The 71,787-nt window shown below is 45.1% G+C and overlaps 2 protein-coding genes across 2 annotated transcripts; one reads left to right on the top strand and one right to left on the bottom strand.

The window, feature by feature from the left end:
- Positions 1-8,165: 8,165 nt before the first annotated feature.
- Positions 8,166-10,646, top strand: FAM181A (family with sequence similarity 181 member A). Its single transcript, XM_077179419.1, has 2 exons — positions 8,166-8,372; positions 8,783-10,646. Exon 2 carries the CDS (start codon positions 8,854-8,856, stop codon positions 9,721-9,723), a length of 870 nt encoding a protein of 289 aa, XP_077035534.1. The 5' UTR covers positions 8,166-8,372; positions 8,783-8,853; the 3' UTR covers positions 9,724-10,646.
- Positions 10,647-15,254: 4,608 nt separating this feature from the next.
- ASB2 (ankyrin repeat and SOCS box containing 2) lies at positions 15,255-44,767 on the bottom strand. Its single transcript, XM_054635709.2, has 10 exons — positions 44,657-44,767; positions 38,501-38,765; positions 36,125-36,226; positions 31,667-31,833; positions 30,790-30,945; positions 28,620-28,865; positions 26,211-26,382; positions 20,841-21,402; positions 17,030-17,183; positions 15,255-16,286 (listed from the first exon to the last, which is right to left on the bottom strand). Exons 2-10 carry the CDS (start codon positions 38,743-38,745, stop codon positions 16,150-16,152), a joined length of 1,941 nt encoding a protein of 646 aa, XP_054491684.1. The 5' UTR covers positions 38,746-38,765; positions 44,657-44,767; the 3' UTR covers positions 15,255-16,149.
- Between the last annotated feature and the right edge of the window lie 27,020 nt (positions 44,768-71,787).

Consider the following 71,787-nt stretch of genomic DNA (forward strand, 5'->3'; position numbering starts at 1 on the left):
TTATTTGAATTCTCTCTGCAAAAGATGGTTAAAAGGACTTTGTTAAGGCAAATAAACATGATTCTGGTTTTTTTTGTTTTGTTTTGGTGGTTTTGGTTTTTTTTAATGCACCATATTAGAGTTCTAAGTCCATTACATTCTGCAGAAACACATACCAAACCTTGCTGCCTCCCATCAACACCCACTATAGGATCCCAGTGGATATAAACACTCCTATATCCCAGGAAAGCAGAGTGCTAATCTGCTCCAAGTACCCAGCTCTTGTATTTTTAATGAAAGCTCATGATGGAACCTAATTTGGTAACTGTAAAAATCCGTGCTCATTTAAAATTTGGCTTCAGTATGAGCCCAGAACAACTAGAGCAAATACTGACTCCAGCAGACACTGATTCTGATCATCAATACTTTAATATTGGCTTTGTGATTTGCTCAATTTCTTCAGTGCAGTATGTTCTGCAGACCCCAATTTCCTCTGTCAATGTTGCTGATGCTTTATGCAGGATTGGTCCCGAAGAACTGGACTCAAGCACCTGGGAAGTGCTGAGCATGCTCAGGCACCACTGAACTGAGGGAGCTCTGAGGCTGGATTGCTCAGGCGTCTTTGAACCTTCTGCCCAGCAAGGGACCCGTGGACACAAAAGCTTGTTTGCTCGCCCGCGATGGTTTCTCCTACTCCCCTGGGGCATTTTACAGAGCACCTCCCGACCGCACTCCGCAACGCCGAGTGAAGGAGGAGAAGAGGGGAGGGGATTTGTTATAAGTAACAATTAACGCCTGATGCTGGCTTTTCTGGCCGGAGTAAAGGCTGCGGCTGCCCGGCCAGAGAGCAGCACGGCCCGGAGACAGGCAGGGAAGGAGACAGGCAGGGAAGGAGGCAGGCAGGGAAGGAGGCAGGCAGGGAAGGAGGCAGGCAGGGAAGGAGACAGGCAGGGAAGGAGGCAGGCAGGCACGGAGGCAGGCAGGCAGGGAAGGAGGCAGGCAGGCAGGCAGGGAAGGAGACAGGCAGGGAAGGAGACAGGGAAGGAGACAGGGAAGGAGGCAGGCAGGGAAGGAGGCAGGCAGGCACGGAGGCAGGCAGGCAGGGAAGAAGGCAGGCAGGGAAGAAGGCAGGCAGGCACACCAGCAGGCACGGAGGCAGGGCAGGAGGCAGGCAGGGCAGGAGGCCGGCCGGCTGCAGGAGCGCAGGCCGCCGGCGCCGGGCGCGCAGCAGGAGCGCCAGTCTCGCTCGTGGCAGCGCGGCCGGGCCCAGCCGGGCTCCCGCAGCGCCCCCTCGCGGCCCCGCCGCCGCACGGCCTCCTCGGGCTGTCCCAGCCACCCCCGGGAAGGGCGCACGGGCGGCCTGGCTGATCCCGGCGTTTCCTACAGGCGATGGCCACCTACCTGGCGCAACAGAGCCTAGGAATCAAATGCATCACTCTGAGAGGCAGACCTGACATTCCCAGTTAGCCTCGGTGCTCAGCTCAAGGGTGCGCACTTGGAGACCATTAGGGCAGTGAGGGTGGCAGCAGCTGGCACTGCAGAGAAGTGCCTGGTTCTTCAGTCTCTATGGTAATTATTGCCTTTTCTGTGGAACTTTCTCCATATACTCAGCCTGCAGAACGGCAGGCCCTGAAAAGCTCCTTGTGCCCAGGTTGCTCATCCAGTGCAGTGTGCACTTGCCTCTTCTCATTTCCTGGCACTCATCTCCTATGGACCGTTCTAGGGGCTCCCACAGGGACCCTCAAAAACTGCTGCAGCCCTTGTCACCTTCACATATTCCTTTGAAGCATAAGGTCAGTTTTAGAGAAGGACACTTCCAAAACTGGGATGGAGGGATGACATCGAACTTGGTACATTCTGGTTCTACTTCCTTGTGCAACAGCTGCCTACTGCAAAGGAGGCTGAATTCCCCAACCATGAATAGTGCTAAAGTTACCAATCAAGACAACAGGTGTAGAGAAGATTTAGAGATCTTTAGAGTTTTGTCTAAGCCTTCTGCATGAATAGTTCAGCCCAGCTAGGGTGGATACTGAGTTTTCATTTTAGCATCCCTCCAGTAGGACATTTGGGACTGCAAGAGCTCCCCCATAGCTTTTGTACTGCAAACCACCAAGAGAATTTCAAGATCTGGTCCAAGAAGAGAGTTGTAGTTCATCAGCTATTTCTGTCATTATAGGTAAGGAAGGCATTTTTTTTTGTTTGACAATAATGACCATTGTTATTTCTAACTGTTTCTCAATGAAGAGAAACTAAAATAGTAGCTAGTATTAGCTTTTATTGTGTCTATCAATCCTATGTATGAAATACCTCAAACAAGTGTGGGTCCAAGGTCAATGTCTGAGCTGGGACTGCTATGCCACAGAAACGCAGCTTGGTACAGCCTCAGTGGCTCTTTAATGGAAGGAGAAGAAAGAGATCAAAGACACCCTTTTGCGCAGACACCTCCTGGCTCACCCTTTAGAGGGGATGGTCCAAGTGCTTTAAGCAAAGCTCATCCTCTCTGAACTCCCCCTGTGCTGAGCCAGTTCCTGCACACATCTGTGGGTGATGCTCAGACACCAGCCAAACCAAGGCTCTTGCCCTGCTCCACACTCCATGGAGTGATTCACCAGCGCTAGGGGCGGATACCGTGTCTGGAAATACAGCAAGGGAGGCAGCCAGAAGGAATTGTTAGGGATAGAAGCACACACTGTGCCTGCCTGAAGCCTCATGGTCATCCTGGCATGGGGGCCGGCTCAGGGCAGCACTGCCTGGGGCTGCCTGCACCCTGTCCAAGTGCTGAGGCCGCCAAGTGCGAGTGCAGCCCCAGCTGGGCTGTGGTACAGGGCCATGCCCAGTGGTAAGAGAATGCAGGTGCAGGAGTGTCAGGAGTGTGCTGCTGGGCTGAGGAGCCCAGCATGGATTTCAGTGCAGAAATGCCCATGGGGAGAAGCCTTGCCAAAGAGAGGGGAGCAGGGAGCGGGGCTGTGAGCCTGGTCGTAATGTGGGCAGGAGGAACACACTACCCTTCTGGTCTGGCATGGCTCTTCTGTACCATGCACTCTCTTTCCCTGTCCAAAGCCCATTGCGTGTTTCTTATTTTGCAGCTTTTAACAGAAGGCTGCCACCCTTTCATATGTTTATATTAATGTCTGTATTTTTTGAATTCTTTTTGCATTTCTGTTTCTCCTCAACAGACACACCCTGTACCATTTGTCACGGAGTTCACCCTGCTCTTGAAATACTTATTTACTTCAGAATTATGTAAAGAAACCTATATTTGGCCCTGTTGCTTTTTTTTCAGTGCATACCTGCCATGTGGGGAGATAGAATTTAAACTTTCAGAAGGACCAAACCAAGGCCATGCTTTTTTAAAAAGCATTCTTATTTACCAGAAAGAGAGACAGAGAAAGGCAGGATGGGCTTTGATCATACCTAATTATGGAGCATAATATTGGATACATGGTTACAATATTGTCATGGGTGCTTTTTTTCTGCCCAGAAAAACAAAATTCTCCTTAAAGAAACAGCTGTGTCCTGCCTGCAGCCTGCAGAAGAATGGCATTAGTCACGTGCAGTCCAACACGTAGCACAATTGTAAAGTTCTCTCTATGAGACTGACAGGAGCTATTCACATCGGCCCCCTCCACCATCTGCCTGAATGGCAGGCTCTGGGGCAGAGCAGCCCCCCCGTGCTGTCTGCACGGCCTCAGCACTTACTGCCTGCTCAAAGTCTGTCCCCAAGTGCAGAAAATCAGGGACTGAAAGCAAAGAGAGGATGTCACTCAGGTCAAAGCAGACTGTCAAGAGGGGAAAAAAAAAGGAGGGTGGGGAAAGAGTCAAAGCTTCATCTGCTGGAGTGCCAGGCTGCTGTTCTCTTGGGAGCAGAGGTGTTAGTTTCAACAAGGTGTGGAGGGCGAGGAAAGGGGACAACTGGATAGCACGAGAATGGGGAGAAATCCCATATTCTTTTTCCCTGAGCTTAGAGGACTCAGCTCTGGGGCAGCACCAGGCTGTGTGAGTGTCAGTGCCACGGAGAGATGTCCCTGCTGCTGTCTGCAGCGCCTGTGTGCTGGGTGCAGGAAGGAATGGTAAGGCCTTTGGCTGCACCCCTTTGCACTCACACACTGTCAGACATCACTTTCAAATGAACCTGCAGGTCCTGGAACGGACAAGCTTCCATCCCAGGCGGGGGCCAAGCTCTTAGCCAGTTTGAGATCCTGAGTGCCATCAGTACCACACCACCTTTCTCCCTCATCCCTCTCCCCTGCCCACACTTTGAAGGTCAGACTAGATGAAGGGAAATTCATTTTCATACTATGACCTGATTTCCCTTCTCATTTACAGACAATAACATTTTTCCTCATGACAGAAATTCCTGCTATCAGTTCCTGAGGTGTGTGGCTCAGAGTTACTGCAATCCTTTCCTCTCCCATTGCATTCACCCAGTCACCCAGTTCTTGCAGTGTGATGTTAAATAACATCTTCCATTTTTATGCCATCAGTGCATCATTAATGTCTTTCCACTTCAGTCACTGTCAACATGCAATCTAAAATCAGGATTCCAAAGGAAGAGGTTTAGTGATCTTCCTCCATCCCAATATTACTACTCTCCAGGCCAGTACTTCTGGTTTCACCATGAATCATCATCACCTCCCCTCAGGTTCTTGGCTCTCCTTTTCAAGTGTGAAGACAAAGCAGAGACTTAGGAGGCAGCAGGTGAGTGAAAACAGATCGTGCAACTGAATTATCTTTGCTTTTAACTGCCCATAGTTGACTGGACAAAGAAAAGGAACAATTCACATGTGGCACATCTGAGATGTTCCAGCTAACTTTCTAACATTTCAAAACAGTTGGAGCCCCATTTTCTCTTTGCTTCAAAGTCCACATCCATTAGGCTCAACAAGGAGTAACAGTACTCTCACCCAATTGGGGAAAAATAGTTTAAAAAATTTATAAAACAATGGGAATTTATTTTTCTCCTCTCTTCCTCTGTATCACCTCTGTACTGCTCAGTCGTTCACTGAGCTGCCTTTTGCTTTACCAGCATGATTTAGGTGCTCCTGCTATTTGAAATGCTTGTGGCACTAATGGGGAGGGATCCCTGCCCCAGCTAATGGTGTGCATTTTGGTTAGTGGGTGTGCTCACATGGCTCAGGATAACCTAATGCTGGAATATCCTTGCTAAATGGGCCCCTCACTCTGGAAAAAAACTTTGTGAGATTTTGGTGTAGAAGTGACTAAAAGTTGACAACACTTACAATTAGTGACCCAATTAAAAAAAAACTGCGGATATATTTGTGCAAGAAGATCTTCTTTCCTCTCTTCTTCATTTAGTCTCAAAGGAAATGCTTCATTTTAGAAAAGGCCTGGCTGCAATTTTCAAGTGAATGAATTTATTCTTGTGCTTTACTTAAAAAAAGGAGTTAGAAAACTTTACATACCAACAATTCCCAAGAAGACAGCTGTCAGGAGGTGACATGTCGGATATGAAGTAGCTCTCCAGCTGGTCCCTGTCTGCATGCTGGGAAGGCATGTGGAGACATTTTTTCAATTGCTGTACTAGTTTGACATGTTCACAGTGGAAAATGATGTATCATTCTTGAGCCTTTGCTTGGTGGACACTTCAAAGTGCATTGGATCCTCATAGAGGAGTGCCCTATTGTTAATTGTTCCTTTCACATGTACATTGGGATGAACATGGCGAGAGCAGCGAGGAACAAAAGGGCTCCGGTGGCCTCTTAGAGAAAACCCTGTGCAGCTCAACCTGAGTCTGACCTTGAAAGGGTGGGTTGCTCTGGTTTTTAAATCCTGCTTGCTGGTTCATTCCCCTCTGGCACCCCACTGTTTCCAGCTGCAGGGGAATGGGATGGCAGAGCAGAGAGCATAGCTAGGCGTGGGGAGCCCCTCCACCCCTGCTATGTAGTGCCCAAGGAGCCACATCCTGCACGAGCATCCTTCTGGGAGAAGATGGGCATGGCTGTAGCACAGGGGCTTAGAAAGGGCTCCTGCAGTGAGTGTGCTGGAGGTGTGCAGGTCTGTTATCCCCCAGTAAGCAGGCAAGTCACATCCACCCTCCTCAATCCAAGCAACCCACTAGCCCTCAGGCCCAGAGCACAGCCCAGGGTTCTGGAGCCACCATGATTGGATGTAGGTCTCATAATACATGGCACGAGTTTCCCAGGCCTCTGAGGACATAGTTCATTAATATCCTGACATAATCTTTGTCTCCCAGGCACCTGTCACTTATCTATCTCTCCCTTTTTCCACCTTGGGAAACCAACTACCTCTAGTGGGAGACTGCACCATGAAATGTGGTGTCCCAGGCTGGGTTTGAAACCTCAAGCACAGGAGTCAGTTTATTCCTGCAAAGAGAGACATGACCCCTTGGTGTGCATCTCTTTGAATGAGCTGAACAAAACCTCTCCCTGCAGCCTTAGCTGCACAGAAGTGTCTGTGCAGGCCACACAGACACTAGGAGGAGAGAGGCACACCTGCAAGTAGCAAATCAGCCACTGTGCTACAGCCCACCGTGCTGCCAACAGCTCTGCAGCACATTCTGTTGCTGACCCAGGGTCTCCCTAGACCAGAAACACCTCAGCCTGGGCACCACCACATAGGGCTCAGGCCAGACTGAGAGAAAAGGTGTGAGTAGGGATGAGTGCACCAATACAGGGATCACGAAGAGTCATCCCTGAGGCTTCTGCCCCGACTTCCATATAATGGCATAGTCTGGATCTTGCATTCCTGTGATGAAAATCGAATAAACAGAAATAAAATAAAATAAATAAAATAAAATAAAATAAAATAAAATAAAATAAAATAAAATAAAATAAAATAAAATAAAATAAAATAAAATAACAGTCAGTAAAATACATGTAAAATGTGGCTGTTTTCATCCCTCAGTGCTCAGGCCTTTGATGCTTCATAATAGTAAAACAGATTTAACTTGCAAAATGTCTTGGACTTCAGTCCCTGCTTTCCTCAATACACATCTGTGTTTGGTTCAGAGCTGGCAGTAACTCCTTGATGATGGGTGCACAGGTGCTGTGCCCCTATCCAGTCTTCCCATCTCCAGGGTACTGGGGACTAGAGAGCAGGAGCAAAGCTTCTTCAGCTGTGGGAGGCAGCGGGTGCTGGCTGGCATATAGGCTGCTGCCAGCTCTGTGTCATCAGTGCACACCAAGGGCAGCTCTTCTGCTCTCCTTTTCCTCCAGCTCTAGGTTTTACTGTGCTTTTAAGTAATTGTCACCCCTTAGGGACAAGCCTTCGAGAAGGCAGAGGGCTCGCATAACTCTGGATCAGTAAAGGAAGCAGTTCAATTAGCATTTCACACGCCTTTTCTTCCCTCTCTTCTTACCTTCCCTGCAGCGGGCATGCTTTCCCCTTAAAGGATTGTCCTGTTTCTGCTCCTTGCCAGCGTTGGCAGGGTGACAGTAGTCGAGTGTGCAAACTTGTGCTATTGTCCCCAGGCCAGGGGGAGTCATGGAGACCCACTAATATGACACAGGAAAATGTTTGCTGATGGCAATTCTATGGGCTTTGTCTAACTCTTTCTCCATCATGACGACTCGATTTAAGTCTCTAACTGTTTGACTACAGATGCAAGAGTACTATCCAACTCCATCCTTTTGTTCGGGTAGTTTGAATGGGTAATTCAGCTTTTGTGTAACTCAATTGAGGGGGCAAACATAAAGACAAGATTCTTGAGCGCTCAAGCTCCCTTTCCATGGATATCTGCACATCTCTTTAGAGATTTGTTCCTTTCCTACCTTTTTCTGACATCATCCTACCCTTAAAAAAAAAAAATGCTCCGATGGGGAACAGTTAAAAGTAGGCTAGTCCAGTCCCCCGTATTATATTGTCCTGTGCCAATGAAGCATGTTTAGTATCAGCCCCCAGACAGCTTTCGAGAATGCAGAGAAAAGGGTGTCTAAACTTTCCTAACTGTTCTTCAGCATTTTTGCTTTGAATTGTGTAATTTTAAAATGAAAGGTTTCCATCGGGGTGAAGGGAATAGGGAGAATGGTAGAAATCATGGGGAAATGATTGTATTTATTAGCTGTCTTTCTGCGGCTGTCCCCATGGAGACAATTTGTGATGGCAAAGAATGCAAGGAGGGGAGGCTGATGCCTGATTGGGATGCTTTGTATTTGGCAAAGTGGCTTCTGATTGGCCTGGGAGAGCCCCGAACTCGCTGGAGTCGATATTCATTCAGCTTGCTCAAGTGCTTGCTAAACTACATCCAAACACTGGCGGGCCCCGGCTGCCTCCGCCGAGGTTGGCGGTGTGTAACCTGCCTAACGAGATTAGCGGGGAAGGGGCTCTCTCTCTCTCTCTCTCCCTCTCCCTCTCTCTCCTCTGCAGCGACGCTGCCGCCAGCACCGGTGAGAAAAGCATCTGCCGCTCGCCGGGTGAGTGTCCGTGCTCGCTTACAGGGCGGCCACCGCGGCTCTGTCCAGCTCAGCGCTCCCTAACGAGATTAGGCGCTGATCTGCTGTCCCTGTGAGCCGCTCCCCGTGCGGTGTGTGCCGGGGCAGCCGTGCTGTCCCTGGGAGCCGCTCCCCGTGCGGTCTGTGTGTGCCGGGGCAGCCGTGCTGTCTCTGGGAGCCGCTCCCCGTGCGGTCTGTGTGTGCCGGGGCAGCCGTGCGGGGCCGTGGGCTGCGGGCACGCGTCCGGTCCCAAGGCAGCTTCCCTGCATGGCAGCGAGCTGACCGACAACTTGTTTGTGTGGCTGAGAAGTTTGACATGTCCTCCCTCCGTTTGCTTAGTGCTGTTTGAACCAAAGCTTCTCGCTCAAAAGTCTGCCTGTCATGTTTCGCAGGTTTGCCGAGGTTTGTCTGAAGAAGGATTATAAACTTTTCATGGGAAACTCTGCGCGGTGCATCCAGTGAGATGGCATCGGACAGCGAGGTAAAAACTCTACTGAACTTCGTTAACCTGGCTTCGAGCGACATCAAAGCGGCTTTGGATAAATCAGCTCCTTGTCGCCGGTCAGTTGACCACAGAAAATATTTGCAGAAGCAGCTCAAGCGGTTTTCTCAGAAGTACTCACGGATCCCACGGTGTCACCCAAGCAAAGCCCCTGAGTGTGGCTGGCGCAGGGGGGCAGAGGACCGGGCTCGCGGCCCCCTGCCCGAAGCACCTGAGTCCAGCCCGCACGGCGGGGCTGCCGCCGACAAAGTGATGCAGGCAGCCGAGGCAGAGGAGAGCCTCACCGGGGAACGGGTTTTGCCGGAACAAAAACCCGAGGCTGCCCGACCCGACCAGGTGCCTATGAGGAAGCGACAGCTCCCCGCCTCCTTCTGGGAAGAGCCACGGCCGGCCCAGAGCCTGACGGCCAGAGCCTTTGCTGCCAGCCCTGAGGGGCTGCAGGCCCCCAGAGACCCTCCTCCCTATGAGGGGAAGAAAAGCAAACGGAGTCCAGACGCTGCTGGGCCGGAGAGCCACCCTGACACTGCGCCACATGCCGGGGACAAGGATCCCGCCGTGGCCCTCTCGGGCCGAGTGGGTGCTTGGACCTGCTGCCCCTTCCCCTGCCCCGGGCCAGGCGTGTACCAGCCCCCGGGCGCGCTGCCCCCGTCGCCCTTCCCGGGGCTGGGGCTGTGGAGGAAGAGTGCGGCCACGCTGCCGGCGGAGGTGCCGCCCTTCTGCAAGGAGGCCGATGGCCCGGGGCAGAAACTCTACAGGCCCATGGTTCTGAAACCCATCCCCACCAAGCCCGCCATCCCCCCTCCCATCTTCAATGTTTTTGGCTATCTTTAGCGGGGCGGGAGTCGGAGTCATGCCGAACACGACAGCTCCCGAGGGGGGTTGGAAACGCCCGGCCAGCCTCCGGGCATGAGCTGCTGGCAGCGCCGAGCGGCAGCGGAAGGAGGCCGGCGGTCGCACCCTGTGCCTCGTGGGCGGGCGGCAGGGAATTAGGAACTGCTGGGAAGGTACTTGGGCACACTCTCCTCTCTGTGCACGGGGGTGAATCGGGAATAAACCTTGCCAAGCCGGTGGCACGGAGCATGACCTGGTCTCTTTCATCGATGGGCATTGTCTGAGCCGCGGCGAGCGGGGCTGCGAGCCATTCCTAGCCGCACTTGTAACACCTAGGAGACCTCCTCCACGTGGGAACATCTTTTCTGGGGCTGCCCTGCGGCAGCAGCAGTGAAATGGAATGAATTAAATGCATTCAAAGAGTTTTTGTATTTTAAAGTAATTCCAGAGAAGTCAAGATATTCAGGTCATTTCGTTTTGCATGCAAGAGACTGGAAGGGTGGTATTTGATATGAAAACCACTTGTGATTGATTCAAGCTCTTGTTGTATGTAAATACTGACAGAATTAAAGGAAAAAAAATAAGGGAAGAAAAAAGGTAATTTTATTTTGGTGATTCTGCAAATGCAGTCTTAGTTTTGCCCCACTGGGTAGACATGGGTTTGATTTGCAACTGGTGGGGAGATATGACGGCTGAAATCTCTGCCTGTTCAGATTTATACAAATCAGAAGTAATTTTCCCGTAAGTAAATCTTAGCTAATTATTAAGTAATTAGCCAATGCTAAGCTGGTGCAAATGAAAGAGGGATGAATTTCCACATCAAGAATTGCTCTGCATCAACAGAATAAATAAGGAATCTTATTAGTTTAACACAAAACCATTGGGTGTGATGGAAGAAAAAAGTAAAGAATAGACTGCCTTGATTTCTGGCTGAGAGATATCTTTTATTTTGCCTGATTTTAAAATGGTTTCACAAGACCTGGCTGTAAATGTTTTGCTTAGCATTTTCCTAATTCTTTTTAGCAAATTGGCATTGGAGAATTTATTAGGAAGTGTTTTTAAGTTAGGTTTCTCTTAAACCCATGGAGAAAGTGGTACTAAGACACAGAAATGAGATAAGAGGGGTTTAATACAGCAGGTGTATGTGTCTATTTGGCTATACTGGAGTAAATCACTGAAGTCAAGAAAAGTATATTTTGGGACAAAAAAGGGACAAAGAGTGGACACCCATGATCTCCCAGGGCCTGAATCTGCTCTTGCTGAAGCTAATGGGAACTTCCCCCAGGACTCAATAAAAAAGTGGCCTTGATTGGTTGGTCTGTGACTAGCGTAGTTCTCCATGACTCTTGATATCTCTACAAGGGGAAAACCAGAAAATGCTTCATTTGAATGCATTGCAGTCATTTAAAAAATATCATCTGAAGCAATTGTAGAGTATCATTTTGTATCTTCTAATGGCCTTGGTATTATATAACCAGGTTGCAACTTTTATTAGGCAATGAACTACCGCTGGGATTAGCTCAATTGGTTAGAGCCTGGTACTAATAATGCCAAGGTTGTGGATTTGATCCCCTATGAGCCATTCACTTAAGAGTTGGACTTGATGATCCTTGTGGGTCCCTTCCAACTTAAAATATTCTATGATTCTACTCCCAGGCTAAAAGTGGTTTACTCTTTCCTCAAACCTCACATATCCCACCAATGTTCACTTTTATGGAAGCAATGTCTGTAATGTGTTTGTAGTGCAGGCAAACAGTAGAAATAGAGATGGCTTTCATTGCTTTCTCCCCACTATGGCACTTGATTTCTGTATCAAGCCAGTATAGACTGTAGGAGAGAGAGCAGGAAATGCCTTTGGTAGCACATACGTGCAACTAAATACAAGATGTGAGGAGCTAAAGAGCCAATCTAGGGGTCAAAGACTTCAGGTTAACTCTTGATCCAGAAGTAAAGATAGGAACATATTTAGATGCCTTTCCCTTTTTTGGAAAAAATCCATGAGGAAACTGTCCCTCTCCAAAAGGGGTGTAACAAAAGCCAGAGCCATTGAAGTTAAAGGTAGGAGAACAACATCTTTTCATTTACAGTCCTGTAGGTAAGGAATTTTGTTACATGGAAATGGGGGGCCTTTTCTCACATCAATAGCTCTGTGTTGCTGCCATAATCCAGATGCAGCCAGATGCTGAACTCTGTTTCAGTACTATCAATACAGAGCAGCCTCCTTGGTATTGGTCTGGATTTCCATCTGGGTGGCCAGACCAGGTCATGGGATGAACTACTGGTACTGCAGTAGTTGCTGTGCTTAAGTGTTCCTCCTTGAGTTCATTAGGGAAATTTCTAAGTGCTGTGGATCACACCAGAATAAGGACTTCAGTAAAAATTAAAATACTTGGCAAAGTGGATAGCCTCTATATAAATTTTATTTCTGGAGAAATCCAGAGGAAGAAGAGAGTTAAAACCAAGTTTCTATATTTTGAATATTAAATTCCTAGTTTCCTTTTTTTTTTTACTTTTTTAAAACTCCTTTTTATTTGAATGTATATTGCTCCACATTCTCCATGTAGTAGAATAATGTGTTTTAAAGTTGTGATAAAGGATTGAAACAGACCATTCTAAATGACCTCTGACTCAAATATTTATGCTCCTACACTCAGATTTAAACTGATGTTAATTTTTCAAAATCCTTTGTGACATAGAACATGCCCCCCCAGCCCAAGGCAGGCAATGGCCCTTTCTGGGGCTTTGAACTGGAGCAGCAGTGAAGTAAAATACAAACGAACAGAAGACAATTGTTAAGTATATTCAAAATCCCTGAATGGGGATGTGTGAGACTTTGCAAAAGGTTTGCAAATTATAGCAACTCTGTCTCCTCTCTAGCAATACTTACTGTTCTCTCATCCCTGAGATTAACAATGGAATTATTAATTATTCAAGCTTGGATTGATTCAGAATTTTTCTGGATATTTTTGTGTTTGGCTGGTTGATGGTTGATATTGCTATTTGGGACAGCTGATAGTCCTTAAGAATCTACTTGTTTATTCATACATTGTTTGAAACATGGAAACATAACATTTGAGAGCTGCTATTTACTAGAACAGTGCAGATTTAAACTTTTAAAAATACAACAGCTTTTATAAATAATGGGAAGGGGGAAGTAAATGAAAAAACTTTCATACAAAATGAAACAAAAAAATCAAAAAAGTGCACAAGAACATCAAGTGAATTGCACATGTTGCAGTAAAAAAAAGTACAGTAACCTGGTCATGAAATATTCCTAGAGCATTTCACATAAAGTCATCATCTCTGAAGGAGTCTAACTATCACACTCAGTGAAACAAGCCACTTTACCTTGCACTAGAATTACTGATCTGCTTACAAAGCCTGGCTTGCCTGGGTTTTGGAGTATTTTTCTTTTCACAGTAAATGTAAATAGATGCATTAAAGGCACATTGAATTTGTGCAGATTCAGTATTGCGCACAAAATAGTATGTCAGTGACTGGAGTGGAGAGGTAGTGGGCTCCATTTCAGTGCAAATAAATGTAAACTGAGTGTGTGAAGGTTTGCTTTAAAGATCAAGCAGAAAGAACTTAATAACATTGTAATTACCAGACTCCCCCTCTAACAGATAGACTCTTCTCACCTCAGTTTCTGTGCACAGCATGCACGTATCCTTCCCACAGTTGTGTTATGTTCCCATCAGACCAGTGCTCTCTGGCTCAGTGACTCCTTCTCAGGACAGATCTTTGACAGCAACTAGGACATGGGTCTCCCAATAGAAATAAAGGTCTCTTGGTTGAAAGAAGAAATGGGCTTTCCATATTTATCCTGTTCAAACCCAGTTTCAGCTTCTCCAAGGACATAAAAAGAAATTGCTACTTGCCAGACTTTTGTGGACACAAAAATGTTGGCTATGGGGAAATTCCCAGTTTGGGATGCTTATGAAATCCCACTTCTGGAGTTATGTACTTGGTGATTGTGAGCCCTTCTACCTGCCAGGGTCTCCGGGGCTGTCACTGCTCACCAGACTCTGAAGTGGTCTCCACCAAGCTCTGTCTGTATCCATCACCCTCTACAACTCTGCTTTTTTACACTTTATTTCAAGGACTTCTGATTTATATCGATGTAAGACCCAGACCTTTGTTGCACAGCCCCCGAAAGTGAGAGATGCATGAACTCCACAGTGATTTCCTATTTCTCCAGGTACTGCTTACCAATACAGGGCCTTCACTGGCAGAACTGATATAGTGATTTCCTGTTCCTTTTCTCTCCACCCAATGTTTTTCTAACCTAAACCAATTCCCTGTTCACCCTGCAGGAGACAAGGGAGTAGATCTTAAACTGGCAGTAAAGGAAGTTACTGGATGAAATTTCACCAGTGGAGGAATCTCACCTGACTTTCTTTCAAAGCTCTACAAGAGCAGTGTTCAGTGTGAATTGAAACTCTGTTGGTTTTTCAATTTTTGCATTTTTAGAGGGGACAGCAATGGACAGAGTAAGCAATCCTGTAATCCTGTGCTTCTTCTGCTCACATCCTGTCCCACAAGTGATGACATTTCATGCAAAGTCATCACAGTCTGTGTGCCCAGACAGATTGTATTACTTGTATTTGTGCAACACACTTTAGTCCTGTGTTAAGGTATAAAACTCCACACAAATAAAACTCAGTGCAATGTATTTTCCCTACTTAGAGTTCTGTCATATCCCGTGGATGGTATGCAGACCAACAAACAAAACCAGATCTGTAAGGTCTCTGGTGGGGACTCCAAGCAGGCCATGGTGCACAGCTCCTCTGTCACCTAAGGTAAGGAGTGTGCTTCTAGCATAAGATCTGCAAAGATGTAGTTCCAAATTTAGTTTCTTCCATTCTTTCTTGGGTGCCTAGTGAAGAATAAAGCACTCATCAAAGCAGTTCACCAAGTCACACCTGTCAAGGAATCTGTAGTGTCTGCCAATGCCTGTTCATGGGCTCCTTGGCCTCCCCAGCTGTGAGGGAATGTGACTTGTTAAAAACTTCAATAAAAGAATTTCACGGACAATTATAGTGGTTCTGCAGATAGATGGTGACTTGTTAAGCTGCCATAAATCAGTTGTGGATCTGAGCTGTAAATAGGTGCCCTAATTTTCAAAGAAGCTGAGATAATAACTTTCATCAGTGTCAAAGGAAGCTAAAAGATACTTCAAACTTCCAAAGTCAGAAAATTCAGGGCTAAATTCTGAGATTTTTTATTCTGCCTCAGTAATATCTGACACTGTATATGATTTCCCTGGTTTAAGTGGAACAACACCTGGTGCAAGCAACTTGCCATTGTTTAGGCATCTGAGTAAGGATTTGGAAACCTAATTCTGGGTATTCATTTCCATAAATTTTGCAGTTTGAATTCCATAATTTTCAAATAATTTCTCTTATTTTCAGTCATGTATTGTTACAGCCACAGAGGTCCAAGGAGGTTGGAGAGCTGGGTTTTATAGAGATAAGATCTTCTGGGGGAGGAAGAGAATAAGTTGGTTCAGCAATGTTGCCTCTCTCCTTCATATCACTCTCTCTGTTCCTGCTCCTCTAGGGCTTTGTTCTGTTCTGACACCAGCTTCATGAAAGCATAAACGTACTGTTTACAGTGCAGCTACTTCTAATTTACACCAAAAAAACCTGAAAGAGCTAAGGGTTGCTTTCAAATCCCTAGTCTAGGAAATTCTCTCAAGCAAAATTTCACTTACTTCCTATTGCAAATATAATACAGAATGAACTCTGCTCACTATGTGCAAATATAATTCTTCCATCCTCCTTAAATAAACCTTTCCTTGACTTTTAAAGGATTCAGCATTTCTGGATTTTAGTCTATTAAAGAGTTCTGAGATTTGAAGGTTCATAAATCAAGTACTTAATAAGAAAGGTACAAAAAAAGAAGTAAAGGTGTTAGCAAGGTGGTATCAAAATATCAGAGAATTAGCAACCAACACACTTAGCAGAAATCCAAACAATAGAACAGAAACTAAAATAAAAATCTCAGTCAGTGAAGGTAATGTGATTGCTTTCCCAAACACGTTGATTCTTGACAAGTTCTGAATTGTGACCACATCAAGGATGCTAAGCTCCACCACAGCTTCAGGACAGTTTTGAGTTCCTCACTGATACTTGCTTCAGCACTAGTCATTTGTAAGTATTGGCTTTCATTTCTTCTTCTTTGCAGACTAAGTGAGGTGAATTGTATGTGTTTTCTCTTGAAAAACCTAACAGCAGTCTCCTATGTTAGCTGTCTCCTCCGTTTTCTTCTCACTCCTGCTTCAAAAGCGCATTTCTCTCAGATTAGTCACGGGAGGGTGCTTGACCAAGCCAGCAGCAAATCCTCCCTGCTGTGCACCTGTGCCACAGTGGTGACGCTGGGTGCCACGCTGGGAAGCTGCTGCACATCCAGTGTGCTGGGGGGTCACTGTGAGTAGTCGTGCTGTAGATAGCGGATCAGTCTGTCGGGGAGGGGCAGCGTGTCCAGGAGTTTAATGCGGTTCCTTCCAACCAGGCTCCGGACCTTGATGCGGCAAAGGTGGGAAAGAGGTCGTGGAGGTTCTGAAAGACAGGTGGGTCAGAAACATGAGCAGAACGGGTTTTAACTTGAGGGACTTGAGCTCAGCTTGGGCAGGGGAGTATCAGGAGGAAAATGGGAGAAGGAAGAATGAAAAAAAGGTTTTTTTCTGTAATGAAGGGATAATATGTCCGGTGGCAAAACATGTATACTGAGGCATGACATGGGGAAGGATGTGGGCCTGGAGGATGGGGTGCTGTACCCATCTCAGCCATAGCAATGGGCTTTCTAGGAGGATTTTAAAAAGCTACTTCAAAGTGTTTAGCCTTCCCAATGAAAATAAACGCAATAGGTACCAAATTTAGCTTGGTGCCAAAAAACTGATTCTGAAAATATCTATGAAAGACTTTTTCCTGAGGGAAAGGATATTAGGAGAGTGGAATATTAATAAAGGCTTTAAAGGCCACTGGTGCCTGCTAGGCTGCTGTGGAGATGGCTGTGCTGCCCACCTGTCCTGATCTGACTGAACCCCAGCTACATCCAAATGGGCCTTTCTGCACTGCTGTGCTCATTCCCAGTGGGTCAGATCGATGGCTGATGTGCATTTCTCACCACAGGGCCAGTGACATACCAGAAATTTCTGACACTCATACCTGGTCAGTCACAGAAGGGAAATCCTTTCAAGGATTTCAAGTTTATGGGATGAATACTAAGAGGAGATGGTGAATGAGGTTTTGAATCCAACAGTGGGACTGTTTGTGCTGGATTCTCTTCTGGGAGATCATACCTGCTTTTTCTTTAATGACAGCCCAGTCCTCATAGCTGTCAATATGCTCCTTGAGCCGGGAACAGAGCTGCACATTTCCCACATAATCCAGAAGAACATCGATGATCGGCCCAGCCCAGCGACTTATCTCTGGAGTAGACACCATTTCACAAAACTTCAAGGCAAAACAGATGGACTACCATCAGTGGGACATAAATGCACTTGTGGAAACAGCAATTGCAATAGCCCTGATAGCTTTGATGGTACCCTCCTTCTACCAGCTGTGAGTGCAATCACCAGTTTCCCTTCAGAAAACTTCAACTAAAGCCTGTTCTTTTCCAGCTGAGGGCAGAACCCCCTCTTTGCAATCATAGGATGACACAAATCCCTGGCAAAGTCAGGAGCTCTGGAGCATGCAATAATGCTGAATTGTTTGCAAGTCCCAAGATCCTACTTCCACAGAAATGCAAGGGCAGAGCAACTTTGCCCCACGCTAGTCAGGGGCTACTGGAAGGTCTATGCAGTCTAGGGCCCTGTGACATAGTATGGGTCCTTTCCCCTCTTGGATGGGGCTCTGGGAGGTAAAATGGAATCTTAGGGAAAGAGGGAGATTCAGAAGAATGCAGCACCTCCTACTTCCTGTGGACCTGCTTGTATCTATAGCTTGGGGGACCAAACATCTTACTAGAAACAAGTGTGGAGAAATCTCTGCACAGATGAATCCCTGGCCATTTTACTCACTCGTGTGAGAACTATCCTTGGCCTTATAGAGGGTGCCTTCCTTGCTCAGTTCTGGATCATGCAAATTTTCTATTGTCTCCAGTGTGAGCTGCAGAGTACTGAAATTCATTGCATTGAGGGCTTCTTATGGAGATACTGAAGAACAGATTTAAGAACATGACTTTCAGCAGTCTCATTTTAAAAAAAATCTGCCCACTTTAATCTAAATATGTATATTATACCAGTCAGTTTCATCTGTCTCTCTTAGGGCTCTGCATATGGTGAAGATATCTGTGGACAAAATCTGCATGCAAGCAGTCAGGAAGTTTAACATGAATTAAATCATGCTGTGTGGATAAGAATTCAGGCACAAGGCTGAACCCTATTGAATGCTGGTGGCTGAAGCACCATCCATCAACTTAGTCACTCAGCCTGTCTGAAAAAACCTTCTCAGCCCACATCAAACAGGAAAGGAAATGCACTAGCTTAAAGCTCTCTCAGTTTAAATTCCTTTAACTAGATCAAATTTGATTATTCATGCATGAGTCCTAACTCGAAATCATTAAACTCTTGTGTGGATACTCTTATTCAGAAGTAAAATGTTATTAGTTCACCTAGTAAAATAGAGCTGTGGAAAATAAGGTTATTTTGTTCAAGGTGAGAGCCTTCACAGAGGTGTTTACTACTCTTCTGGCTCTTACTTTTCACCAAACATCACCATGTAATGTTTCCCAGGACAATTAGAGACAGTAGTGTCAGAAGGATGGCAGCAGACAACCCGGTTTCCTACCTGGGCTGCTTATAGGGAGTGCAGTTTTGTATGTCTGGCTGTCACTGCAGTGTTTGTGTCACTGCCATGCAGTTACCCGTGTGAGACACGGACCAGGCACCTGCACATCACCTCCTTGCAGTGACTGCCATAAAACACTGGATCTTGCTCTCTTCTTGTCTCCACCAGACACCCTGCCTGCCTTTTTCTCTCTTCCCTGTCCACAAACTCGGTTTACAAAAACATCTTCTGGAATGAGCACGTTTCAAAACACATTGCAGGACAATGAGCGTAGCAAAATAAAGAAGAGCAATGCCCAGCTGCAGCAGCAGGCGGTGGGGTCGGCGCGGGGCCGGCGGCTCTGGGGCTGCGTTCTCGCAGACACCCGAATGCCCTCTCGTGGCTGGACGCCACTGCCCTCCGTCCCCACTGCCCGGCATCAGCAGCAGCTCCCCAGGTGTGCAGAGGGTCAGCGACCATTCTTCTGTGTTCACTTTCTCCAGGACACATTCATTTAGTAGCATCACTTATTATTTATATTTGTGCATTTTCCAAACCCAGTTACAGTACTTCGTGGCCTTTATAAAGACTAATAATTAAGATTTACTATCCTTTCGTAATCTTACACAAGGAAATAGAAGAACATCCTTTGTGTGGACAAGGCTGTAGTTTCCTAAGATCTTCCATATTTCAGAATATAAATCATATCATAACTACATATTATGAAGCTACCACAGGAACCTCACTTTTATTAGCCAAAATCCTAGCCCTAGCAGTAAAAGCAAATAAAAAACAATATTAGAGGGAAGGGATTACTTTTTTTTTTTTTTTTCTGTGTGCATATCTCCTCACTGCTTTCTCTCTGGACACATAAATTTTTATACAATTTTTTCTTTCTCTGCCTCATACGATGTGACCTTTGAGGCAATGACTCTTTGTGAGTGACCTAATATTTTCTTAGGCAATTGTTTCAGGTGAGATCCAGAAGGAACTGGTTTTGAGTGGCTAGGATACCATAGAGGGCTACAGACAAACCCTGATTACTTTTCTTGGAATTCCATCTCTCTGTTCACTCAGTGTGCTACCATATCACAGATCAAGAACTAGAGATGATGTATTTTATAAATTTTCTTTGACAAAAAATATGGTATACTGGAGGAATTTTGTTGTGACAAAAGACTCTTGAGGATAAAGTCCTCTTTAGGAGAAGAGAGTGATGGACTGTGATGGACTCCTAAAATTCTCTCCATAAGATTTTCTTTTCAATTGGCTTTTTTCCCCAGATATGTTAACTGAGAGTAAAGTCTTTTAGAAGACAGGACTGATAAAAAGGTCAAGATTTCCTAGGATCATTTAATGTTTTCCTTGATTCTTTACACCATAAAAGAACATATATTGGTAACCATACCTTTGGGATTCTGCTGAATCCCTCAAAGCTGCACTTACACTAGATAGAAGCTGATTGATTTTGTCCTCAATTTTTTGCAAAATAAAAAAACTGCCATGTTGAGATTTCATTTTTGAGTAGCATGTTGAAGGACAGCAAATTTTGAGTGGAGCATTAGATTTTGAGATACATTGGAAGGAGAGGAGATACAGAAATCAGAAAAAAAAGTATAATATGAAATTCTGCAAAGTCCTTTAAGGGATTGAGAGTCCCATTCCAGCTCAATGGAAGCTAAGACCAGCTGCATTTTAGAAAGGACTGCAAAGATACTTGTATAAAATGTAGATATCTAAAGCCTGTAAATGGCTTCAAAAATATTAAATCATAGACCTAAATCTCCTAATCTCTTGTGAAATCTTCAAATATAACTCAGTCACATAGCTAATGTAATAATTTATGCTCTCTCTCCATGACTGCTTTTCCAGTAGACTCAGAAATTGCAGTTGTTCACATTCACTGGTTTACCCTCACAGAGTGAAGCACTAGACTGTTTTCATGTAACCAGTAGCTAACATTCTGTATCAGACAAAACAAATCCTACAGGGCAAGTTAAAAAATAAGGTTTCTACCTCCCATATGTTATCATCCATATGTTTGTCAAGAAAATATGCCTCACTTTTGGCACCTCAGGTCCAGAGGAAAAGAGCATTGTAGAACTCTCGTTAAGACTGTCAGGATGGCTACAATTCACTGTAAATTCAAGCTATGGCCACAGTGGCTGTTCCCTACCTTCCTGCAGTCATTGGACACAAGCTTGGAATGTTTGCTGGCAATCCCTACTTTATTTATGATTTTCTCTTGCAAAAAAGTTGGAAGAAAAAATACACTAATGTTGTTAGAACCCACTGGTAGGAGATGTCCTTAGAAGTCCTGCAGGTAGACTGGGCAGTGCTTACCTGTACTACAGCTGGCTCCCTGGTCACTTGAGGATCATTCAGTCTTTCCCGCCTGTAATTTAATGCAGGGTGTGGGCCATTTCCGTACTGACACTCAAAACAGGAGCCTGCATCACAGCCCAGATCCAGGAGGTACTTCAGCACAGAAAGGTACTTCATTGAAAACATGATGGTAGCTGGAAAGGTGGTGGGATGACTTGATATATAGGCATCAATGTTTGCCCCATGGTCAAGAAGCAGTTTCATGGTCTTCAGGCAGCCGTGGCGGATGGAGATGAGTAACGGGTTAATGAGGTCAACATTGGGGTTGGCTCCAGCTTGCAGCAGCAGCTCTGTGGCGTAGATATTGTTGTTAAAAACAGCAAAATAGAGTGGGGTGGTGCGTCTGTCCTCGTAGAGGCAGGAGCGTTCATCAGAGAGGGCGGTGTTGACCTCGTAGCCAGCTTCGATCAGCTCTTCCAGGATCTCGTCGTTGTTGCGCTCGGCCGCCAAGTGCAGGGGGCTGATGCCGCTGCGCTTGACACGGGTGCGGCTGGTCACGGGGATCAGCATGGACACAATCCTGCCAGGAGGAGACTCAGTGAGCAGCAGTGAGCTCTAGGGGATCTACAAACCTGCAGCAAGCTTTATTCATAGCTTTATGATTGTACCCCCACAGCAGAGCCCACTAACTCGGGAACAACTCATAGAAACCAGACTGCAAACCTCAAACCTGTCAGCAACTCCCTGTGCACTGACCTTGCAAAAAATATGAGTTGTTTGACCTTCCCCTTTCATGAAGGAACACATTTTTTGAGATTATTACCCAGTTTCTGTGATGTAATGGCAGCTACAGGGACAGTTGCAATGGAAGAGATGACATGCTGGCACTCAGCCACCCTGTTGTAACTTAGGTTCCACAGCCCAAATGGCAGACGACCAGCCAGGAGCTACCAGACATTCTGCACCTTCATCATAATGCTGAGGGTAGGACTGGAGGAAAAGGTGCACAGTCTCCAGCCTGAGGTGCCAGCAGAGAGAATGCATCTCCCCTTCTCAGGTTTTGCTTTACTGCTCAGCAGAGAAGGGTGCCAACACAAAGTGCTGGCAGGTTTTGTGGGTCACAGCCACAGTAACAGGCTTGACACCAGACAGGAGGTGAAACCCCATGTCTAGAGGACTGAGCTAGGATAAACAACAGATTTGGTTCCCAGGCCTTCCCTATTAGATTTTACAATTCAGTTATTACCCTGCATTGGTCCTTATCCTGTAGGCCTTCACAGTGCAGCTTTTGGATATAGCAAGTTCATGGGGCTATCAATGTCCATCCCAGATCACAGGGAGCCAAAAAGACAATTAGTAAAAGGGAGAAAAAGAAGTAAAAATATTTTCCAGGCTGGTTTCCATGTTTCAGCTGAGGGAGAGAATGTGTGTAGCCAAGTCCTAAACCCCAGTAATGAGGGATTGCTGTTGGAAAGTGTGATGTGGTCTCAAACAAACCAACATAAATCAAGCTGCTCTAATATTTAATATGAATTTCAAATATATGATGCACAGGAGCCCTGCAGTCACAAACCCATGATCACTTTTATGTCTGCACGGGTGTCAATGGAGCTGCATGACCAACCTTCATTTCCTGCTTATAAAGTTGGTTTAACCCATAAACCAATGAAGGTTTATGGGTTAAACCTTCATTTCCTGCTTATAAAGTTGGGTAATGTAGCCAAGGCTCTAGGATGATTCTGTAGAAATAGACAAGTCACCTCAAGGAAACTTACTTTTAGAAAGAGCCTACAGCTCATCCAACCTGAGTCTGCCTGCTGTGTCAGGAGTTGCCCACAATATCTGTGGGCATAATATCTGTGTAGAGAGGGATATCTTAAATAGGAACTTGTGTGAGCTGGGAAGCCAAGCACACCTTCTCCACCTCCTTTCCTCCCATGCAGACTACTCTACCCAGCAGTCATCAGCTCTCGTGACAGACAAACATGCAAAGCTCACTTTCCTACCAAGTAGTGTGCCTCCTTTAAAATGCTGCATATCTTCAGCTTGACTGCAATAGCTGGTCCCAACACTGGGCCCTCAAACATATATTTGCATAATGAGCTAAGCCAGTAAAACCTTTGTCTGTGATGATCTTGTGATCCTGTGAAACACTGAGCCTCCAACGCTCCCAGGAGCTGAAATAAGGGTTGAAGATATAATTTTACAGGATTATGTTCCTATTTACGTGAGGTACTGTTGATGTCTCCAAGTTACTCTACATCTCATTTTTAAACAAAAAGGCTTTTAAATTATGTAAATATCTTGGGAAATTAAGCACTTATTTTTTTTCTTCACGCAGTCACACTAATTTTCCAGCACTGTGACACTTGCCAGGGAGCAGGAGGTTTGGGTGCTGGTGAGCTGGCAACTTCCCACCCTCAGCAAATGTTCTGTAAGAGCCTAATAACAAAAAGGGCACAGAGCACTGTGAGGACACTGCGCCAAGTACCAGCATTACTCATCCCATGATCAAATGTTTTGAAGATTTAAGGGTCTGTTTTGTTCTTTCCCTCCAGCATATGTGCTTCAGCCAGCTCTTCACATCTGACTTAAAGAGGCACTGGATCATTTCTGTCTGCGAGGGGAACCTGGACCTCACTGCATGGGTGACATGCTGAGGCTCTGCATCCAAATGCTGCAGTGTCCTAGAGCTCAGTACAGTCCCTGTAGCCCACATTTATTTTGGTGTGAAAAGCAGGAAGCATCAAATTGTTACCAGTTTAATTGTGTAGCTTGAACCTCTCTTTCTCACCCTCCAAAGTGGGTCAGTTCAGTAATATGGTGCCTCTGGAGCATTTCCTGTTTCTCTAGAGGGAGAATGCAACTCAAGTGAAGGCAGCCTAGGCCAGACAAGTCAGACCACATCCCATGTCTGTCACAGGGATGAGCTGCATGTACAGTTTTGAAATAGTGCCAAGATTTCCCTAATCCCTGACACCTGCTTCTGTGTTTTCTATTTGTTAGAGGTTATATGGAGGAGAAGGCAGAGCATCCTTAGTGTGAGCATGCCAAGAGTTTACAGACTTGTATTTACTTAATAAATCTGCCCCCACTTCATGAAGTCTTCCCTTTTCAACATCTCAGTTCTAAGGGGGAAAGAGTTAAATGACTGCTTGCAGCTTATGAGATGACCCTTATGAATTTCAGGTCAGAATTGACAAGGTGTCATTTAAAATAAACAAACACCAAGCAACAAGAGTTGATAGTTGAGCCCTGGGACCACATTCTTGGCTTTTTGATGGTAGGGAGCCTTCGTGCTCTGGCAAAAAGTTGAAGTGTGGAATTCCTGTAGAATTACGTACTAAATCTGCAGGAATACAGAGGTCATCATGAAGGGTGTTATTTTACTGAATACCAGAGGAATTAAGAATGATCAGCCAAACAGGCTAAAGTTTTGTCATTTAGATAAATATTTATAAGACAATATATTTTTCTTTTGTCTTTCTTTTCTACTTAGTTTGCAGCAGTTATGCATAAAATTTGTGCTCGGTCTTTTACAAGTGAAAGAAGGCAGAGTTTGAACTAAATTCTGGTCTCATTTATGCTGCTGGTTGTTGGGAATAATTGATATGAGCCCTGATTTAGGCCCTTCCTTCCATAACCCAGGGTGAACTTAAGTTGTGGAATTTCCATGTAAATTCTTTTCAGGTCAGAGTGTGAAACTACTGAGGGGAGGAAAAGAGAGCTTGCCCATACTCTTTATATTTCAGATCAACTTACTGTACTTTCAGATAAACTTTTTAGAAAGTGAACAACTGAAGCTGAGTTCTGTCTCTCATACTTGAAAATGACTTTATAACTCAAACCTTGGAGAAAATTTTGAATCATGCACGTGTTAGTCAGTGCAGTGTGTTCATGTACATGATGTAAGTGTACAAACCTGTTACATAAGTTGACACTGAGCTGCCCTCTAGAATACACAGCTTGCACAAGGAACCAGGCCTACTCCAACCAATATTAATATCCTCAGGTCTATCAAAGTGGTTTAAGAAGCTTAATTTGCATTGCAAAACAAATCTAAATTCTAGAATGAAAAACATTTTGGGAAGGTGTAGTGATGTTAAAAGCTCTTATTCCTCAGATACTGTGAAATATGTAGGAATCCACTGGAGCAGTTCTCTGCAAATACAGCTGTCCTGTCCAGAAACAGGCACTGCAGTTGGACAGACACTCTCATTTGCCTGTTGTAGAAATATTTTGGTAGAAACTGTGATAGTCAGAAGAGTCCTCTACAGTCACTACAGGGATCTGTTACTGCAATAAAAACTTAGCTGTGGGTCACTTACTCTTCTAGCAGTGAGGGATTAAAAGCAGGAACTAAAACTTGCTCTAGGATCAGAAGTAAATGCTATGGAGTTCAGGCTCAGAAGCATGCTGCAATGTCCCAGGTTACTACTTACATGACAGTGCAACATCCCATCCCCAGACAGCATCTTCTAAATTGATATTCTTTATCATAGGATATAGTTTATTACTTTCCTAGAAAAATCTCTGTTTCAGAGGATTGGTAATTCTACCTAATTTCTACTTATTTTTTCCACTAGTTACTTGTCTTCCTGTTTAAAAAATACACTCATCTCTGTCCCAAACACATTTAATTTCAGAAAGAAAGCAGTGGGTCTTTTTATGAATTTGTCTGTTACAAATAGGAGTTATTTGATCATTCACTAATAAAATATATTTTCCAGACCATGAGAAATTCTTGTCCTTCTTTTCTGAAGCCTTTACAATTTCCTGAAAGGTTTCTGAAAGGAAGGATATCAGAACTGGACACTATATTCTAGTGACAATCTCCTACTAATGCCCTAGAGATTCACTTAACCACTTCCTACTGTCAGCAACTGAATTATTGTTATTAAAACCTGAACACACCAGAGAAGAATCCAGCATCTTCTGCTTGTGCAGAAGAATCACAATGGGCCCATGTAGGAAAAGTATTGCAAACCATGCTGCAAATGCTATTAAGGACTAACACTCCCCACCAATACTTTTTCTATTATAATAAATAATAAATATTATATTATAATAAATAATAAATATTTAAGAATATTTTGAGGACTTCAGTTCAATCCACTTCCAAGATATATGATATTATTTAGCTGTAATAGATGATGCCTTGGTAAAATTAAAGGAATCTTTCACCCCACATTCCTGCTCACCCCATCCCATCCCAACCTCCAAACACACTCTCCAGCCTGAGCTCTGCAAGCAGAAAGCCCACTTCTCAGCTGGTACCTGCCTTGCTCACATTGCTCAGAATTGGTTCTGGGACATTCCATTTTCCTTTTTGTAAGGACTTTGGATTCTTATCTAAAAGATGAAACCATGAAACGAACTAAAACTTACTCGCAAATCCCTTTTTTGGCTGCTATGTGAAGAGGTAACAGGCCATCCTTATTGGCTTTGTTAGCATCTGCTCCTTGGGACAAAAGAAACTCCACAATGGGCACATGTCCATTTTTACAGGCTTCATAAAGAGCAGAGGCGTTATCACTGGCTTGTGTGTTTATATCAGCACCTAGGAAGGAAGAAACCCTTTTAGCAACAGAAAGTTAAAGTGAGATGGGAGGAACATACTTTGAATGAACACTTATATTTCCATGCCACTGGAGCTATGAAGTGTGCTGGATGGGGATGTGAAAACAGTCATATCACAGGTGGCACAGTCATATCAGTTATACACCTTTATATCATAGATTTACATTGGTCTCTAATATGATGGGAATTTTATGAGGGACAGTTTATCATGGTGGCAACTATTACGTCCCAGTCATGAATCCAGTCTCTATTCAGCTCAAAGGTCAAAAAAAATTTAAATTGGGCTGTTCTTTATATGGCATGGCCTTTCCTTCAAACACAGCAATTCCATTAATATTTATGTGCTTACACTATGTATATATACTATTCCTGAGCAGGAGTTTGGATTAGATTATCTCAACAGGTGCTCTCCAAAATTCTATGGATATCTATTTATACTGCATATTTATTTATATTTATGATTTATACTTTATATAGTCACACTGTAAGTGTTACACAGATTTATAGTATTTATACTTCTTTTTAATTTTAGTATGTATCCAGGCTAAAATAATACTCTATAAAATGACATCTGCATGGTGCTGATCAACAATTCTAAGGTTTTATTTGGGAGAGCCTTAATCAATGAATATTGTATTTCAAAACTCAGCACCTAGGCCATATCTCTTCACCTCATGAGGGCTGGAGTTAGGCTTCAAATGGTAAGTTTTACTACAAAAAAGAGGAATATTACCAACAAACTACTAGACTATTTGGTAATTTCTTTCTTGGGCTCTAATGTGTACTTTGCTTAATAAATAGCATGCAAGTATAAACCAAGACAATACTTTTTTGCCATAAACAATATGGAATCTAACTTTTTCTGCTGTAGATATTTAAGGCCCTTAAGCCTGAATTTTGGCTGTCATGTACAGAACCATGGTGTTCTCAGGAAGGCTGCTCTATGTGTATCCTAAATGGGAATGACAGTTCACTGGAGTTTTGCTTCTAAACTCCAATAAAGAAACTGATCAGTCTTCTGTTTGATCATGAAAACTCCCTGCCAATGAGAACATTTCCCTGGGCTCTCACCCTAAGCTGAAACATCTGTGTTGTGTTTGGCTCTTTGAAGATGTTGTAGCTGGAAACAACAGGAGAATTACAGTGACAAAACATAACACAGGAACTACATTCCTAATGAGAAAGAAACCCTTTTTATGATGAAAATTGTTCATCATAAACAATGAATGATATAATTTCTGGGATGCTCAGAAGAGCTTTTCAGGGCTTGAAGAGCTTGAAAAAATTGGACAGTTTTATTGGATTTTTTTTTTTGGTGTATTTTTCTCAAAATTGAACTTTAAGGAAATCGTACTATCTATCTAATTTGAAACACAAATCACATTCTGGCTTAGTTTCTTAAGTCATAGGCATCATTATGGACTAACTGGTCATACAAAACTCTCTGACAAGACTAGCTGGGCAGCAGAGCACAATTTTTGTTTCCCAATTCTCATATCTTTCTTAATCATACTAATTTTTTCAAAAGTTTTTCTTATCTTCATTACTGGTAAACTCTTGTTTTGCAAGTGCAAGACCCAAGTCTTACCTTCATTGAAGATAATAGTCCATTGTGAAAATAAAATATGCTTCAGAATAGTAGTGAAGTTATTGTGCTTATTGTAAAGCTGTTTTACATGACTGGTTTAGTAAATTAGATTAAAATTCACTCTGTTTATATGTTTGAACATTTACACATAGGGAGAGTGAGTCTGCTTCTATTTGATATAAACCCATAAACTCGACAGTAGTATTTTATCAATACATTATGAGGACAGCTAACCTTGCCCATCACTGCACATGTTCGTGAGCAGATGGGGTTGGCTGAAGTTCAACTTCTGCCCTCTATTACCACCTGCAGCTGCCTTTTATGACTGACTGGATTTTGGGCTATATGTGTGCAGCAGTATGGGTTTAGAAAGCTGTTAGGAAATGCAGTCAGACAGCACCACATGACTTCTCAAAGTAGGTGACCATGAATGAATGCTGAAGAGGCACATGTGCCTAGACCATGCTCTGTGAAAGACCCTACCCGGTTCCACCAGGAGCAGCAGGGTCTTAGTGCCTCTGCAGGCTAGGCCTGGCCTCCAGAGACAGAAAAACGGAGCCAGGGAGAATTACTGGGAAACTCTGAATTATTAAGAATTAAATGAATAGATGTGTGTAAGCTGCACTCACCACATCTTGCAAGGTATCTCAAAGCTTCCAACTGCCCACTCTCAGCTGCCACAAATAAGGAAGTGATCCCGTAGGCATTTGCTGACTCAATCTTGGCACCCCCTTTCACCAGGATGTCCATGATCTCCAGGTCGTTTCGGGAGACAGCCTCGTGGAGCGCGGTCCATCCCCGATTGCAGCGATGGTTGGTATCTGCATTGAACTGCACCAGCAGTCTTGCAGCCTCCGCATTCTTGCGCTCACAAGCTGTTTTAGAAAAAAAGGAAAGACAGTAGGACAGGCTTTTGAAAATACTCTGCGTGTTGCCTATCTGTTTCATGCAGCCCCAGGCAGTATCATACAAGTGGGCCACAGTAAGACCAACGATCCATTTAGGTCTACACGAGAGCAAAGGCTGCTGCCAAGTGACATTGTCTGAGGCTCAGAAAGGATGTGACAGAGAAGCCAGTCTTCAACTGGACCTGGCTAAGTGTCCTGTGCAGGGCTTGTGTCAAGTCTGGTACTGGGGGAATCCAGCCCAGCTCCTTTGTACCCACAGGAAACCCCAGGGACACAGTGGGGTGATAAGGTGCAGGAAGTAATTTATGAAGAACAAATATCTTAGAGAAATCACATGACCTGAACACTTTCTTTCCAAATTCTGTGCAAACGGACTCTTTCTCTTACTGCCATGGACTGCAGATAAAGCTCTATGTAGACAAGAAAATACAGAAAGCTCAAACCAACAGTTGTGTGAGTCAGTAGCACTTTCTCAATTTATAGCTCAGGACCGTCCTGAACTAAATATAGTTTCTTAATAATTAATATAATTTTGTTGATTTTTATTCTACCAATTGCCCATAGCTTTTTGAATCCCAAATCTTGGGGCCTCCCTTGCACCTTAATGGCAGGACTCCAACCTAAAGGTACATAGGGGTAGCTACATGGAAAAACCCCAGTTAGCATCTGTTGTAAAGTGTACAGAAGAGAAGCATATTTCATAGCAATCAGTTTTTTCCTTGAAATAATAGTGTCTTTTTCTCACAGAGGTCCCGCCTTTTAGTTCTGATTCATCTTAGCAATAGCTCCATAGTGTTCTCCCCCATAAACAGGTGTCACTCATATACTGAAAGCAACTATGTAATTAGACATTTCTCTAATTATCAATCCATAGCTCTGCAGAGTTTAATTTGCTTACATATGATTTCATTTGCTTACATATTATATGATGACTATTTTGTTATGGCAGTCTTTTTAACTCTTTTTTGTTGTTCTTGGAGGATAGTGTAGAAGATACTGCATCAAGGCTAGCCCATTCTTAGTAACAGTTCTCTGGCTAAAGGGTGTTTTCATATCATTGTCATTGTGATTATTATTACTATGAGCACTACTACTACTGCTACTACTACTACTACTACTACTACAGTCATTACTGTGTCTTTAATGCACAGCTGAACAGCCTTTCCCTTAAAACAAAAGCATTTTAAAAGCAGATGTAATGCTAGGCATCCAAAGCAGGAGGCAAGATTGCTGTTTTAACCTGTAATATATGTTTAAATGTTTTAGAGTGAGCAAAGGAGACATGAAGGTGTGAGAGGTCTCCTCTGAGTGTTTGTGATATCATGGATATATTGCTAGTCTGCTAAAAGAAGAAAGTGTTCTTTCCAACCAGCAGCAAAGTAATATGTCTGTGTTAAACACTTTATCTACCTCACTGAATTGTTTATAACTTTATGACTCTCCTATATCACGCAGCCTGGCCTGACCCCCACGGTATATGAATCACTGGCATGTCTACAGTTACTGTGTGTGTAATCCTCCCCACATTGCCCATCTCTTGTACATCTAACAGCTATTTAGGTCCTACTGTTCAGCAGAGCATACATAGCCCTTCACTGGACAGCTTGCTGAAAGTTTGGGACATTGCTGTGCTTAGGGCCCCACTGAGAATGTCCCTCACTCTCAGCACCCCATCACAGCCTGCAGGACAGCTGCTATTTCTGTCTACAGAGACAGGATGAGATAAAGGGCCATGGCATGGCAGGTCAGGCACAGGAGATAGAGGACTACCACAGGGAAGCAGAAAACAAGAGCTCATCACTGACTTTCAGCACCCCATCACAAGAGATCCTGCAGTTCTGCCTTGGTGGTGCCAGCAGAGCTCGGCACCTCTGTGAGAGCAGCTCCTCACCTTTGTAGAGCGGCGTTTCTCTGGCCTTGTTGGAGATGTCGGGCTCAGCCCCAGCCTGCAGCAGGGTGAGCAGGCAGTCCAGGTTGCCCCGGCTGGTGGCCAGGTACAGAGCTGTCTCCTCATTGAGGGTGCGCTGGTCGATGGTGCCTGGGTACGCTGGGGAGGAACGGGGAGCCCAGAGTCACTGTGGCATGCAGTGCAAAGGATCTGCAGCACCACCACCCTTCTAAGTCCTTGAGGGTTTCAGTTTTTACTTTACTTTACATATTTTTAGTTTATTCATTTCCATAAGCAGTGTAATTTAGGAATATACTAATGGATATAGTACAATATACACACTAATGTATATATATATAATGTATACTAATATAATGTTACTATAACTCAGGTTGAGTATCGAAACCTGTCTTCAGTTTAAATTAAAATGTCCAGCTTTGGCCACTAGTCATGCAAAAAGTTGTTGAGCAACTGTTCTTCACCTGAAGTTTGAAAACAAACTACAGCAATTAACTTCAAGCACCAGCAAAGAGATGCCGGGTTGGATCTCCCCCCAGGGGAAAAGGGGGTTATTTCTGACAGCTTGCAGCAGCCAAGCAGCTCATAGCAGGAGAGAGCTCAGCTTCAAGGCTGCATGAGAAATGCAGGGCTTGGCAGAATCTATCTCATATCACTTTCTCCCAACTATCCTAACTTTTAGAGGCTTCAGTCTGGAAACCTACTTTCCAAGAGAAGATGAAATTAGTATCTAGGCAGGGAGATTGGAAAGAAGCTTCATATACAGCCCCAGGCTAGGATTGAAATACTGATAATTTGGCCTTTTAGTTTATTCATGTTCTTCTTTTCCCTGTTGTAATTAGTTAGTTTTAACTTCACTGACCTTTTTGCAACAGGCTCAGGCAGCCCACTTGGCCATAGTATGCAGCTTCATGGAGGGGTATCCAGCCATCCTTATTAGGTACAGAAAGGTTTTTTCCTGATTTCATCATGTTGAATACTGCTTTTTCATCTCCATCCCTGATTGCTGCCACTACAGGGTCAATTTCTCTTTAAAACAAGATTAAAACTTGGTTATTCCTTCCTTCATTACTGAGAAGCTTTCTGCAGCAACATCACTATTTGCCCAAAAGAGTGAACCCCTGCAGTCTATATAGCATGTATTTATACAGTGAGACACCATAGGGCCTGTAAAGGTAAAATTTGTCTTCTCTAATTTTGTTACTGTCAGCAGATCAGAAGAATCACTGTCTGGAGGTGCTGATCACTCTCCTCAGAATGTAAGGGAACTAGGTAGGTGTAACAAATGTCTGACACAAACACTTATATTTTAGGTGTCAGGAGTTATGGAAGGCTGGCTCTCACATTGCTCTATACACTGTGGAGTGTCCATGACTGTGATAGTTGCATCACCACACTGTCCCATGTGGCATGGTGCTTCCATGTGAGATCTTTCAAATAAGATCAGCTTTGAAGATAATTACCCCTGCTCATCCTTGAAGAAATTTTTAGATTTGATTTGTGGGTAGCTTTAACAGAAATTATCAATAAATCTTACTCTCGTATTTTTAAGATACTTCTTATTTCCTCACACAGTCCTGTTTTCAGAATTTAGCCAGTCCACTTATGGAGTAGGGAGAGCTTTGGTTAGAGCATGTGAACACTGGGGTGTTGGCCTTGGCTCTCCTTTCTCCATCCAGGGAGGATTGAAAAATTGAAAAAATTCCACCTACCCAGCTCCCTCTGCCAAGCATGCATTCTGCACACTCTGGGCAGCAACCCATTTCTCTGAGCTGTCTGAGGGTTTGCAGAGCAGAGCTGACCTGGGCACACCAATCCCACTGCAGAGCAACCCTGACAGCTCCTGTGAGTCTCCCCACACAGCAGGAGTCCCAACACTGCCTGACAGCCACTTTTCCCCAAGTCAGCAGCACCTGAACAGGACCTGCCACCCTCCTTCCACCCCTTCTGATGCTGCTGGTAGCATGGCAGAGGGAGGGAGCTGGGGAGCTCGTACCCTGCAGCCAAGGCAGGCAGGACCCTTGCCCGTGCTGGGCAGCAGCTCTGTGCATGCTGGTGGGCTGTGCCTTCCAGTGTGGACATCTGCTTGGGCTCCAGCTGAGCTGTGCTGGGACAAGGCAGCCACAGCTTTGCTACTGTGAGGCACTAAATGACTAAGATTCAGCACGAAGGAAGGAAACACTTTACCAGTTCTAATGGGGACTTGCAAAAAATGAACGTGGGCTGTAGTTTCAGAGACAGAAAACAAGAAGTTGCAGAAAGCACTGGAGCATTTGTGGTTTGAACTAACTCTACAAAGAAAATCTTGCAGTCCTGAAGACAGAGAGACGCAGGAGAGAGGTGCATGTCTATTACCATTGCCAGGGCAGGAATACAGCATGTGATGGAGGTCACGCAGGCTAGTGATGATGGGAACAACCAGAAACTCCAGTTATGACAAGAGAAAAGTCTAAAATACCACAACAGAGTGGGATCAGAGGCAGAAAAATATGGGCAGGTCAGCACAGGATTCCTCACAAAGCAGTATACTGGTGCAACCTCTGCACCTCGTGGGAGTAACAGGACCACCACTGAACTCCGTTGCCTTGGAGGGGCTGGACAGACCAACAGTCTGAAACTCACACAGGTCTCACTAATTTCAGTTTGCCCAAAGGCACACAATCTATGCTATAAACACTGATATTAGCATTGAAAGAAGTCACCAAGCTGGTTTTCTGAGGATAAATTCAGGGCCAGGAGTGGAACAGGTGATCTCAACACTTGTGCCAGAGAATGGGAAAAGACACCATTTCCCAGGTGAAATAGTACTTGGTGCCACCTGCTCCTTCTCTATAGCTGGAAGCAGTGATTTCAAGACAGTAGGGTCACAAAAATAGCAACACTGGAATGAGGAGAGATATGGGACACAAGGCCAGGCATTTTGCCTGAGAAGATAACAGCTAGAACAGGCAGCTGCTGTCCTGGCCAGAGCTCTCCCAGGAGGAATCGACTGACCTTCTGATATCTGCTGGCTGCATGTCCCAGGGACATAGCTGTATCTCCATACTGCTTAGGGTACCCTGGGGACTAAACCCAAAATTCCTAATTGTGTACATACAATGGAATTTTATACAGGTGTTTGAGCATTTCCTTGAAGTCTGCTGACAGCAACTATTGGCATTTTTGGCTGGGAGAGGAGGCGGAGGTGGGGTATCTTCATCTTTCAACACCTCTTGCACAAGGCTGCTGAAACCATCTGTTGTTCTGTACAAAAGCTCAAGTTACACATGTAGGGCTGTGACCTCAGGATTTGGGCACATGATATAATTACTGGTGCTTAATGAATTACTGCATGCCAGGTGGGCCATGGCAGGGGTCTGCGCATGGGCCGGCTGGCAGCAAATGCAAGGTAAATCACATTATCTGAGACCTCAGGGAAAGCAGGAGGGTACCTTGGATCTGTGCTGGAGTTAAAAATGTGTGAAGAATCAGTTACTATTCTGCTTAAGCCCTCAGATATTGAAAGAAGCAAACTTCTGTTGGGTTCCTTGACCTTAAATGATTCCTGAGTAAGATGAGGGGGTTTGCTGGACCAGGCTGCGGATGCTTTAGCCAAGAAAATTCCAGATCAGAACAGAAGATTTAATGAATCTCCATGTGAAATCCTTGTTTTCTGCCTGACTTATAGTTGGCTGTTACAAAAACCCACCACATTCTGCTGCCTGGATTTCATCAGCTATAGAAAATACTAGCATTAAAACTATGGAGGAAGTTTGAAGATATGAGCAAATCTTAACCTTATAGGCAACTCAAAAGAATTACTGCATTTCGAAGACCAGTAGGCAAGATAATAAATACCCCTTGCAGATGAGATGTATGGTGAGGTCAATTCTGAGAGTTGAATAAGAGGTTCAGTGGAGCATGGAAAGGTTCAAGAAGCTCTTTCTTTTCCTGACAGTCTGGAGAGATGCAGGCAGGATGAAGGAACACCACTTCCACAGGTGAAGCCAAATAGCATCCCTGCCTAGATCTGAGACTAAGGCTGTAAAAATGCCAGTCATGCCATCATGCTCTCCTAGGACTTTCCAGCTATATTTTTGCTCTACCTGGCAGCAGAGGAGGGCTAATTTCTTGTACATTGAACTCTATGCAGCTACCTGGTGGAGAAGAACAGCCTGCCCTCAAGTCTTCTACTGCATAAAAAAGGCATGCAGGGAGTGCAGAGCACCTAGTGAGAGGATGTGATTTCAGTGTGGCCAAGGGAAGCTGGCAGGTGACAGGGATAAGGCAGGCTTCATGTTGTAGCAGGAAGAGGTTTTCACAAGGTCAGGGAGTGCAATGCCAGTGAAGGGCCAGGAACAGAGTCTGAATCAGCCAGGATTCAGGGGAAGGTGGGGGAGATTGTAGAGCTGGGTGAGAGGAGAAAGGAAGAAGGGTAGTCCCTGCATCCAGGGAGGGACTTGTAAGATGGATTAAACAAAATTTTTATTGGATAGATAGAAAAGGTGGGGAGTTGCTTTTCTGCAGGACACAGGGAAGTGTTTCCTGTAACATGTTACTCTTGTCATCTGATAGCTAAGGGCATGTATCTATTCTGCACTGCAGAGAGCTGTAATAAACCTGTCATGGTCCACACATTTCCACTACACACAGGCACTGGGACAGAGCTTGGGCCACTGTCTGCTTTTCTCATCCATGACTGTGTTCAACTAAGCTTATTTGCAGCCTCTGCCAACAGCAAAACATGGCCAGGAGGATCAGTCAGCCAAGACAGTTTCCTCCTTGGACAAGTAAGCCCTCCTCTGTATGACTGGACAGCACAGGTATGGCTGGGAACAGGTATGGCATCTTGGGAGCATTTATAAAATACTTTTGCCCATTGCTGAGCCCTGAACTTAATACCAGTGCAGTTACTATCAGCATCTGCCTGCCTCATCTATCCTGTTGATAAGTGAGCCAGCCTATGTAAATTAACCACAGTGCAAGCATCCCTTCCCTGTTGTCCTTGTCACCTCAGAGCTTCTGACTGACCCAGAGTCCCCAGGACATGAGCACTGGGGGGATGGAGAGAGATGAAGAGAGAGAAGAGAACAAGGGATATTTGAGGTGGGTCACTTGCAAGGGCACAGGCATGGCCTGGGGCAGCGGGGAGGTTGGAAGGAAGAACAGGAGTGCAGCGAGGGTGAGGCGCAGGTGTCAGTGAGACCTCCTCCAGATGAACACCACATTTCCCCCCAGCAGGCACCATCACCACCCAGAAGACATGTCTCAGGGAGAGAGTGGGTAGCAAGGCTTGTTGTGGCTGCAGGGAAAAGCAGGAGAGGGAGAGGGAGACACTTACACGGGCTGGGATGTGCTGAGCTGGCTGCTGTCGCACCTTCGCCTGACCCCCCAGGCTGCCCCCGAGCTGGACGGCTGAGCACGGCCTGTCTGCTGGGCCAATCTGGAGTGGCGATGACATGAATGAAACAAGGAGAAATACTCCGAGTAGGAGAAACAGGTCATGCTGAGGCAGGAGCAGAGACACACATGCACAGAGACAGAGCGAGCCTGCCGGTCAGGGCTTTGAATAAAAGCAGATGGCCACGGCTTGCTCTGCGCTGGATTCAGCTGCTCACTCGGCTCGAGTTTATTTTTGGCCCTCTGAGGAAGCGTCAGGGGATTCAAATGACCATATAAGACAACAGTGTGGTTAACCCTACCACCACCACACAGGAAGCAGGCACAAAGCGAGGTGAGGTGACATTCGTCACCTCCAAAGTGCCATGCAGACAAGTCAGAGGTGGGGGCAGAGGAGGATCCAGAGCCGCTGGATGTCAGCTCAGTTTCCATCTCTGCTCTCCCAGGTGGCAGAAGAGTTCAGCAATGCTACAGATTTGGTGCTTCAAGCCCAAATGTTTTCCCTCTGGGGAGAGGTCGGACACTGCTGGGCTGAGACAGGACAGATGATGCACAGAACTGCTAATGCTGCTTTTTGCCAAAATAGCAGGTGTCAAAGGACCTTCAACGAGGACAGGACCAACATCCAGGGAAATCCTTATTCTCCTGTGCATCAGGTCTCTATAGGAGAGCTGGCTGGAGAGGTGCACAGTAACCACACTGAGAAACTACAGCCTTTGGTGGCAGCAGGACTGCTGGCCACACAGCATCCTGATTCCACACCTATGTACATGCTAGCTGCTCATCAAATTGTCCCCAATTTCCCAGCCTTGGAAACCAAACAACCACAGGTGGTAATGAGCAAGGCATCAGAGGGTGCTCGAGTTATGAAAAGGGAGGAGGAACAGATCTTCAGTAACTCTCAGTTTATTAAGAAGGGGAAAACTAAAGTAACTTAAAAAAGGGGAAAACTAAAGTAACTTAAAAGATTAAAAGGATATTTTTCCTTGCTTTGGAGGTGACTTTGGAATCTATCCCCATCCCCCTTGAGAAATCTGCCTTTTATAAAATGAAAGGGGAACAATGTCTGGGTTTGAAACTGTCAGCAGGTCTCTGTGACCACAGCTCAGCATTGTAGGGGAGGGGGATGCTGCCACGATTTGGTGTCTGGATTTGCTCTTGGTTAAGAATGGTGTGCTTGAAGTCAGACTGATCTGAAATAATCACATCCTTTAAAAACTGAAGTATTTAACAGGTAGTCAGGTGTCACTGTTTTATATACCTGGGTTTTGTGCCTCTTTTATGTTTTCTCATAACAAATGCTTTGCTCCCTCTCTGACAAAACCTAAGCTTGGCATACAGCGGGGGAAAGGAGCAGCTGGCTTTGGGAGGGCTTCTGTTGTTCATGAAAGCTTGTGGCTGTGCCCCTTTTTTTATTGCTTAAAACAGACAACATCAAGCAAATCCTCCTCTCGCTGCGAGCACGTAGATTGTTGACCTCATTGGATTTATAGCAGGCTCTGGCTTTGACACTAATGACAGACTCGCAGAGGAGCCGCCTGGCAGAGCTAATTAGAGAGCATGGGCAGGGACAGGGAACCTGCTTTGCCCTGCCGGCCAGGGAGCCTGCTTTCCTCTGCAGGGCAGACCCAGGGATCCTGCTTTCCCCACAGGGCAGGGACAGGGATCCTGCTTTCCCCTGCTGGGCAGGGACAGGGATCCTGTTTTCCCCACAGGGCAGACCCAGGGATCCTGCTTTCCCCACAGGGCAGACACAGGGATCCTGCTTTCCCCACAGGGCAGGGACAGGGATCCTGCTTTCCCCACAGGGCAGACACAGGGATCCTGCTTTCCCCACAGGGCAGACCCAGGGATCCTGCTTTCCCCACAGGGCAGGGACAGGGAGCCTGCTTTCCCCACAGGGCAGGGACACAGAGCCTGCTTTCCCCACAGGGCAGGGACAGGGAGCCTGCTTTCCCCACAGGGCAGGGACAGGGAGCCTGCTTTCCCCTGCAGGGCAGACACAGGGATCCTGCTTTCCCCACAGGGCAGCAACAGGGATCCTGCTTTCCCCACAGGGCAGGGACAGGGATCCTGCTTTCCCCACAGGGCAGGGACAGGGATCCTGCTTTCCTCTGCAGGGCAGACCCAGGGATCCTGCTTTCCCCACAGGGCAGCAACAGGGATCCTGCTTTCCCCACAGGGCAGGAACAGGGAGCCTGCTTTCCCCACAGGGCAGGGACAGGGATCCTGCTTTCCTCTGCAGGGCAAGGACACAGATCCTGCTTTCCCCTGCCGGGCAGGGCTCTCTGGGCAGAGCTCGGGGGCACTCGCTCACCTTTGCCAGGGGTAGATGCGGTAGGGAGGGTTGTGTGGGCTGGCACGGCTTGGCGCGGCCGCTTCACCAGCACGGGCCGCCAGCGACTTCTGGGGGCTCTGGGCCACTGGCTGAGCTGCTGTGTCCTCCTCCAAGCTCTGCTGGATGGCCATCTTTATCAGCTCATCTTCGCTCAGGCTGCTGTACAGACTGTACTCCTCGCAGCCTATCGTTTGTCTTTGAGTATTTGCTGCCGTCGTGGCCATTTTTATAATTCTTTGCTTTCCTGTAGAAGGAAAATTGTAATCATCAAAATCTGGAAAATGAAAAAAAACTCAATTGTCTTGTACTGTCATTTGGATCTGCCACTTAATTAGGCTGACGAGAAAACCCTTCAGAAATCCTTCACCAAAAATCCTTCATATTATCAGCTAAAATCTGCATGTAAAGTTAGTGAACTATCTCCCTTCGATTACACAGAAATAACTGGTTTAGGTGGTGTTTAAAAAGGGGGAGTTGTTGCAAGCAAGGCAAGTTTTTATCTGCTTATTCTAGTTACCACATCTCAAGAGAAAAATAGGTAAAGGAAATCCCCTTAAGATTAAAGAGACAAGTTTTTGAATTTTATTTAGGAGAAGACCAATGGATATATATTTTTGTTTGTTTTATTTTTTGCTGTAATTGAAGGAAATTAAGGGAAGAGGTTTTCTCTTTGCTGGTTTTCTGTAAGTACAGGTTCTGCGCCATGAAGTGCAAAGAGGCTTTGCAATTTTTTCCACCTTATCTGGAGATCTTCAAGCAACATACAAAGCTATGCTTTGAAGTGGCTTTGTTTCACTTAGCGAGGAGAGCAACACCACACTGGTCTGTTTCACTTCTGATTTTTTTGCTTTTTCACAGAACAAAGTTCAAGGTCATGAGTGAGATGGGAATGAGCGAAGTGGGAAACATTGGGCACACTCAGCAATCACAGAATGACTGTGAACCACCACTGCAGGACTCTAAAAGGCAAAGACAATCAAAATATTGCAGAATTTCCAGCAGTGATAGGGAAGTACCGATACCATGAATGGTACAATGCTCTAGCAGGATCTCATTTGGATGCCAGAGAGCACTCTGGCCATCAGTGTTCAAGGGCTAAGGGTTTATTTTATGGGAGGAGGTGGAAAAGCTTGCCTCTTTAAGAAGATAACAGCCAGTGCAGAATAGGTTTGATTTTATAAGCACTGAGCAAGAACTGTGTAAAATAACAGGGGCACTGGGGTGAGGGGAAATGGGAACAAGCTGCTCAGGAGGACAGGGACATGACAGGGGAGGACAGGGGCCCAGCAGGAGAGGACTGTGGGGACATGTTCCCCAGGAGCAGAGAGGTGAGGGGCTGGCTGAGTGTACTAGGGAGGCTGCCAGCAAAGCTCCCTGTCCCCACCCTGGGGCAGCCAGTCCCTGTCCCATCAGTGCCACAGCAGGGCTGGCCTTCAGCTCCTCACAGCCCTGCTCTGCCCAGGATCAGCTCCTGCTGATCTGGGCCAGCCAGCAGGGCCATGAGCGTGGGGCCAGCAGAACCACCCAGCTCCCCACTGCTCAGGAGCTGCCTCAGGGGAGCTGTCAGCTCCCTTGCCCTGCACAGCTGCTCTCCCCACCCAGTACCCAGCTCAGCCTGGTTTCCTGGGCACTCACAGTGAAACCAGAGGGGTCCAGCAGGCCACAAGGCTCACACCAGCAGGAAAGTGCCCTGCTGCAGCAGCCCCTGCTGCTGTGTGCACAGCCACGTCCTGACCTGGAGGAAATGGCAGCTCCCCAAATACAGTTTGAAGAAATTGCAAGAGCTTGAATCACTCAAGTAACTTAAAATCTTGGATTTAGGCTTTTTGCTTCAGACATGGTGATATTTCCCACATCAACAGCCACTTCAGGGTCTAAGCCCACTCCAGAAAAAGTGGGAAGACTTCAGGTTAAAGGGAAGCCCAGCAGATTTCAGACTGACATTATGACTTTTAACAACAGAGGATGTATTTTACAGCCATAAAAAATGCCAAAATAAAACCTTCAATTGCTGTAAATAATGCAAACCAGTTTTGGTGGGGGTTTTTTTGTTTATCGGGGTTTTTTTCCCCTTTATTTTCAGCCAGATCTGTCATGACTGCTGTTGCTTCCTTTTTCCAGTTGGTGCCTCAGTTCTGCTATGACCCTTGCTGTCCCAAAGATCCAAGCCCAGGAATCACCCTGCTGACAGCCTCCCTGTGCCCCCACTGCTCCAGTACCTGCCTTTGGCTGCTCTCCAGCCAGCAGCTGGCTAGGAACCATAACATAGCTTTGCTTGTCCAGAAGTTCTGCTGCTGTTGGGCTTGCTGAGCCCCTGGCATGCTGGGCAGTACTCCCACAGTCTCAGCCTAGGAACTCACGTGGTGCCTGGTGAGCTGCAGATGTGTGGAATCACCGGCTGGAGCTGGCAGGAACATCCAGCAGTCGTCTGCAGCATCCAGCACTACAGTGCCTGAATGTAGGGACCTGGCCCCAGTGGTGACTCAGAAACCTAAACAAAGCCGTCAGCAGGGAGGGCAGGATCTGATCTTAAGCTCCTAATGGAGGTGATGCACAGTGAATCCTTGGAGAAGGCAAGAACGGAGATGAAGCTGCTCCCCTCTGAGGACAATGTGAACCAGTGCAGGCGGGGACAGATCCCTCCTCTGTGTCCCCTCAGTCCCATTGCCATCATTCTCATGGCAGTGAATCCATTGCTGCTGTGATCTGAGCTGGGTGTTGCAGTGCCTTCTGTGGGAGCTTTAAGTACTGTACTGGGCTTTAAGTACTGTACAGAACACCTCTGCCAACACAGCTCCACAGCCTGGCACAGAGGAGCTAACTGATACAGCTGTGCACCACATCCCAAATGGATCTAGGTATAAAGGCCCATTCTGGACCTTCTTCCCCTCCCTCCTTTTGTTTCATACGTTCTTAAGGCAAAGGGAGCAAAAGGGAAGATTTTAGATTTGTGGGGATCACTCCTATTTCATCCTCTTATCCTTTGTAGGGGTTAACTGGGTCCAACCCACTTGCAGAGAAAAGGGAGAACCTCTCCTGCGTGTTGGTGAGCCTCGCTAATCTAAATATTTTGACAGGAGTTCCATAGAGTGCAGAAACAACAGTGTTGGCTGCAGCTCCCATCACTGACTCATCCTGCAGGGAGAAACTTCATAGGGCTCAAAATAGAGAAAGCTTTCCATTCTGCCCATGGCACTGCACAGACACAATGAAGGTGTGGGGGTCACATCCTGGGCTGCAGGAGATTTTGGATCCTTACTGAGAGCCAGGGACAGCCTTGGCTGCCCTGAGCCCCTGCAGAGAGTGTTCTAGTTGGGCTTAAAGCTGTCCCTGCATCCCCCTGCTGCCTCCACTTGCTCAGACAAGTGTGTGTGTGCAGTTTGCCTGTGTGCTGTGGCTGAGGCTGGCAGGAGGCAGGGCACATGCCCTCTTCCCTACAGCTCCCTGCAGAGAAGAGCACAGCAGAGCCACCACCGTCCCCTTCCACCTCAGGATGCTTCTGTTTGAAGCTGCAGGACTACAGGGCAGGGGCACAGGTCTGAGTTATGTCTGTAAGAAACTGCAGTGAGACAGCTGAGCTGCAATAACAGGCTGAGCACATGCCCTTGGCTGGAGGCCAATGCACAACAACCTAGTTCAGTTTACCCTTCTTTCCCTGAGCCAAACTCAGTGGCATCACCTGGCAGTGGCCTGGCTCAGCTGACACAGCAGGGCTAAGTTTACCCCATCTGAGGCCATCAGTGAACTGCCAACCACAGACTTATAAAAGCTCACTAGGCTAATGTGCTATAAGCTAAATATTTTCCACCTTCTGTAATGAAGGTATGAAAAAAAATCGATATTTCTTGTTAGAAATATTTGAACAGGTCTGGATTAGTAAGATCTGGCCAAAGTGGTCTTTCTAAATGCATCTTGAATCTATTTCCTTGCTCTAAACAAGCTTACTGTAGGTTTGAAGTATTGGAATTAGATTTAAAAGTTAAATGCTGTGTTTATTCTTCATCCTAACTTCAGATCTTGGGGGAATGTTTTAACATTTGGCTATACTCTGCATTTCTCTGGCAGCCCAAGAGCCCATCCTCACACACAGGTAGCACACAGCATCTACTGGGACTGCAGAACCTGATTTTTAAAGCTCTGGGTATAGGGCCCATATTACTTATTAGAGAGCCCTTTCCTTTCAGGTCTGATGGCTTCAGTAGTGCTCTGTCTTGGCAGAGACATGTTTTGGGATTCTGCTGTCTGTGCTGCCATTTAGTAAGTCAGTCTGACAAGATCTTCTGGATCTAAACTTACCACCATTTCCACATAGTGTCTGATCTTGATTTTAATTTTGCCATCCTGATATAAGTGAGAGTTAATTCAGATGTGTAATCAGGCCTGTGCCATACAGAGGCAACTTAGATGCATCCAGTGACCAGAAGGTAAGGTTGGAAATAAAATACTTGTGCAAGGACCATGCTGTGACCTTCTAACCTGTGTTGATGAGCAGCTGTACCTGGCAGATCTCTGAAACCAAAGGTACTACTCACAAGGGGGACTACTAGTAATCACCTACACGATGGCAAAAGCCAGAGACAAACCCAATTAGGTTGCTATTATGTTCGGACTACAAGCTCTGTCAACACACTGCTTAGGAGAATGGGCCTCTGATCCCTGATGCAACGTAAATAAGGATTACAGCTGGCTTTGAACATGCAGAACCGTGCAATTCAATACCATTAGCATTTGAAACAACTGGTCCCCGTTGATACCACTTCTTTAAAGAAAAGCTTAGCCCCCCCCTCAATAGATCCCAGGCAGCAGAATTAGCAGAATTACTTATTTCTGTCAGAGAAGGATGGCAGGTAAGTGACAAGGTCATTAAGGGAACAGAGCCAGACTTTGCCTGCCTTTGCGCTGAGTTTATTCCAGTCCGCTTGTAACTGAATACAGAACCTTGTTATTTATGGCTCAGGGTGCAATAAACCACATTTGTGAAAACATAACCAAGTCTTTGGGGGCTGCAAAACAGAGAGAAGAGGAGCAGCTTCACATTTTGCCTTTTGCGAGGAATGGTTGAGCTCCTGCTTCTGCAGATCCGTGTTTGCCTTTCCACATGTTTGTCTTTACTTCTGAAAGCAGCAGGAGCACACATGGGGGAAGGCATAGAGGCTGGACGTTTTCCCAGCAAACTGAGCCTTACTTCAGTTCTTACTGTGGCACCTTTCAGCACAGATCCTCCGTGGGCAACAGAAACCAGACTGACTTGCACCACTTAAAGTGCTCACATTTTTGCTGCATTTTAGATCAGTTTCCTGATAAACCTTTGCAGTTTTCCAAGGGTATTATATTGGATAGCTGTTACAAGGAAGCAGATGATTTTTTTAAAAACAGAAAGATTTCAGTGCCCATCAGATCTGCCAGAGCTGAGACATCAGAAGGATGACACCTCAGCTGTCCTGCTGCGGCAACAGGCAGGGATTCTTAGTAGTGACAGTTTATGCAAACCACTCAAGTTCTAGCCCAGTGCTGAAGGAGCAAAGCCAGGCTTCCCGAAGGAATCCTCTGAGTAAACAAATCCCCATGTTCAGCCCCAGCTGTCAAAACAGGTCACCTATCAGCATGGCATATGCCCTGATGCCACCAAATCATGATTCTGTGCAAATTCTTTACTGGAAATCATACACCTGCAAGCTCTTATTTCTCCTCAGAACATATTAATTCAAACACAAATTAGTGCAATATTAGCTTCATGTCAAGCCAACTAGAAATTTAAAAATTAAAGAAATTATTTGCTGATGTAATCTTTCCTCTTTCACACTGTGCCTTGCATGCTACATTCTACCTCAGTATCTTGTAGCTACAGCATTGATTTCTGAGCAAGATATTCTAGGGACAAAGATACAGGCACCACCTGCGAGTAAAAGGAAAATAAGGAAATGACAGAGCTACTGTTCTGTTCAACAGACAGTGTTTTATGGCATATTTGAAAAAAATACCAAAGCCCAAAACAAACAAAAGCAAATCACAAAGCTCCCAAGACTGTTAGGGTGTTAGGTTACAAACTGCTGTAGGAATAAATATTTGCATAGACATAATGAACTGAGAGATTGAAAGTACTTAATAAGTTCAAAACATGCAGATTTGCATTACCTTTTTGTTCTGAAATAAAAGGGTAATAATAGGGTTGAAATGGGTTATCTCCTTGGTTAAGTCTTAATTCAGAAAATCCTCGCTGGTATTTGTCTCCCTGCTTTGCCTGGATGTTTCGATCAACTGCAGGACAGCTTTGAAACATGCTCACTTTGAAGCCTGGAGTTTATTTCTGGATCACCCCATGATCAGCGAATACAAGCCAAAATATAAGTTGTTCCCAATCTCAGATTTCCTGTTTGAAGATGCACAGCAGAAACTTGTACCAATCCTGAAGTTCTTCTTTGTTGCATTATCTGAAGAACTTCACTTCATCAACATCCTGGAGCTAAATGACACAAAGCTGACCTTTCTATTACATCATTATTTATTGTCCCTGACAAGTAGACCATATATGGATATGTTTCTGGAACCTAAAGAAGAAAAAAATTGCCATATAATTTTCAAGTAAAATATGCTGTCCTGGAGAGTTTTATTTGCTTGGGGAGAAGTGACCTCCATTTACTTTTGTTTTAGCTGATGCTTTTTAAACAAAACAACCAAACATTACTGGGTATTTACTGATGTCTTGGAGTTGTTCATACGTCTTTAAGGCTGGAAGCTGGAGACTTCAGGATTCCAAAAGATGACAACAGCACTTGTGAACCTGTTCCAAGTAGTATTTTTAAGAGCTTACTAGTGGAAAAGGACTGCTCTCATACCACCTAAATGTGAACAATAGCCTCTCTCTCAGACTTCTCGAGGCCATAAATGTGAAGTGGTACCCATCTTCCCCACATCCTGAAGAAGGAAACCTGGCCAAGGAGGAGACAGCACTGATCCAGGGATGGGTTAGAAAAGAGTCAGGCACATATAGGAAAACTGACCCTTGGATCATCTGGGTCATGGGAATAATAGTGCTCACTTTGGGAAGGTTTCCATGTGTTTGTCCAGCTAGTACAATGAATGAAGGGAAACCATAATAATAGGATATCAAAGTTATGCCTATGCATTTTCCTTCAGCTCCTCTTTCACTCATTTCCATGGCAAAACATTGCACACACCGAGAATAAAGCCTAGAGGGAAGTGGGTCTGGAGCCCTTTCTGAGTACCTTGTGGAGGCTCAGGTTCACTGAAGGCACCCTGTCAATGCATGAACACCCCCATCTAAGGCTTTGCAAGAGCAATCTTAGAGGGAAAAAACATAGCAAGACCATATCATCCACTGATATATGATTCCTTTCAACTAATATGCTTTGTTTTTAGAGTCTTTCAGGACCAGCATCATTCCTCTCCATGCTTGCTTCTGAATCCATCTTGCTCCAGCATGATATGGTGAGTACATGGCACATCTTCCTTCCCTGCTGTCTGAAAAATGATCTGCCCCTCATATCTAGTGCTGGGACTGTTCTGTCCAAAGTTAAAGTAATTCAGCAGTTACTGTGACAGACAAAAGGAGCCCTGAATGTCATCACCAAGAGTGTGATAAACTCTTACACCCTTGACAAGATGTCAGCCAACCCTCTGTGACTTTTAAACAACACCCATTGCTTTTTTCCTCGATACTATTTCAAGATTGTAACTAGCCTTGGCTTAAAACCATGAGCATCTCCCACATTTAACCCTTCTGCTTGCTTTTTGGCAATATCTCACCCTTGATCACTGAACTCAGGAAAAATTGCTGATACTGTGATGCAGGTTCATGCTTTGCAAAGGCAAAGGTGTCTGGGTTTTCCAGGATGGCCTGTTTGATTATGAAAAGACATTGGGGCTCGAGGTCCCACGGGCTGTGAACATTGCAGGAGGCTCCCCATGCCACTCACAGCAGGCACACTGCATTCCCTTCCCTCCCACGTTTCTGGCCTTCCTTGCAAAACTCTGCACCCTTGATGTATTTGAAGCTGCTATGAATGCTGATGCACCATTTTCCAATAAAAGCACGGGACTCTGCTTCAGAAGATCTATTTTCAGATACCATTAGCTCTCCCTTTTGTCTTGAGTAAATCATTTAACTCCTCTGTGCATCATTTTCTACATTAGTGAAGTGGAAATAATCAAATGTATTAACTTCAGAGAACAGTCCAAAATTCCTTGTAGATGGGAAGCGAATGGGAGTACTTATATGGATAGAGACTGCTGAATAAGACCTTATTTAATTACTATCTGTGAAATCCTCAGAGACAACCTCATATAAGTTTGAATTTTAATTACAGAAATAATACTATACAGAAATGAAATCATACATTTGGGAGTTGATTTTTTTTCCCAATAAAACAATATTGTGGCTTTATTACAACACATCCAAAGCATAATAATAACAATCATGATTTATTAGCATTGCATCAGATTGGCTAATATTTCCCCTGGGGCATACAAAGTTACAGATCTGCATTTTCAGCTTGACTCTGAGACATTTCAATAGATTACAAATGTCACCTGCAAAAATAAATATGTAAATTTCCACTATTTTCTGGGACAGATTTCAAACTCAGACACTGCATATTAGATCTGTTCCTTTAAATAGAAGTGATGGAAATGGCCAACTCATGCTGATGGGGGGGAGTCAGCTAGGGTCTCACAAACAAGGCACAGTAGAAGAGATTTGAATCTGGGAGGAGAAAAGAAGGATGACCATGTGAAAGCAAATGGAATAATAATCAAGATTGTTTTCCCCTTCATATTTCCTCAAAATAGCCAGAAGATGCCAGGTTAGAAAAGCACATTTAAAATTTCTTTCCTTTGTCTCTACTTCCATTAGTTGAATTAATTAGCCTGTCATCACTACTAAGCCCTTCAGCTCTACTAAGCTACACAGCTGAATCTGGCAGCTGAGGCTGGAGGAAGAAACAAAGTTGGTTTGTGCATCCCAGGAGACCAGTGAGCTTGTTATGACTCACTGTGTGCAGAGCTGCCACAGATGTGCCTTCACGTGATGAAGGTGAGAATGGGCACCAGCACAAACTGCTGCCCATGCCCTTGTCTACCAATGGTGACTCATTGCTGCATCCAAACACTTGGCACATGTGTGGCTCTTCTGAAAGGAAAAAAATACTGACTAGTTCTGGTAGTAACAGTTCCTGCACAGAAAATCCTCATAATACCTTGCCTCAGAACAGAGTATGTCTTTGTGCACCAGTTACCTCTAACTGTTGTCTTGTTACTTACAACTGGTCTGAGGTTTTTCCTGCAGAAGGACAGCAAGGTATTTTGAGTGGCACATTTCCCTAAGTGCACAGAGCTAGAGTACACATCCTTTACCATCATATCCAGTGAGCAGAGCTTTGCACTCAGGGTTGCCATGCTGTGCTTCCATCAGGCAGTCCCAAAGATTAAATGCCAACACCAGAACCACAAGCACCTCTCCTGTGCCTCCTGCTACACAACCCACCTTCAAATAATGAGAATATAGAAACTCCCACAAGAAAAAATGGTTTCAATTTCCTTTGCAAGAACTAATGATTGCTTTGGCTACAATACCCTGAGAGAGGAGAGGAGCCAGAGGAACTTGTATGGGAAAAGGTGCAGGATGTCATGCATGCCCAGGGGTAATGAATATGATATACATTATTCCTTACTAACATTGCTGCCTAAATACTTCTTTGATGGAAAGATGTAGCTGTTTTGAGATCATTCTACCAAGATTATATTTCCCCTTTCAGGAGGAATTTATTCAGTTTCAGTGGTTGCTGTCACACATCCTGAATTAGGGTAGACTTTGCCTCAGTGCATGACTTCCACCTCTGCACAGTAGCTCCTCACAGAAAATTTTCCCTTCCAAACCCAATCAAAATGAAGTCCTCACTCCTCTGGAAATGTGACATGAGCACAAAGGGGAACACCCAGTATCCAGGTCCTAAGACCACTTTTAGGTATCCAATGACTCAGCCCTGCCAGTGAGCTTTGTAAGAGTGTACAGCTACTACAGTCAATGCCACTCTGCAAATGTCACCATAAGGTCACATCCACTGACTCAACCTGAAAGAAGAATCAGTCAGAGGGAACATGAAAATCTAATATGAAGTGAACACAACCCAAAGACTGTATAAACAAATGCATGTTCCTTGGAGGAAGAGTGAAATCACAAACATTATCATTTAGTTCTCTTTGCTGTGCAAATATAATTTATCTTATGTTATAATGTATGTTAGTAAGAATTCTAATGAAAGACTTGCCTTTACCTTGACCTTTACAAAATCCACAAAATTCAGAGATATTGCTGCAATCCCAGAGCTCTGAGGCTCCTGCAGGGGAGCAGGAGGATGGGAATGGCAACCTGAGACACAAGCTGCTGTGAATATCAAAGGTCCTGGGAAAAACAGTGTCTCCAAATTGATGGAAAGATGAAAACCAATTTTTATGGAAAACAAGTTTTTAATAGGTTTTAAAAATGAATCCTTGGATATATGCAATGGCTGTTTACTTCTCTGTTTAGTCTCTTAGGATAGTTTATTAACAAAGTCTCTCTTGGAGTTTTTCTGTGGTACCCTCTAATTCCTTTCAGACTGATTTGCTTTTAACTGCTGTGCCTGCTGTGTGCAGTAAGACCTATTGCATGGCTCTCCTTCTCTTCCTGCAACAACATGAGAGGCTTTCTGCATATGGATCTGTCTTTGCTTTACTCTTGCCACAGATAAACAGACCTCAAAAAACAAAAAATGTCCCTGCCTAAATTCAGCAGCTTGCAGTAATGTCCGTAGCTTCTACCACAATGAAGTCCAAGGAGCTGCAGGTCCCTGAATGCTTGGAGGGAAGCTGAGGCAGGTGCTAGCAGAGAGGCAAGGCAGAGCAGAACCCTCCTGTCACAGCCCCAGGGGAGGGATGCAGGACTCTAGAAAGAGGGGCTGCAGCCTGGCTTGGGATGGATGCTGGAGGTTGCTGCTGACAACTCATCTGCAAGGGACTCTGCTGCTGTGGAGCTCAGAGACTGAAAGCAAGGGGACACCACATTGATCCTGCTGTGCTGGCCCACTCCCCTGATGAGGTGGCCAGGCCTGGGACATGGGTGGTTGCAAGAGCAGCAGAGGCTCCAGAATAGGCTGTGCTAAAGGACACTGCACCAGCCTCTCTATTTACCCAGTGCTGGTTTTGTGTGCTGTCAAATTTGTATGGAATAAATACAATCCCTGAAGCCCTGGTCAAATGAACTGTCCTTTATATTGCCATGGAGAAAAGTTCCTTGTCCTGCACTGACTGAGCATGCAACCAGAGAAAAGCAGAGGTTTATGCCTCCTTTAAGTTCAAATCACAAAGCAACAGGTTTGATTCACAAGGCTGACATTTAATTATTTGCCCTACATCTCAGGTTAAATTTAGAACTAAATTTAGAACAAGTGTCTGGACAGAATGTCATGACACCAGTGTATATCTGTTGCACAACATGCCATATGAACATGTAATGTTTAACTGGGTTAAAAATAACTGTACACATACCTAACTCAGCAGACTCCTGTACTCTGTCTACTGACCTGGTAATTTTTCTGTTTCTGTTCATGCTTAGCTTTTTTAAATCAAGTATTAAGTGCTGTTTCATTGTAATATAGGTATGACAGTCCAGATAATCTTCAAAATTGATGTGAATGAGTAAATTAGAGCGAAGTTGTGACAAGTTTTTTCACCACTGAAGTGAGAGATCACTCATTCCTTAAGGGCACACTTAAATGGCTGTTAAAACTCCCACCTTAAGCCTAAAAGAGGACAGATTCTTTCAGAGTAACAAAGTGGCTTGCTACATACAAGCTACCACAGGGCTGCACAACACCAACCAATGTGGCTGAGTCAGGTAGACCCAGATCTCCATCTAAGCATCATCATCTTCCTTGTGCTGTGTTTGGAGATCATAGCTCCAGGAAAAACCACACCTGTTTTACAAGTGTCAAAACCACAAAGTGAGATGGAAAATCTGTTTAAGACCTTTATAGATAAGATGAGAACAGCACAAAAGCACAGATGAGGGCTGGAGTAAAGAGCTGATGCTTTGATGTCACTGAGAGCTGTAACAATAAGCAGAATGTATTTTCTGTACTTGAGCTGCAGCTGCACTTCTGTTCTTTGGCATTAATCTAGACCCAGCCTGCTGCTGAGGACAGGTTAGGGTGCTTTCACCAGGCCTTGTTTGGTGGGGCTGCAGGTGCCTCAGGCATGGGTGATGACCAGTGCTGCCAAATTCTCCTCCAGTTCCAGGAGCTGGCAGCCTCCATGGCTGCCTGCTGAGGAAACATCCTGGAGCTGCAGCCTGGCAGAGGGCAGGTCACCAGGATGAGACAGAATGCTGAATGCTGCTGACTATCAAATGGAGAGGCCAACAGCTGTGCAAATCAGCTGGGTGTCAGGGTGCACTGAGAGCCCCCAGGCAGCGTGCAGGGCGGCTGGGCAGGCACTGGGGAGTGCCTGTAGCTGAGCAGGGAGGGAGTTTTGTTTCAAGGCCCTACAGGTGGGATACAGACAGTTCCTGGGGTCATGAGGCTAAAGGTGGGGGCTGTTACCTGGCAGTTGCCCCAGAGCTGATGGGAGCCTGTGCAGGCTCAGTCTGGGGCCAGGATGATCTATCACATCCTGGGCTGCTGTGGGTACTGTCTGATCTCCTCAGCCAAAGCTCTCACCCTCAGGTGGGGCCATCCTTTGGGACCAGAGCAAGGAACAACACCATGTCAGTGTAGGGAAATGTATCCATCTACTTTGTGCTTGCTTTCTGGATACCACAGGCATGCCAGCACAGCACCTTTCAAAAGTGCTCAAATAATTTCTTTTTTTTTTTTTCCTTTAATGAGTGATTTCCTTTTGACCTGAGATTGTGAGACAAGATAGGGTGTCTTAAACTATTCACAGTATATATGAGGGTGCAGGCAGGATGTCAAAGATATTTTCTCTGAAATGCTGCAAAGACTGAGTCATTTCTTGGTTGGCACGTTCTATTTTTCATGAAAATGGTTTTGCTTTCTCTGCTGCAATTGTACATCATGTCTGTCACATCAGTTGTGGTCACTAATATGTGTCATGGGTTAACCTCTGACATAATCTTATTTTCTGTAGCTTCGCACCTAAAAATCAATCAGGCCAGTGGGCAGCTTAAGTGGACCCTATAGGCTGACCCTAACAGTGGTAGTTTGGGAACATTTGCAAGAAACTTTAGTCAGGATAAATAGTTCCCCACGGAGACATCCTGCCAGTTCATGATGACTGGTTTAAGCCTTCAAAACTTGGCACTTTGCAACCTCTCCAAATATTTTTTTGGTTATTTACTCCTCAATATTCTTGTTTTCATATAACACGAAACCCAAATACAAACCTTGCTTGTTGACATTCTGAAACAGCTGGTCCCAGAGCCTCGAATAGCATATTCCTGTGCTATTGTTGTCAAACTTCTGACAACCTCTTGCTGTGTACCAGTGAAGACCTACATGTGGTTGGACCACCAGGAGCAGGGACCTCACTCCCTGTGCCTGCTGGCACTGTGGGTCAGGCCCGAGGAGAAAGCCAGGCTGCAAACACCAGCCCAGATCTGAGTCACACAGAAATGACACCGAGGTATGCTGGAAACACAGAGGTCAGGTTGCACAGGAAACTGTGGTTAGCTTTAAAACATAGCCAAAGGGAAAAAAAATAGTCCAAAATGTCATACATGCACCAAGGCTTCACTTTTTCAGGCAGCAGCTCTTAATGAACGTGCTGGCAGACTCACCGGGGCAGCACATGGCAGCAGCAGAGCTTGAGACACATTTGTGTCTGGCAAGAACCAAAACACTCCTTTCTATCTCAAGAAAAAGTGATTGATAGTGTAAATTTTCACCAGTTCTATTAAACATCTGTGGGTACTGATTCACTGCTTAGGATATGAAGAGGAGTGGAGTGTTTCATAGTATTTTTATTTTTTACAGAGGAGGAAAAAGGAGGATTTACCTGAAACCACTGGAGTAAGTGAAGGGTGTTGTCCTCATTACTGATCTTTGTAATTGCAATCCATACCACATGTTTGGCCTGAGGATCAGTTTGTTTCTGCTCTGCATCACATCTGTGTAACAAAGCATGGAAACTAATATTTGTTTACTGGTATGCTCAGGTGTAAAGTCATAAAGTCACCCCAGGACAATTGGTTCAGTACCAGGGAAGCTGATGGAGTCACACTGGAGTAAGTGAGGACAGAGCTGTCAGCCAAAACCCCTGAAGGTCTCATAATACACTAGAAATAGCACACATAAATATGTGAAGAAATAATAGAACAACCAGGCATCACCAAACTTTCTTTGTCTAGGATAATTATGTTTTGTTATTTATGAAAAACTGTTATTGTCTCTGCTGACCCTCTGTCAGGAGACACATGAATAAGGACTCTCTCTCTTCGTATGTATATGTGCACATGAACAGATATTTTACTAAAAATCTGCTGTACTTGGGTAAAGACTGAAGTCCTTTACCTGAGATATCCATTACAGGTACAAATTAATGTGGCAAGAGAATAGCTGGGGAAAATAATGCAGAAGATATGGGCTTTCTCCAGCTTTCTTCCTATAAAGAAATTGTTCATATAGTTAAAACTCTACTTCCAGACAATTTCCATCTGTCCTTGCTGGAAAACTGACAAACAAGGGCAGAGAACACACATTTTTGCATTTATTTATGTAAAGAACAGGCAGATCCCTAGGTACTATAAATCAGTACTGTCCTGATTATTTTAATGGAACTGTACTTACTTGCTTCCAAAGTAATTGGTGCTCAGGCCCAGGAGCACAACAATCACTTCAGGGAGAGGCAGATGTTCCATCAAGAGATTTTTAAAACTGTGCCTCAGATCAGTGAAATAACAACACACAAATGGTGCACACTGACTTGCAGTATGAATTTCTCATGACACATTAACACTTTTCCTTTTTGAGCTCCAGATCAATATCCTATGTTGGATAAAAACAGGCAAAAAGACTTCAAGCTCTTTCAAGGTGAGTAAAAAGGTCTTCACTGATCCCATGTGGTTCAGGGTAATTTATTGACATTCACAATTGCAAATACACCTGGAAAGGACCTGAGTCTACCACTCTCTCTGAGCCAGGCATCAATGCAATACAAAAACCAGGTGTGCATTCTGCAGGTGGTTAGGCTGAATTGCATTAAGCAGGAAAAAGAGTTCATTGTAGGGAGTGTATGTTTCTGTTTCTCTACCACCTTGAGTGCACAGATCAGAATTCTGTACTGGTTAAGCCTCCTTAGGAAAAGATCATCAGAAAGGTTAGCAGCACAGTATGCATATTATCAGAGAACCAAATGAAATTACATCAAAATAAAGCTACTATTCCCTATAACTAAAATGGTATAAACCAGATAAAAGCATGGGGCTCTGCCCCTCTTGCTTGTTTCATACAAGAAAAACACACTTTGCTGTGGAAATTAAACAAAATCCTGCTGAGAAAACTTCTACTGGCAGGAAGATTTAAAAAAATAGATAAAATTCATGTGCCTCTGCACCTGCTGCAGTAAATATGCACAATTGCACCAGAGATGCAAAGAGAGGACTAGGAACTGTGTGAAAAAAGGACAACATCAAGAAAGTGAAACACCTTCTGAGAAATCAAAGAAATCTTATCCCAGCCCTCCAATTTTATTTGTAGCATTTGTATTTTGAAGCTATCCTCAGAACTATATTGCATATCTTCGGATTATATTGCTTTTTTGCAGTTGATTTAGAAGCTTTCAAGCTGAGAATTCAGCGAGGAAGGGACATTTTCCCAGATAAGGATGTTAGCATGACTTGGCAGGTCTCTGCATAGTGGCATGCAGAAGAAATATTTGCCAGGGTAGGCCTTGAGGTTTGTGATCACCTGGCCACCATCTCTGCCTGGCCACGGCCAAGGCTGCTGGGGGAACAGGTCTGTGGCTGTGGCCAGGAATGTGGCTCCCTGCAGCCCCTTTCAGCAGAATGATTGAGTAGTAACTTTCCTGTTCACACAAAGACCTCTACCTGTACACTCTATCTGTATAGCTAGTGTTGTACATTTATGGGTGCCATCCCAGAACAGAAAAGCAAACTGGAATGATGGCAGTAGGCACTGACTGAAGTTAAATCTGTTTTGCATCATGGGGAAGTGAGATTGTAGAAGACAGTGAGGTGATCATCATTGCAAAATCAGAATTTATGGAAAATAATATGGAGTCAATAAAAATGAAAAGAGAGAGCAACATCATGCATAATAGGACACATATGTGCACAACTGGCTAACTCAGCACCAGAGAAGCTTAGGGCAGACCTTGGAAACTGAGCATGTGCAGCTGCTGCTCATGCATTGAGTCCATCTAATCCATCCCTCAGCCACAGTGTGCCCACCACTGTGGTATCTATTTACACAGCACAGAGCTGTGGCAAACCTGCACTGATCTGCTCTAAATTGCTGCACAACCCTACTTCCTCACTGCTTACACTGAGCTGACTTGTCCATCAGCCTTCTCAAAATGCTGCAAAAAGTTCAAGAGGCACAGTGCTTCCCACACGTGTTGGCAGCAGTTCTTTCCAATAGAGCATCTCTCCAAAAGAATCAGCAACATACCAGACATGCCCATTAGTTTTGCACATTTCAAGACCATTGTCTTGCAGTTTGCCTTCAAAGACACTCATCCCCAAACTTTATAACTATGAAAAGCATGAAATACATTAGATCACTTAAAGCATTTTGTACTGCACTAATCCTGGAACAGATTCTGTGCCCAGTGGAAAATCCATAGCTGGGCCCATGTCTCATTTTCCTTTTTGTAAGCCCTATGAGACCAGGTGCTTTCTCAGATATTCCAACCATCATGCCCATTGAATAAATCTCTGCAGAGTGGTTAGGACAAACACTTCATTTGGAGAAAATCTTCAGGAGCTGTTTAGCATCGATCCATCCTGAAAGATCCATTCCAAAGACCATCACATTGAATTATACTAAGAAATTCATGTCAATGTCGCCTATCAGGACCTGGGCTCACAGATTTATAAAATTTCAAATCTTTGGAGTTCAACAGTGATGTTAAAGCAAAGTGGAGTACAAAGGTTGTCATGTTGGTAATTTCTGTGTTGAATCCTCTGTTGGAAACCTCACCTTTCTCCATTGTGCAATATGATGTCATGTATTTACTGCCTGGCCCCTACAAGCAATCCTAAAGTATAATCTTTGCACCAACTTGTCAGGAAGCTGGACAGGTGTGTTTTTATACTCCCTCAGTCTCTATTTAGTCCACTTTGTCCTCATAAGGACCCCTGCCCACATGGATATTTATTTTTATAAAAATTCATTTCATATGCAGAATATCTCAAAGTCGAGTCATCTCTGTAAACACTCAGACCAAAACTCCTTTGGCACTGAAACTGCTGATGCCAGGGCAATAGAAGAGACTCTTTCCTTTGTCTCAACACAACCCTTCCTCATCTTTGCTATCACGCAGTGCCAGCCAGAGCTGTGTGCTTGTATGCCATGACAATGCACCACATATCACTGCTATTATCAGGACCAAGGAATCAAGAATCACAGAATATTCTGAGGAGGAAAAGACCCACAAGAGTCATCAAGTCCAACTCTTAGCTGAATGGCCTATATAGAATGCAAAACTTGCCATTATTTAGCACCATATTCTGACCAACTGAGCTAATCTGTATTAGGAAAAAAATCTTGCAACTGCAAGCTGGTATTTTTCATGCAAAGTCTGATTCCAGAAGCAAATTCTTGATCTGTTTCCAAACATGCAGTGTAATCTTTATTTTAAAAAAATCTAATAAAATAAATCAGATTTCATTTTACATTTTCATTAAACTTGATTTTGAACCTAAAAGATATGTTGAAATAACAAAAAACACTGAAATGACCTTGCTTCATAAAATTTTTCAAGTTATGTAATTGCTTCTGAAACCAATCAATCTATATAAAAATCAGAATACTAAACTTCCCTGTTATCAATTCAAAATTGTTTTAAGAACTTTTCAAGCCATCACTGCATTGAGTATGCCCAGGACAAATGTACTATAGAGAAGTAGATGCATTCTGCTCTCTTCTCTTCCAACTAACCTGATTCCCTTTCAATTTGCATTAGCATCACTGAACTTATGACTTGGCCAAAGAATTAAATAAGGATGTCTCAACAGAAAGTCAGTAACTAGGGATATCATAGAAGGAAAAGATGGTGCCTCATTCACCTGTTAAATGCAGCATTTTGTTTCTCTTGTGCCAGAAACAAACTTTTATTTTAGTAAGTTTTTTAAAGACTAACAGTGGGAAAAGGAAATGAGGCAGCACAAATTACTGAGCAGAAACAGAATTGAATGAAATGACAGAGGGAGAGAAAAACTGGTATCAGAGCTTGAAAATTGAGATCAGGTAGGGCTAAGCTCACTCTGCCACAATATCAGATTGTAACACAGGGCTGCCTCTGATACCAGCTGATATCCTGCATGTCTGTTGTTTCATCTGATACCAGCTGATATCCTGCATGTCTGTTGTTTCATCTGTTCTGTTAGTAAAATAAATCAGCACAATGCTACAGTATTGGTAATAGGAGCAAGGTACTAAAAGGGACTCATTGCATCTTTAGGTCTTGTCCCCTGCTGTAAATAAACATTATGCACAATCCTCATTCAGAATATAATGAGACCCATCAAAAAGGAGCAAGGAAATTTGGGTGAAACACTTTAAGAGGCTTCAAGAACAGCTGAGCTGGACAAGACAAATGCTGATTTAAACTGAAAGGTGGTTTGAAATTTGGGAGCTCAGGTTCCTTCTGCAGTCAGCAGGGATTAACCTCTGTTATCTAGCCTATTTATCAACAAGCAGCTGCCTAAAAAATGTGGGTGATGGAATATTCTCTCCTCCTCTCTAGTCATGACTTAAATACAGTGGCTCTTGACCATGATGAGAAGCCATCCAGGTTAAACCCCCAGCATATCAGCTGGTGATCAGCCACTTTTGATGGGGCTCAGGGATGAGCAATGAACGAAGCTGCTCATCCTGAGCAGTGCTGGGCACGTGGTGACACAGGGCCTGCAGCTCCCCAGAGGCTCCTGATGCCTGTGGGGGAGTGCTAAGTGATTTGGGTACCCCCAGGTACCAGAGGGCTTTCAAGAGGCTGTAACTTGCAAGGACAGGATGCAAAGGGATGGTGTCCAACATGACTCTAGCCCCAGCTCCTGTTACACCCAGTAATATATTGTTCAAAACCTCTTTCCACTGATTACAAGGTTCTTTTTAATTGTCTCATGGTCCTTTATTTCTTTTGCTGCCAACTCTATCCTTTAGCTCAGCTGGCTCTCCATTCTCCCTGATGTTATGTCCTTGCTTTATTTATAGAAAGCACTGGTATCCACCCTGGGATATTTTCTCAGAGCCAGCCAAGTTCCCGTTGTTCCAGCCAGGCTCTCTGCTCCCCTGCTCTGCTCAGATCTCCCTACTGCACCTGTGTGGTGTGAGGCAGCCTTTTGGGCACACTGCATGCAGTATTTGGGAGTAGATCTTATACATGTCTAGTACCACAGGACATTAATGCTGGCTATTATTAACTATTATGGTTATTAAAATTCTTTTTATTTTTCAGGAGACTGAACTGTCAGAACAGCTGGATTTCCCCCTCAAAGGATAGTTGTTTTATATAGTCCTTCAACATCATAGAAATTCTCTTCATGAGGCATAACAGGATTAAAAGCTCCTTTGACAACAAAAGGTCCCTTTAACAACACCTTTCATTCTTACTGTTTGAGCTAACTCTTCTAGAATTGTCTTGTGTGTTTCTCCATTTTCTTTGCAGGCTGCAACAGCTAGAGAGGAAAATTGCTAAATACAAAATATATGAAGGATTTCCTGCTGGAAAACAGTGGCAAATTGCCTGAGAGTGTTACTCCAAGGCACCTGCTGTCTCCTTTACTGTAATAACAGCAACTGGCAGTGCTCAGTTTGCTCCTGAGCTGGGTCTGGTTACCAGCAATCAGCTGTGCAGGGCTGTGCTGGGGTGCACCTGGCAGCTGATGGCAGGAACAGCGGGGAGCCAGTCAGACCCACTCCATGGGCTGAGCCTCTGTGCCTGGGCAGCACGGCCAGGGGCAGGTAGAGGGTGAGAGACACAAATCCCTTCAATGAGAGCAGCAGCCCAGTTTGACCCTGGGATCTGCATTGCCTCGTGGCTGGGAACTAGGAGCAACAACTCCTGCAGCTGACACCAGCACAAGGGGCAGCATTCTTCAGTTTACCAATATAACTGTGCTTGGGAAGAAAGGACTGCATAGTGCAGCTCAGAAGCATCACCACAATTAATTGATGGTGTCCACTCAGGAATTGGTTTGGACCAAGATAACATGAAGCTGCTAAAAGGATTCACAAAGTGTGTGGTTCATTTCTGCCTTGCTGGGCTTGCTTTTGAAGGTGGGCTCTAAAGCATGCCTCTTGCACAGGGAGCTCTTAGACTGCAGCTCCAACCATTTACCACAGGCAGCAGGTCTGCTGAGCTGCAGAAGTGGGCAGTGGTGCTTGGATGGTTACACCACATTATCCCTGCAAGCACAGACTGGACTCAAAGTGACTAAAAGCATCCTGAGCCTCCTGACCCCCTTGTTTCCCATTTCCATTGTTGGCTGTTAGTTCTGTTTTTCTCCTGGCTCCACACAACCATGGCACACTCAGGTGAGGCCAGCCTGAAGAAAACTGCCTGGAAAAATTGCAACCTATATATGGCCTTGCTCAGCACTTTTTTCAGACCAACAGGCACATCTTCAGGCCCCAGACTTGGGTTTTGACTATGGTTGGTTTCCCTTGCTCCAGGTGATTGTGAATCTTGCCCCAAAATGGCTCTGCAGCACATGCTTGCATGGGAACAACGTGGATGGGAGAAAGCCCTGAAATTCTACTTCTGCCCTTTTGTGAATGACACAGTCTGATTATTTCCACTTCTTTATTAGGGGATTAGAGCTGCAGTAGAAGAGGCTCCAGACTGTTTTATTGCTCAGTGTTTTTCAGTAAATTGGATGTGACCTCCGTAGCCCCATGCAAGAGGGTTGTGATATGTTTGAACTTTTATTACACTATAAAATGAAAACAGTCCTGCTCCCTGGCCCCCTCCCTGCCACGTCTAAGGTCAACTATGCTCTGTCAGCTTCTCCAAGCAAGAAAATCAGTCCAACAAGCTTTGATTTTTTATTCTATTGTTTTTATAACAAATATACTGGGGTCAGGGGAATATTTATGTTAGAATGAGGGGGGCACCATCCAGTGGAGTCTGTTAAACACAGATCCAGCTTGCAGAAGGCTTGTTGGGTGTAGATAAATCCATTTGTGGTTTAATGCTGTATTTAAACACTCAGGTTGATTTTCTTTCAAATAAATTCCCTGTTGTGTTGTTTACATACAGGTAAAAGACCTGTCTATCATTATCAAACTCCATAATCCTGCTGAATTACATAACCTTAGAGAAAATACATGAAATACACCTTTTTAAATGCATCTTAAATCCTACCTGAATCCTTTCTAGCCTTTCAGGTCTTTGGGTGCCCAGTCCAGTCTTAATCTGGAGTGATAATTTTGCACCAAAAGCTTTATCAGCCAGAGCTATTTAGCACCTAGTCAGGTGTTAAGCTTATAAATAGTTCATCTCCTGGCAACATTTAGACCTTGAGCTAAGAAAAGTCACTGGCTTGTTTTCACTATCAGGTCAAGTCTGTTTGAAGGTGTGGCCTATTTAAAGGACACAAAGTACCCATGCAGACATTTAAAAATCCCAAAACAACAAAAAACACCCAACTTACAAAAACCAAGCCAAAATCCAAACCAAATAGCTTTTCTTAAAAACCCATTTCACTCATTGGTGTGAATCAATTAATCAATCTCACAACGGATTGATTTCCTTGTTGGATCACTATTCAATCCCACTGTATTAATTCTCTATTGACAGAGGAGCATTTTACTTGGGAGAGAGTTTTCCTTCTTTCTGTCCTTATCACTGCATTTTACAGAGATTAAGTTCCCTGAGATTAGAAGTTTAAATGCCTCAGTAGGAGAGGTATGAAGTCCCGCTCATTTCCCTGACAAAACTTTAACATGAAATCACTTCACCTGCCTTGTTTTCTTACCTTTCACATTCTATGAGTAGAACAGGCTGTTTCCTTTTGCCAGACTTTCACCAGCACAGGCATTTTACATAATTTTCTCACCTCTCAATCTAGCTCATGCTTTGGACTCAGCAGGTTAAGCAGAATTCCCCCTGTTCAGGTGGGGGTGGGAAAGAAAACAGTGTGGTTTGTTTTCCTCAGGAGTCTATTTCAAGCCTCTTCAAAGTAGCAGGGAAACCTGCAGTTGCACCTGAAAATGTGAAACTCCCACATTTAAAAACTCACAAGAACAAATCACTCCCAATTTCCATTTTTGGAATTCTTCACTGTTCTGAGATGACCTTCAGATGCAGTAGAGGGGAGCAAACTGAGAGCTGAGACACAAGTGCTCCTAATCAGTCATCTTGAATCGCTTCTCACTACTAGCACTCCCCAAAAGTGAGATTAGGTTGTTATGCAGAGGTCCTGGTCCTTCGTGGACTTTGTAAGTGCAGTCACTTCCTGAGAGGTCCATGAGAATCCTGCAGGAAGAAATCTGTACATCAGTAGGATTTGGCTCCTACCATGACATGAAAGGCCCATCATGTATATGGGATAGGTGGCACCTCTGTCCACTTTGTGTTTCATTTCTCTCTGTCCTTTACTGATTATTTGAAACGTTTGGGGACCATCAGGAAGCACAAGACTCACCTACAAACCTGATCTTGACAAAGAATTTAGTCATCCTGTCAGATGACCACAAAAATACCATGACTACAAAAATAGCATGACCCTGAAGCCAAGCCATGGGAACATGATACCGCAAAAATTGTAATGTTATTAAGCAGGTTATTTATGGTTTATAAGGTGGTATTTAGGTCGAGTCACACCACCTAAAAATCAAATGCTTAGTGGTGCTGAATTTCATCTTCTTGCAAGAATTCTTTAGACTCACATGCAACAGCTGAACAGGGGAACAGTTCTTCAGCTCCTGCTAACCATAAATATAAAATATATTTCCCTGATTTGAACAGGGAAGAAAAAAAATCCCTTTTGTCAAATGAGCGGTGTCAGTGGCCACTGCACAGTCTGGATACCATCCCTGTTGGAATCTCTCATGGATATCAAGTGGGTTCCTGGAAGGAGGCCAAGTGCAATCCAGGCCATGGTGATACACAAACATGGTGACTGAAGCCTATTTTGAACACATGTTTACAAAATATTGCTACTGAGGCTGATTTCTATGATTAAAAGAACACTCATCATATTTTTGGTTCAATCAATCATCCCTATTTATTATTTCAATTGGGATAAATTGAGAAACGATGCACTCGCTGGGAGAGAAAGCAGCCCCAAAAAGCCCATCCCCACATCTTATCACCTGGATCTGATCAATACTCCAGACCAGGTCCCAGGGAGGCTCCAGTGGTGCCCACTGGGTGTGGGCTGTGTCTGGGTGGCACTAAGCTCTTCACTGACCTTTCTGCTCAGCAATGGCTGAGTGCTGATGCCAGAGATGCTCGAGGTTCATTTTGGTTCATTTGACAGTGAGAGCTGGTCCTGCCAGAAGGACAGAGCTGCACCACCCTGTGCAGAGCCCTGGTGTTTGTGGAGCAGCCCAGCCTGTGCTTGTCCCTGCCCAGCCCCAGAGCAGGATTGGCAAATTTGCAAAGACTCTTGGAATCACTAAGAAATCCATTTGGTAACTGGAAGCTGCCAGAGCCAGCAGTCACTCTGCAAGTGAGAGGCACAAGAGTGGGTCAGCTTGCTGTTCTCTTCATCCAGGTGCTGATGAGTGAGTTTTCCCACTCCAGAAGAAGGGCAGCATCTTGTGGGAAAAAAACCAAAGACCACCCAGGTGATTACAGACAGCAGGTGAGCAGGTTGCACAAGGCCAGCCAGTCACAGGGAGGAAATGGGGACAGGGACACGAGCAGAGTGGCATTGGCCAGCTGCCAGAAGAAAGAGAGGATCTCCCAAAGGGATCTGTACTGGGCTGAAGCCCTGCTCTGTCAGCATGGGAAGAATGGCCTTTTCTGGGAACTTGGCAATCCTCAATTCTATTCAGGGGGCAGAAATTCACACAGGGCTTTTGTGCTGGGGCAGAACCAGGAGAAAGTCAGGCTGCTGTCAGACACCCCACCATAAGCAGCCCTGGCAAGGAGGTGGTATGTTCATCAAGCCTCAACATGAAGCAGGTAAGTAACAAACTTTTAGTATGGAACATCTGTGGCACACCTTCATGAGGACTGCACACACACCCCTGTCAGCTAAACCTCTGGGGAATTGCCCTGCTCACCAAAGCACTCTGGCAGCTGCAGTAATCCTCAGATTAGCAGCATTGCTGATGACAGCAGGAGTACAACCAACCAGGAACAAGGGGCTCCAAACTGTCTCTCTGCTCTACCAGCAAAGCTACAAAGAGACTGGGAAAAGGTGACATGAGGCCATGCTTCAACTTCCTCACAAAGAGCAATATTTCTCCAGCTCTCACTTTTTCTCTGAAAATTAATAGATACATTAAACAACAGAAATACTGGGGGAAATGTGCTAAAAAGGGCTACATATCACCAGCAGCACATGCACCTGTGCATGTGTGGTGTGCACATTGCACAAAGCCCATTATGAGTCTCATCTTGCTGCCAGTCTGCAACAAAAATAGTGCTGATGGGCTCAGCTCCTTTTAGGTTATCTGAAAACAGACAGGCCATCAAACCAGGACAGGGAGACATGTACTTTTTGGCTGAGATATGTCACAACATGTTCCTCAAAACTGATTTTTCAGAATTCAGCCCCTGGGAATCTAAACCTGGGGAGCAGTGTTAGAGAAAGCCATAGAACATACAATCTGCTAGAATAAATAAATCCACTTGGAGACTGTCTAAGTTTAGCTATATATGGACATTTCTAAAAAGTGAGACGTACCATGGTTTTTCCATCAGTATTTCAAGAGTTTTCTCCAGCCTTTTCCAAAGCCCTGTATTAAAGGGGTTTAGAAGAATAATCCTGTCTTAACAGAGAGATAACAGAGACATGGAGACGTGCTTGGTCAGAGGAAAGGGCAAAGAATAGGATCCAGACAGTTCCCAAGATGTTACCCCTTTGGGTCTTACTCTAAACCATGTATTGGGTCTCTCAATCTTCACCTGAAATCCTGGCCCTGTTGAAACAAGACCAATTATTTTACCTTGCAAAAATCAAGAGGAAGGAGGAAATCACTTCAGCTTTATGGTCTCAAATGTCAGATTATGGACCTAGTCTGTGTATACATACATTTCATAGCAAGGGCAAGAAATCCTAAAGGTAGGGCATGCTAATAACAATAAATAGTCCCAGTACTGGCCAGGACTAGCTAATAGTGTACATAAAGATATACTAGTTAATGTGTACTAGTTAATAGTGTACATATCACTTCCTGTGATTCACTCTGCCTGCATTCTGGGCTACAGCATGTGCCTGCAAGGGACAGCACAGCCCCATGACAATAGTATGGTGAAGGCACAGGCTGAGGAGAGCAGAACTGTAACTCAAATACTGTAGATTAGAAGGGTACTTAGAGAAATGAATGGTTTCCTGCAGAGGATTCCTCTCCTTTTCATCACTAGAATTTACTTCTGAAAAAATTCATATCATACACATAGTGATACAGAGAGATGAATCCAGAAGGTTACCATTTGGTGTTGGAGACCAGACTCTGCAAGATGCTACAAAGAAGGCACAAAACAAGTTACCAGTGGGTAGTGATGGAATAATACAACATGGTGAGAAAAAATGGAAAGCATCCACATGGCACGATTTTAGATGAATGTACTGCTGTTTTTAAAATTGAGAACCCAGCATTAGGCTAACTGATTTTCTTAACTAGTTCTTCTAATGGCCTTTTAATTTCTTTTCCCTGCATATCCAACTTGGTAAAAGTAGATTTAACTGCTGCAGAATGGAAACACACTGGTAATAGAAAATATTGTCATTACACTGATCATGATGGGAATCAGTGGGACTAATGTACATTTTCATGCACTCTGATTCAGGGCATCTTTGAAATTAGTGCAGGACTCCTCATTTTAATTCCTTCTCTGGGAAAAAGAAGGTGTTACTGGAATCATTCACGGTGTCAATACCATATCATGGTACTTCAGAATCTTTTCAGGCTGAGGCCAGTGGGGTTCAGAGGTTTTTGTCCTCTTTGTTTCCCCAGACTATCTCCTCACTAGCTCACTTTGCCCATAGGATTTACGCAATTCTCTTGAAACTTCCCCTGAACCTGGAATGGAACAAGGCTGTGCTGAAATTGGCCCTGACCCCTCTGCCCAGTGCACACAGTGCCTTTCCCAGTCCATCATTCAAAGGCTGACACAAGCCAGTAGCTCCAAGAGCACCAGAAGCCAAAAAGGAGAGTGGAGAGCAATTCCCTTTTGCTCATCCTCCTTCCTACACTCCCTGCTTGATGACACTCCCACTCAGGGGGGCTCCTCAGCTCAGGGTGGGAAGAAAGAGGAGGGCAGCAGGACCAGAGGCTCTCCAGGGCCAGGAGATGTGAATAGCAATGGAGGAACAAGAAAGGGAAAGATGCCAACCCAGAATCACTGATCTCATGACAGTACTTTGGTACTGGCCAGTAACACACACTGTGTTGTGTTATCACAGTATCCATCACTCTGTATGGGAAATTATTCACTCCCTATGAAACACAGGGGCTCTACTGGCTTATGCCTGGTGAATACCTTACCCAGGATTTCCAGCAGCATAACATGCTGCATGTTCCATTCAGTTTTCCTGCAAGCTGCCAAATCTCTGCACTAGGGCAAGCTTGCTAGAAAACCCTACCAAACTGGAAAGGAAGTATCTGACACTGCTTTGCACCATGCTACAGGGAACCAAGCCCTTGAGTTCTCTCTCACACCATTCCAAACAGAAGAGCTGGTTGGTGAAGTTTTGTTTCCTAAGAGTCATGGAATTAGGCACTCCTAAGTGACTCACCAGCAGATGAAGCTGGAGGCACTCATTGCAGGCAGCAGAGTTCTTTCAGATCTAGCATCAAACTCCTTGTCTTTTGTCTCAGTCCAAAGGTAGCATCAGCTTTAATAACTCTGGCATCAAACCACTTGTCAAGACCAGCCCTCCTTGAGTCACAAAAAATTATCCCCAGCTAGTAAAAGCCCTGTGGGACAGCAGCTGAGAGCAGTTTGTGCTCCATGCTTATTGCCAAACTCAACAAAGAGTGATACTGCTGCCAAGGATCCCAACTTTTAGGACAGGTAGGCAAGTGGTGGTAAGAGCTTGCACTGGTGCCTTGGCTGGCAGGTGTGGATCTGTGTCCAGAGCAGAGTGCAGCTTCACACATGCTCTCCAAAATGTCCCACCACTGCGCTGCAGATCCTGCTCCCCTCCCACCTCATGAATCCTGAGCTGTCCCTGGGTAGCTGCAGAAGCAGGGTTTGTGACTGCCTCCACCTTGTTTTTGCCCAGGGACTGCCATGAGATGCCATTTGGCCTCTCAGCCTGATGACAGGGGCCTGGGCAGGCACTTGTGGTGAGAGGCTTGGCTCTGGTCCCCCCATGCTCTCCAGCAGGGGTGTGGTAAAGATGGCTTTTCATCCAATGCCTGGGAGACTGGGCTGGGCTAACCTGGGCTGCCCACTGGACTGCACTGAATGATATGTAATGAAATTTCTTCTGATCACACAGAGGATGAAAGTAACACCTTTTCTCCAATTGCACCACAGCCCCACGTCCAGTCAGTCCATTGGCAAATAGATAACAATTCCTTCTTTCAAAAAAGTGTGGTGTAGCAGTTAATTCATAGAATGAAATGTAATGAGTTGGAAGAGACCTTACATATCATCTAGTTTTAACTCCCTGTGCTATAGGCAGGGACACCTTCCGCTTCACCAGGTTGTTCAAAGTCCCATCCAACCTGGCTTTGAACACTTCCAGGGATGGGGCATCCACAGCTTCCCTGGGAAACCTGTTTCAGAGCCTCACCAGCCTCATAGGGTTGAATTTCTGCTCTATATCTAATCTAATCCTGACCTCTTTCAGTTTAAAGCTATTGTCCTATCCCTACATGCCCTTGTAAAAAGCTCCTCTCCAGCTTTATTGAGCTCCTTTAGGTACTGGAAGGTATAAGGCCTCCCTGGATTCTTGTCTTCTCCAGGCTGAAAAACCCTCACCTGAACTCTCTCAGCCTGTCTTCACAGGAGAGGTGCTCCAGCCCTCTTGGTCAGCTTTGTGTCCCTCCTCTGGACTCGCTCCATCAGGTCTATGTCCTTCTGATGTTGGGGGCCCCAGAGCTGGCTGCAGTACTCCAGGGAGGGTCTCAAGAGAATGGAGCAGAGAGGGAGAATCACCTCCCTCACCCCAACTCAGTCTCCCCAGATTTCGTTAAGTTCCACACTTCAGATTTTTGAATTATTTTATGATGCCATAGTTACTACATATAGTGCTGCTGTATGGCCAAAGACCAGAATGAACCAGTGTTCCTATGGTTTGCACTGATATAAAGAAAACCCCAAACAACATCACTGAAACCACATCACCTGTGCTCATTTGGAGAAGTCATGGATTTTCCTTTGGTGTTGAAGGCTCAGTTCAATAGTATTTTGAAGCTGATATTATTTGATAAGTAGGAATTATCAAAGCTCAGTTCACAGCTTAGAAACCTTTAAAAGACATCCCCTATACAACAAATGTCTGTACAGCCAACCAGGACCAAGTCAGGAGATCAACCAGCTGCAAATTAAGTTGTACAGTAAAATAAATATGTTTAAAGACCTGAGGAAGGCAGGTGCTCCTGTTGCTGATGTGTTAAGACAAATGATTGAAGAACAGTTTGTTCATATGAAACCTGACCCCAGTTACTCTGTCCAGTTCAGTCAGCTGAGGGACAGCATGATTTGTTGGGAAGGGACAAGCAGTGACATTGTGCTCTGCAAGATTTCATTTACCAGGGAGGGCACCACATCTTATGTGATCAGCTTCATTAGGACTTAAAAAATAAGATTTAAAAGTGACTGCTTCCCACACTGCCTGTCAGCCTCTGTCCTTCTCCTGGCCCCCTCTCTTTACTTGGAGTGTCCTCACTCAAAACTGCTTTGTGGGGTCTCTCCTCTCATGCTTATCATTGTGCAGAAGAGAGGACAAAGCATCAGGCACCTGGAAAAGGCTGTTTGTGCACCAGTCCTGGAGTGAATCTCATTAACTCATTAACTGTTAACAGGCACTGCTAATGCTGAAACTGCTTTTGAATGTAAACAGGACTTTCTGAAACTGTGGGGTTGGATAGGAAATGAAACTGACCCTTGAGATACTACAACAGCTATGTAAATAGCTGAAAAATGAAAGACACAGGGTCTGTAGACTAGAGCTGCACTTTGCTCTCTGTATCCTTCAGCTTTCCTAGAGGCCAGGATCACCCTGTCTCTGCAAATAGCAAGGCCAGCACCTCCCAGGGAAAGGAAGCTGAGGGGTCCCCTCAGGATCTCAGCCTTCAGACCAGAATGACAGCTGCAAATGTAAAATGTGACTTTTCAGCAGCATGACAGCTCCTGTTTTGACTGCAGTCTTTCATGTTTTCAGAAATTAAATCAGAATTTTCCAGTGAATGAAGCATTCTATTTCAGCAACATTTTCCCTGGCTTTCCCTCTTCTACCAAAATGCTTGGAAGGATTTCAATTAAAACTGTAAACTACCACATAAATTTTAAACATTTTCTTTATTTTCATATTTTTTCTTAATTTTCTTTTTTTTTTTTTTTTAATTTAGGCCACACTAAGTCCTTTTTCTATAAGAAAACCAAAGTTTTGGAGCTGCTGTGGTCTTTCTTACTGTGACAGACCTGCAAAGTCAGAATGGTGCTCATGCCCATTCCACCATGACATAGCTCCTCTGGTGGAAATCAGGAGCTCTGAAAATCAAATGAACAAAACTCAGAAATGTCTCGTTCCTCCTCTTTGCACCTTTGTTTAACTTGTGCAGTGTAAAATGCAATGGAATTGCACTGGTCCCAGGCAGCTCTGGGTGCTAGGCAGAGGCAACCAGGTGCTCCTGTTCCTTACCTACAGTTCCCCACCACCTTCCAGCTCCCATCAAGACTCCTGCCTTCAGATGCTCATCACTGCCCACTGCAGGAACATGAATTAATCTAGCCCAGGTCATTACACACTTGAGCAAATTGGGATTTAGCTGCTCCAGCCTCTTGGAGGAAGCTAAACAGGGCAGCAATGTCACCTCTGGCTCATGCCTGTGGATTGCCCCACTGCACCCCATTGCATGACCCAGATTCCCATGGCTTGGCTGCTGCCCCACAAGGATCTACACAAACTAACCAGTTCAAATGGAGAGCTGGTCTCAGATTGTGAGAGCATCACAATTAGGAGTCTACAGAGTGCCAGACTGAAGCGTCTGAGTGAGATTTCCAAAAGAGAAACCCACAAGAAGGGTCTGCTGAGACTAGGTATGAACAGAAGTGAGGAGAGTTAAACAGTCTTTGTTTCAGGCAGAAGGCAAATGGAGTAAACAATCCAGAGCTGCTGTGTCTCCACAGCTTTGGGACAGGAAGCAGGTTTATCCATGTGATAACAAAATGCCAGTCCTTGCTGTCTGGACCCACATCTGCTTGCTCCACACTGCTGTCTGGCTCCACAGTTTTCCCGTGTCTTCAGCCTTCCTTGCTGGGGAGGACATAAAGAACAACTGTGATCATTGTCATCCCCAGGACAAAACACAACCAGATCATCTCAAGGGCACAAGAACAAAATGGCTGAACTATTCTGAGGATTTACATGAGGTTAAAGTGCAGTCTGCTTCATCTTTGTTGCTGAGACAAACAAGTTACCAAAAACTGGCAGATTTGGGCCAGGTAAAAGGGGCAGTGCAAATACCCAATGCTCCTCATTTCACTCGTGAGCCGAAACGAGGACGATTTACAGAGAGGTAAACTTGGCCAGGGACACCTCTCTCAGAGGCAGGGAGAGGGGAATTACAGAGGGAATGACGCTGGGGGTTCGCAGTGGCTCTGGTGCCAGCCCCTCAGGCCGCTGTGGCCGCAGAGGCCCAGGCTCGGCCCGGGGCAGGGGGATGCGGCAGGCCCGGGGCAGGGGGATGCGGCAGGCTCGGCCCGGGGCAGGGAGATGCGGCAGACTCGGGGCAGGGGGATGCGGAGGCTCGGGGCAGGGGGATGCGGAGGCTCGGAGCAGGGGGATGAGGCAGGCCCGGGGCAGGGGGATGCGGCAGGTCCGGGGCAGGGGGATGCGGAGGCTCGGAGCAGGGGGATGCGGAGGCTCGGAGCAGGGGGATGAGGCAGGCCCGGGGCAGGGGGATGCGGCAGGTCCGGGGCAGGGGGATGCGGAGGCTCGGAGCAGGGGGATGCGGCAGGCCCGGGGCAGGGGGTTGCGGAGGCCCAGCCAGGGCTGCCGCTGCTTTCCCAGCGCAGCGGTGCCACCCAGCGCCCGCTGGCCGCCAGCAGCCCCGAGCAGGCAGGCAGGAGTCGGGAGTGAGCTGGCTGTGTGCTAATGAGCTTGGCTGGGTGAAGATACATCCGAGACAGAAGCAGCACAAGCTCCGTTGCATCCATAGATGTTATGAGTAAAAAGTTGTCCTATTTTTTGTTTATTTCAATAGACACGCGGCCATTGTGACATTAAACACCAGGGATGCATGCTGGCCAGTTATTTCGTGGACTCATGGAACAGTTTGGGTCAGAGGAGACCTTAAAGATCAGCTTCTTACAGCCCTCTGCCATGGGCAGGGACTCATCCCATTACACCAGGTTGCTCAAAGCCCTGTCCTGTCTGGCCTTGAACATTTCCAGGGATGAGGCATCCTCAAGTTCTCTGGGCAACTTGTGCCTGTGCCTCACCACCCCCATAGGAAAGAATTTCTTCCTAATAGCTAATCTAAAATTTCTTGTAGGGCCCTTTAGGTACTGGTCTAGTGGAAGGTGTCCCTGCCCATGGCAGGAGGACAGGAACTAGATGATGTTTAAGATCCCTTCCAACTCCAGCAATTTTGTGTTCCTACATTTTCACCTAAAAGGTAATCACACTCCACAACACAGAGAAGAGAAGAAAAGAATCAAAACAAAAAACCCCAAAACAGCCCAGAATAATTCACCCCCCCAAACTGCCAATTTAATTTAGCCTGAATTTTAAGTTTTAAACAAGACATCAGAGTTCTGAATTCTTTTTCCAGTCCAATCGAATAGAGCATTTTATCTGACATCACATCTGTATAGCTTCAGTACACACAAAAAAGCTTAGGGATTACAGAACAGTCCTTTGAGGCTGGCAGACGATCAGTACACTGAAATATGGAGCCTGCTGCCTCCTGCAGGAGACAGGAGAGTGGCTCAGGCAGGCCTGCGACCTGGCCAAAGAAGCCATCGATGAGCACTGCCTGACACAGGCAGAAACAGAGAATCACCTACCAAGTAAAACGGCAAACTGCTGATGTTTTGATGGGAACCTAAAGAACATGCCAAAGCTGGTACATGCAGCAGCTTGAGACACCTTTATTGCCACGTGATGCTTTCAGTGTGTTGGAAAAAAGCACCAGACAGCCCAAGCAGACTGTGGTGTTTATGGGCAGAGCAGCTGATTTCATCCTTCCATGGTGAGTAACATGCTAAGCTGAGCACTGCTGTGGCTGCACCTCCAGACCAGGCTGCAGCTCTGCCTTACAAGCTGCCCGGAGGATCACCTGCTTGACACAAGGAACAATGAACAGATGCAGAAAATGACACAGAATGTGAGCAAAGGCATTTCAAGAAATCAGCAAGACTCCAGGAAACTCTCCTACTTGTACTACAGCTGTGGCAGGTGGAGCCATGTTGTAGATCTGAAACAAACTTAACTGTCCTGTGAAAATCTCTCTCTTTTTCTATCAGTGCTTTGCTCTGTCCCAAGTCCTGCCCCATTTTGGTTCTCTCTGCTGTGGGAGGTACAGGTGTGTGCTGGCAGAGGGCAGCAGCCACCAGCACAAACACAGCCATTTCCAGTGGGAGGATGATGGGAACAGCAGTCAGCGTTTCAAGGTGTGCCAGCTGTCCAGGAGATAAAATGTGGGAGGTTCTGGCAATATAAATAGCTATTGCCTTATGCTGGATTAACAGGAGAAAGGCCAAACCTAATCCCT

The sequence above is a fragment of the Agelaius phoeniceus genome, chromosome 6 (genome assembly GCF_051311805.1).
Source record: "Agelaius phoeniceus isolate bAgePho1 chromosome 6, bAgePho1.hap1, whole genome shotgun sequence".
In the NCBI taxonomy this organism is placed as follows: domain Eukaryota; kingdom Metazoa; phylum Chordata; class Aves; order Passeriformes; family Icteridae; genus Agelaius; species Agelaius phoeniceus.

Bases quoted from the DNA above. Each gene is read 5' to 3' on its own strand.
- FAM181A (XM_077179419.1), top strand. From the start codon at position 8,854: ATGGCATCGGACAGCGAGGTAAAAACTCTACTGAACTTCGTTAACCTG.
- ASB2 (XM_054635709.2), bottom strand. From the start codon at position 38,745: ATGGCCACGACGGCAGCAAATACTCAAAGACAAACGATAGGCTGCGAG. The intron at 30,946-31,666 runs GTCAGTGAAGTT...GTTCCTCCCCAG, and splicing joins CCTGAGCCTGTTGCAAAAAG to CGTACCCAGGCACCATCGAC. The intron at 26,383-28,619 runs GTGAGTGCAGCT...CTTCCTTCCTAG, and splicing joins GAGATACCTTGCAAGATGTG to GTGCTGATATAAACACACAA.